The 72,089-nt window shown below is 34.9% G+C and overlaps 2 protein-coding genes across 3 annotated transcripts; both read left to right on the top strand.

Moving 5' to 3' along the window:
* Positions 1–14,224: 14,224 nt before the first annotated feature.
* Positions 14,225–16,256, top strand: LOC115714223 (uncharacterized). 2 transcript variants are annotated; one of them, XM_030642821.2, is made up of 2 exons: positions 14,225–15,503; positions 15,801–16,256. In XM_030642821.2, exon 1 carries the CDS (start codon positions 14,347–14,349, stop codon positions 15,499–15,501), a length of 1,155 nt encoding a protein of 384 aa, XP_030498681.1. In that variant the 5' UTR covers positions 14,225–14,346; the 3' UTR covers positions 15,502–15,503; positions 15,801–16,256. The 2 variants fall into 2 exon arrangements, with proteins under 2 accessions (XP_030498681.1, XP_030498680.1); XM_030642820.2 differs by having other exon boundaries at positions 15,766–16,256.
* Positions 16,257–29,202: 12,946 nt separating this feature from the next.
* LOC115712504 (bifunctional aspartate aminotransferase and glutamate/aspartate-prephenate aminotransferase) lies at positions 29,203–39,043 on the top strand. Its single transcript, XM_030640791.2, has 9 exons — positions 29,203–29,436; positions 36,126–36,366; positions 36,460–36,553; positions 36,631–36,734; positions 37,296–37,544; positions 37,638–37,751; positions 37,926–38,009; positions 38,239–38,523; positions 38,767–39,043. The coding sequence occupies exons 1-9, from the start codon at positions 29,303–29,305 to the stop codon at positions 38,911–38,913; spliced, it is 1,452 nt and encodes a 483-aa protein (XP_030496651.2). The 5' UTR covers positions 29,203–29,302; the 3' UTR covers positions 38,914–39,043.
* The last annotated feature ends 33,046 nt before the right edge of the window (positions 39,044–72,089 follow it).

Below are 72,089 nucleotides of genomic sequence, written 5' to 3'. Positions count from 1 at the left end.
TACATAGTCGCCACCATTAGGGTGGTCATGAACCATATAAATAAACCTATAAGAATACTTATCTTTCGAGATTAAACGGCGCTAACTTGCTAATGAACATTCCTCCATTAGGGAGGATTACTCACTAAAACAATAGCTATGTAAAACCAACAATGGAGATCGAATTTCTCTTGATTAAAGCTCATTATTTAAACATGTATTTTGTTTAATCATTTATATTCTATATCTCAATAATGAAATATTACAAATTAAAGTAAAAAACTTTAATTAAATTTCAAAAAAAATGGAATAATTTTGAAAAATATCTTATTTAAGTTGTTTAGAAAAATCTAAATACCCAACTTAAAAATATTCTTCAACCAATGACTTAATTAAATATTACCAATTAAGTAGTAACCACTTAATTTAGAAGATATTCCATTTTAAGTTCCCATATTTAGAAAATATCAACTTAAAAAATATCTAAAGAATCTTAATAACTAATTCCCAAAATTCCTCAACTTAATTTATAATAGGAAATTCAAAAATATTCAAATCTAAGTTGATTTGATAGATTTAACTAAATCTCAACTTAAATAGGAATATTTAATGAAATTATAAAATTAAGATTCAGAAAGAATTTATATGGTTATAATTCCATATTTAATTAAAAACAAGAAAAATACATATAGCTTTCCAGAATATAACTATTCAAACTATGTTTTTCTTAAATTAATTTCAAGGAAGAATGAAATTAATTATGTTGCTAATCAATCTTTTATTAGGTCAAACTAATATAATTAACCTAGCACAGTTATCCAAATCAGGCAAATGGGCCTTCACAATTGGGGTTGTTCATGTGAGGGGGGGCTGGGTCCAGTATGTCGTACCCACTTCTAAGGCTCCCAACTCTCACACAAGGCCCAAAAGAGAGGAATTTAACCTTAAAATGAATAACTGTTATTAATTGAATAGGCTCACTACTAAATGAGCCTAAATAAAATCTATCAGTTATGATATTTTATTTAGCAACAACCACCTATATGTATCTATAATAGAAATTAAACATATAGGCTCATACAGGCATACACATTTGGATGGATCCTATCATGTTGCTAGGTCATACACAAATGAAAGAAGTTTGTAAAAATTACCTGTTACAAATTATTTACTTGATCTATCATCAATTGAACCTTTGGTTAAAATTAGATCAAGGGATCTATCATCAAGTTAACCAAGGCAATTTAGATCAAGCAATAATAGGTTTTAGAAAACTTACAAACAATCTAAAACACATACTCCTGCAACAAGGTTAGATTTGGATAGTTGGATGTAGGATTTATTTAATTTTAAACATTTATTTCGAAAATAAAATTAAAATTAAACCTACCATTTTGAAAAATTAGGTTTTGGGTAACCTAAATGTCATTTCAAAATAAACTGCTAACTTTCCTTTTAAATTTCATGTTATTTAATAAATTAAATAATAAAATAGAAAATGGTAAATACATACCCTTTTCTTGTTTTACAACTTAATTTAATTAAAAAAATAACAAAATTTAAAAGTTAACAAAAATACCTTATTTCCTCTTTTAAAATTATCATGATTATTATGATCTTATTTTAATTAAGGTCAAGTTACCAAAAAAACATTAATATCTGACCTTAAAAAAAATAAAATAATCAAAACTTGATTTTTCCTATTTTCAAAATCAAATTACACTAATATCTAAAATTAATTTTAAAAATTAAAATTAATTTATTTCTGATAATTAGATTTGAAATTTGAAAAACAAAAATCAATATACAAAACTACACAAAAAATCGGAATTTAATTCCATGAAATAGCATGAAAAATCGAAAAAATTGGAAAATTGGATGAACTGTACGGATGGCATGCAGTGCATGGCCATCCGCGCGCGTATCCTGGGTGCTTGACCGAGAAATCACGGCGCAGGAAGGCTGCAAGCAGCCATTCCGCACGCGTGATGATGTTGCTCGTCACCCCGATTTTTCCAATTTTCAAAAATTCATAACTAATTCAAATTAAATCGAAATCGAGTTCTGTAAAAAAGTAAATTGCTTAGAATTTTCCAAACTATCCAACAAAAATAATTACAGAATAAGAACAGTAACCATTTTTCCCAGAATTCACAAACAACAATCAAACATCAATATGACACTCAAAGCAACATGATACCATCCAAAAAAACAAGCAAATCGTTTTAAGTCCAAATTTCTTGCAAGCAAATCAATTACCATGGCTCTGGTGCCAGTTGTTGGAAGTTATTTTACCAGGATCTTAGATCTACTCACAAGTATGTTGATTTAACAACCTAAATATGAACTTCTAAAACGATAGGAAATTAAACACATAAGAGTATCAGAAATCTTACAGTGATTGCAGCGGAATATATGTCTCCTCCCACTCAGATCTCTAACCCTTGATTCCTTTCTGTAGCAGAGTATAATCAAGATCTGAGCCCGATAGTCCTTCTTTGTTGTTTCTGAATTCTACACAGCCTTCCTCACTATGATTGAGGTATTACTTGATGTGTGTGGGCACTACTCTAGCACTTATACATTTCGAAACAGTGAAGGAAGAGAGAGAGAGAGGGTGGCGGCTCAGAGAGAGAATTTTCTGAGAGAAAATTCTTTCAGAATAATACTGTGAAAAGGTTGTACAGTTGTGTATAATTCTGAAGCCTTTGCCTTCTATTTATAGAAGACCACCAAGGGCTATGATTGACATTTGGAATTGAAAAAAAATCAAAGAGAAAAGGAAGCTAAGTGGCCGGCCTAGGTATTGTGGAAACAAGGCTTGCCACTTTTCCAACTTTCCTTTTCCTACACTGATAGTTTCCTGTTTTGTGAAAAACTGCCAATTCCATTGTTCAACCATATTAATGACAAATCTAATTATTTAATAATTAAAATTAATTATCAAATAATATATTATCATTTATTTTATTAATAATGAAACTAATTAAAGTTTCCTATTTAATAAATATGCCCTTCAAAATCTCTATTTACTGTTTTGCCCTTAATAAGTGATAAATTCTCAAATAGACAAGTCTATCTTGAGAATTTTTAATTGATTAATTAAAATCAATTAAATGAGTCTTACAAGTAATATCATCTCAACTAGTGAGGGGACCATGGGTCTATATATCCGAGCTTCCAATAAGCAGATCTAGAATTTACCACTTAAATTCACTGACTTATTAATTCTTCGTTGAATCCACACATAGAACTCAGAATTGCACTCTCAGTATATAGAATGCTCTATATGTTCCACCATATAGACACATTATTAGTTATCCATTGTTATAATCCTAATGTGATCAATGATCCTCTATATGGATGATTTACACTGTAAAGGGACTAAATTACCGTAACACCCTACAATGTATTTTATCCTTAAAACACTTGACCCCGTATAAATGATATTTCAACTAAGTGAAATGAGTACTCAATCATTTATCTCGTTTGGTTAAGCTCGAAGGAAATCACCCTTTGCTTACTATTCGCCGTATAGAAGCTATAGATTCCATATTTATGTTAGCGCTCCCACTCAATCGCACTACCGTGTTCCCAAAATGTATGTATTGCCCAGACTAAAGATTAGGCTTAACTAACAAATCAAAGAACACGAATAATACTCTTGAAATTAAGCCTAACCATATCAGGATTTCGATCATGTGATCTAGGATCAACTTATGATATTGAATTGAATAGATGTTTACGGTAAGTTTCAAAATCTAATTCAAAGTTCAATATCGGTCCATTCCAATGCATACTCCATGCATCCAACCTGAGCTTTACTTTAACCTATGTTCTGGAAAGAACATAACATTTCTCCAAATGTAAGTAAACTCTGTTGTAGATTGTCATATCAGTGAAACCCAGTGTTCTGATAAATCTAGGAATACTTTATTCACATAGTCATGTTTATTTTCCACTGTGTTGACAACACAATAAACATGATCAAGTATGTGAAAAGGGGTTTGGATGAATTTATAAATCAAACAGACAAGCAATTGATTAAGTGAACCAAAACATACACAAGTGAATGAAAAATTACTTCTGTTACTTTATTGATATTGAATAATCTGGATTACATTGAAACAGTAGTTTTATTTAGTGGCATAAAACCCAACAAACTCCCACTTGCACTAATATAAAACAAATCAAGTACATTTCAATTAATCCTAAATTCGACGGTGCTTTTCGAATGAAGTTACTACCAAGACTTTGGTGAATGGATCTCGCCAAGTTATCCCGCGTATCCACTTTCTCCACCAAGACATCCCCTCTTGCCACATATTCTCCGATAATATGATACTTTCTTTCTATATGCTTACTTCTCTTGTGGCTCCGATGTTCCTTACCGTTGGCTATAGCTCCAAAGTTGTTATCACAAAGCAGGACTAGAGGCCTTTCCATTCCAGGAACTACACCAAGACTGGTGAAGAACTTCCTAAGCCAAACAACCTCTCTAGCTGCTTCAGCCGCAGCTATGTATTCTGCCTCCATGGTAGAATCCGAAATCGCAGTTTGTTTAGCACTTCTCCAAACCACTGCTCCACCCCGAAGAGTAAACACCATTCCAGATGTAGATTTCCTGTCTTCAAGACATCCCTGGAAATCTGAGTCTGTATAGCCTAAGGGATTTAAAGCACCACCCTTGTAGACTAATACATAATCTCTTGTACTCTTTAAGTATTTCAAAATATACTTAACAGCATTCCAATGTACCCTTCCTGGATTTGATCGATACCGCTCACGATTCCAACTGCATAGCAGATGTCAGGTCTAGTGCATAGCATAGCATACATTAGACTTCCAACTGCAGAAGCATAAGGAATTTTTGCCATGTCTTCTATCTCTTGTGGATCAGTAGGACACTGTTCCTTAGATAGACGGATACCATGTCTAGAGGGCATGTTTGCCCCTTTGGTATTGGTCATGGAAAATCTCTCTAGAACTTTGTCAATGTAAGCTGTTTGAGAGAGAGCAAGGGATCTGTTCTTCCGGTTTCTGACAATCTGAATACCAAGAACATAGGCTGCCTCACCCAAGTCTTTCATGTCGAATTGAGTGTCAAGCCATTCCTTGATGTGAGTCATTTTCTTGACATTGTTTCCAATGATCAAAATGTCATCAACATAAAGGACCAGGAATACTACTACTTGGTTTTTCTTGAGTTGGTAAACACAAGGTTCATCTTCATTCTGATGAAAGCCGTAGGTCTTGATGATCTCATCAAACCTTTTGTTCCATGAGCGAGAAGCTTGCTTAAGTCCATATATGGACCTATTTAATTTGCAAACTTTATTCTCCTGCCCAGGAAGAACATAACCTTCTAGTTGCTCCATATAGATGGTTTCTTCAAGAAGCCCATTGAGAAAGGCTGTCTTGACATCCATTTGCCAAATTTCATAATCTAAAGCGGCAGCTATGGAGAGAAGAATTCGGATGGATTTGAGCATGGCAACAGGACTAAAAGTTTCCTCATAGTCCACACCTTCTCTTTGGGTATAACCCTTGGCGACCGCCTAGCTTTGAAAGTTTCGACTTCGCCTCCAAAGACTCTTTTCTTCTTGTAGACCCATTTACATCCAATTGGACGAAAATCTTCAGGTGGTTCTACATATTCCCAGACTTTGTTCTTTTTCATGGAATCCATTTCTGAATCCATACCGGCTGACCATCGCTTCCGTTGCGGACTTGCCATTGCCTGTTTATAGGTCAATGGGTCGTCATCAATACCGTCACCAACGACCATATTGATTTCACCATCCAAGCCATAACGAGATGGTTTTGTAGAAACCCTCCCACTACGACGAGGAGCGGTGACCTTCTGAACAGAGCTTTAGTAGTAGTTTTCTCGCCTGCTACAACCGAGGGAGTGGGATGTTCCTCTTCTTGAGTAGAAGAAGATGGTACATTTGAAGGAACGATTCGTGAGCATTTCCTCTAATACAATTTCACTTTTCGGTTTGTTGTCTTTCATATAGTTATCTTCAAGGAAAGTAGCATTTGTAGAAATAAACACTTTGTTATCCTTGTGACTATAGAATAGTCCACCCCTAGTCTCTTTAGAATTTCCGACAAACATGCAAACTTCAGTTCGCAATTCCAGTTTGCCTTCTTTCTTTCTTAAGACGTGAGCAGGGCACCCCCAAATCCTATAATGGCGCAAACTAGGTGTGCGACCATTCCATAGTTCAATGGGTGTCTTAGGGACTGCTTTAGATGGAACAACATTTAAAATGTCGTTTGCCATTTGAATAGCATATCCCCAGAAGGACGTAGACAGAGTTGAATAACTCAGTATAGACCTAACCATTTCTAAGAGAGTGCGATTTCTTCTTTCTGCAACTCCATTCTGCTGTGGAGTGCTTAGGGCAGTATATTGGGATTCAATTCCAAGTTCAATTAAATGATCTTTGAACTGCATATCCATATATTCTCCACCCCTATCAGTTCGCAAGATCTTTAATGTTTTACCTAATTAGTTTTGAGCCAAAGCATGAAATTCCTGAAACTTTTCAAACGTTTCAGATTTCTTTTGCATTAGCTAAAGAAAACTATATCTAGAGAAATCGTCAATGAAAGTGACGAAATACTCATAACCTCCTCTGGCTTTTACATTCAGCGGTCCGCAAACATCTGAATGTACTAACCCTAGGGGTTCTTTGGCACGCTCTCCCTTTGCAGAGAAAGAACGTTTGGTCATTTTTCCTTCTAGGCAAGACTCGCAAACTGGCAGTTCTCCTAAGACGACATTTTTCAATGGACCGTCTTTGGTTAGCCTATTGAGTCTATCAAAACCTATATGACCTAAACGTAAATGCCATAGATAAGTTTGATCATCATTATCAATCTCTTTTCTCTTAAGGCTTCTAGGTTTAGCTACATTGAAAAGTTCAGTATTTAGTGAGATTTGAGTATCAGGTCTTAAAACATAAAGCCCTCGTTCCATGTTTGCAACACATATATGAAATCCATTACGAGAAATTGAACAATTTGAACTCGAAAAATTCAATATATAAAATTGTGTCTGTAAACATGAAACACTAATCAAGTTTCTACTAAAATTAGGAATATATAAAACATTCTCTAAAAGTAAAAACTTCTTAGAATTAAACTTGATTCGGGCTGTTCCTCTTGCTTTAACTGATACCAACTCGCCATTTCCAACTTTAAGCTTTAACTCATCTGGGTGAAGATTCTCCCAAGTTTCAAGCAGCTGCAATGAAGAACATACATGGTTAGTAGATCCAGAATCAACAATCCAAGAGGATTTGTCGTTCTCTAAAACACATGATTCAAATACAAAAGCATCACCTTCGTTTGAATTGTCTAGAAGCCTGGGACATTGTTCTTCTTTATGTTCCTTTCCATTACAATTCGCACATAGAACATGATGTTTAATAATTGTACTTGAAGAAGCAGCTTTGTTAGAGCCCTCATGCTTAATCTTCTTCCTCTGATTAAAGCTTGCAATGCTAGGAGGTCTCATTGCAATCAGATCCCGCTCATGGGCCCTCAACTCAGACTCGAGTTTGTCCATGTTGGAGGAGTTAGGATTGTTCAATAAATAATATAGAACAAAACTGTTATACTCCTGAGGAAGACTATAAAGTATGAGTTTTACCCATTGTTCTTTTGATAAATCAATTCCTACTAGATTTGCCTTTTGGAATTTCAGATTCATCAACAATAGGTGCGAGTTAATGCAACTACCAGGATGCATTTTCACACTATTGAGTTCTTTTGCAAAGATACTAATTAGGAGTGGATCGGGATGAGGGTTATTCATATTGGCACTACAACATATCAATAAACAGAAGTAAGGTTTTGGTTCTATAAATTCATACACAGGTTCAGAAAACAAATAATCACTTATGTTATAAAAATACTAAATCTAACATAGTTTATTTTCCAAGGTTTCCAACGAACTGATACAGAGATAGTAGAGAGGCGCAATAGAATGTTTGAAACTCATTGACATAATACAAGGTTGATTGGATAGTCCATACTGCATGCTTGGTACACTAGGCCAAGTTTGCCTGAGTGACATCGTAAGCCGCAAGAGGTTCTTTTGTTGAAAAGGAAGCTTGTTGACAGGGGTGTGGAAGCATTGTAGGGGCCGTGAGATTCTTGTTAGTCATGACAGTGGTCTAGAGTTGATGACCGAGATGGTTCAAATTGGGATAGACATGGAATGCTTAAGTTGCTACGTGTGTGTGTCAAGAAGGACACACATGGAGACCAAGGGGGGCAGATGCCACAATCATCAACGAATGATTGTCCTTGGAGGTGTTCGCATGTGACTTTTATTTGATCCATATGGAAGCGCCTAGGTAGTTGAGTGAGATGTGTTGGCTTGTTAAAGCGCCAGTGGGCGTAAGTCACACAAAGACATCGTTAGAGATGGAAAGTTGTGGAATGAAGGCATCGAAGAAGCCAGCAGGGCTAAGAAGACCGAGCGCAAGTATAAGATGGCACTAGAGTTTGAGTGGAGGCTAGAGGGCTATGCCAGCGAGACTTATTAGTCATGTTTTCTTATGAAGGTCAAGTAGGGTGCTAGAGTTTGCATGATGGCCAGAGGGTTGAATCATTGGAACTTAGTACATCGTAGGAGTCGGAAAGGCATGATGCCAGTGTGAATCAGTTGGAAGGTTGAATGGATAATGCACGCATATGGAAATCGACAGAGGTGCTATATGAGATAGTTGACTTGAGAGTCACATCCTGCGGGATGAACTTTAGATGGCATGATGTGTATGAAGAGTTGGGTGATTAGGCATTCGCGTGTGAGCATGTTGTCGAGGACGAGAACAGATGAAATGGGGGAGATACCTTCACGGTTCACTCATTAGACTAGGGATTTATTACAAGCATCGAGATGAGTACTGTGGAGATTGATTGTCGTTCAGGATGTAAAGTCAAGAAGACTCGGGACACAGGCAGTGCCAGTTATCTAGGGTGAAAGTTTGCAGGACTCAGGTACTAAGATAACACCATGGCAATGTTGGCCTCAGGTGAAAGTCAGCAGGACTAAGGTACTAAGGCAACATTGAAATGTCGAGGGGCGAAGAGTCAGAATGACCGAGGCATTAGTTCAACATCTTCATCAAAGTGATATTTGGAATGGAGGGACTGTATGTGAGTATGCGATTAGCTTGCAAGCTATACCTTGAGGGGTATTCCTCTAAGAGAGAAGTCCTTCCCAAGTTGAAGTGGGGGAGCCCAATAATTCATATGTTTGAAGAATTAGGGTACTTGTTCACTTTTGATGTGTGAATCCAGAGGGAAACACTACAACAGATGGGTTGTTCAGTGCGAAGACTTGCATGATTGCTGCAAGTTACAGATAGACAATATGTAGGGGCATAGGCTAAGATCAAGACTAAGCTAGTTTGCAGCATGTTATGGGCATGCTTTGTGTTTATGGGGACACTCGTGTTGTATGGGATAATGTAAGCTGAATGGTTCAGAGAGCATATGCCGATGGGAGATAGTTGATTAAGATGAATTCAAGTCTTAAGAGTAAGACTTTGTGTTATCAAGTTTATCAAAAGTTAGCGAGTCATCAGAAGATGAAGGGTTGATTTTGGGAGATGGACTTGTAACACAGTGTTAGTGAGCCGACATAAGCAGGAGCCATAGGAAAAATTCGTAGTTTTGGGTGATTGTTAGATCATTGACAACGTGAAAGAAGCTTAGAGGAGCACGTATGCAGTGGGTCAGAGGGGCCTTTTGCATGAAGTCGCGGGTGTGTGGTAGGACCAGATGGCCAATGTTGAGAACTTTGCGAAGAGATTTTGTGCAGGAGTGCACTTGGTGCTGCATTGGGTGTAGTTGGCTTGCGAGCCTCGTCCAGGTGGGACACACCAAATTTTATCCTGCGATGAGAGTGTCTTTCTCGATTGCCATCAGGAGGATGGAACGCCATGGAGTTGGCGTGTGAAGTTTTTGGAGGGACTTTTCTAGAAGGACTTGGCTTCAGTGGAAGCGTGTTTTGTAGGTGCCATTAGGTACAGTTGGTTTGCGAACCTCACCCCGAGGGGTGCACCATACTTAGTCCTTGTCGAAAGGAGTATGCATTGAACATTGGCGAGTGAACTACTATCAGAGGATGTGTGAGCTTCAGGGTTAGTGTTGTAAGGGCTACTTGGTTGACTTGAGGGACATGGTCATGGACTTAGAGGAGTTCATGTTGGGGGAAGCATTCTAGTGCGGAGGCACTATTTCATGGGTGGTTCTGAATAGTAACAGTGGCACAGTTTCTTTGATCAGGTCCAAGAATGGGCAAGGGAGATCGTCACCAAGAGGGTCGTTTGACGGAGGTAGAGGGACAAGTGCAGGCTTAGGATTCAGGAGAAGCTTGGAGTAAGCTTAGGAGTCGAGATCAGGAAGATTTGCCTGCGGTCCGTCAATGAGGGCATCGACATGTTGAAGTGGGGGAGAATGTAACGTGCGTGCAAAGATGGCACGTTACAAGCTAGGTGATGCCCACAAGTTGGCCAAGTGGTGGTCAAGTGGTGGCACATGTTGAGGTGCATGCTGGTGGCATGCTTATGCTTAGTTTGTATGGCAGTAGCATTTTTGTAAATATCTTCAATATTGTCCGGATTGGGACGAGACTTGGTATTTGCCATTTATTTGGGTCTACGAATACAATGGTTCAATCAGATTGGAGAAACTCTGTGATTCGGTATATGGTTTGGCCATATGTCTACAGAGCCAAAATCATGTATGTTCCTGGTAGAAGGCTAAAAGCTTAGAATGCTCTTTAAGGGGGACCCTGGTGTCAGCTCTCCACCACTCCTGGCACCTTGGTGTTAAGTGAGCTACTACTAGTCAATGTGACTAGTAGGGTGGGCATATGAGGACCACGAGGGGACTCATATGTCTCCATGAGTTGGAGTACTCATGGACATTATTGGGCGACCTGATAGTGCTTCTAAGAAGCTGCTAGAGGTTAACGGGTACGTTTCCAATGGTTTGCTGGTATGCTACTTGCACGTGACATGGCCTAAACCTCCAAGAGACGTTGTGGTGCGCCTTCGCCACGAGTCTCAACACGAGATGACACGAGTAGTCATTCGTGGGCTAGTTTGCATACATGCATGGGACGAATGCACCATGTTGGAAAGGGACAGAGGTCTAATGTATGCAACTCGTTTAGAAGCTTGTTTCGAGGGCCTGCCAACATGCGTGGAGGCATGGTGCCTTGAGGATTAGTCCATGGACGTATGGGAGCCCTTGGGCGACAAGGGAGACTGTTCGGATAGTATCGAATGGGGCATGATAGGAGCGTCGACACGTCAGCTTAGTGTTGGCATCTTGCCACACATGCTACCTTTGTCACAAGTGATGAGGTGAGCGTCGGTGTTGGGATTTGTCTTATCATAGTGGGAACTTATGGACAATGTGAGTATCTTGGCTAGAGAGCCTCGATGCATGGATGCACTCATGGATGCTTGCGAGCATGATTAAACAAGAGTTGTTCGAGAGACGGAAAAGTGCACGAGGCACACGGTCGCACGAAAAATAAGCCCATTGTTACTCGGATTGTTGGAAGGCTGACCTTGACTTAAAGAAGTCAAGGTGGTGCACGGGTGTTCCGCTGCCAGAAAAGGTGAGTCCGTGACACGTATCCTAGCATTTAATGCACTCCAGAACCAAGGTGCGAAGTAATAATGAAAATGCCCCTTTTTTGGTTTTCACACCAATAATTGAATAACCATCAAAATATAGTTGTTTTTAGAAGACGACTCCTCGATGGTTGCACCTTGTCATACACGCTCGACTTACACATGGACACATCATCATCACAGACGGAAGCTAGCTTCCGCAGTCAAGTGACATTTTAAATATCACTATTTCATTCTTCAATTTTCACATGTCCAAATGAAGAAAGTGATACAAGCTTCCACCACACACACCATTCTGGAAGCTTGGGAGGTAAATATTATCCACGTTTCCGACATTGAACACGTGGATTCTAAATCAAAATTTAAGACCCATCAGTGGGACTCTCATTAAAGACAAAATGGGCCAAGCCCATTTGGGTGTTACCTTCCAGAAACACGTCATGGTTCCGCACTTGCAAAGTCTTCCGCCTTCAACAATCTGAGCCCAGTAGAATGGCCTCACGAAATCAGAGAGACAAGACACCATGTTCCTGAAAGACCCTTCCAATTTCCCTTTATATTCCTGCACATAAATAAGAAAACTTGGCAGATCACAACAGTGCATCGAATCAAGGTTAAAGGGAAAACTTCGTACACCAAATTATGTAATTAATTCAAATTAATTACCGACAATTAGTGTACGCGGTGTTGACCAAATCAATCCCAATTTGATCTGCCTAGTCAGTAGATCGTCTTATCCATTCATGAGAAAGCCACGAATATTCTTTATTGTAAACTCCCCAGTAGAGTAAAATGAGAAACCTAATGTAATTATCAAACTACTATAAATACTCTATTAATCTCATGGATTAAGGGTTAACTCTCTTGTATTCTTTGCTCATGCAAACTTAAGAACACATATTTTGTGTATTTCCTAAGGCATTTACCAGCAAAAACTTATTGAATAATACTGATTCGTAAACTAAGGTTAATTAACGCTCCAACCACGTTAAAAATTATTTGTCTCTTACTTTATACTTTCTCTATTAATTATTTATTATTTCATTTTTGTTATTTTTGTTCTATTTTTAAAAATCTCAATTAATAAAAAAGTTAGGAGCGCAAATTACACAACCTTTACTAGTAAAGTTATAAATAATCTAAGAACAAAATATAATTAAAAAGCGAAACAATCATTTTATTTCTTTAAATTATGAACCAAGATTAATGAAATACTTTATGTTTTAATAAATTAATCTCTAAATATGTCTATAATTATCAAAATTCCAATCTAATATATATAGGAATGTCAATCTGGGCTATTTTCGCGGGCCGGGCCGGGCCCCCGGCCCGACGGGCCGACCGTGGCCCGAATTATTCGGGCTCTTATCGGGCTTCTGGCCCGGCCCGGCCCGGCCCGGTATATATTATTTCGGGTCGGGCCCGGTCCGGCCCGGTTTTAAATATTAAAAAAAACCTAAATCCCTAAAAAAAATCCCAAATTCTAAACCTAAATCTCAGCTCTCAGACTCTTCGACTTCTCTCTCTCCGACGACAGAGCCCAAGCTGCCCAACCCAACCCAGCCTAAGCTGCCAGCCGCGGCAACTCCGGAGTTCCAAGGGTCTCCGATCGCGATTTCGAACTCATACCTCTGTAGAACAATATCCGTGAGTTCTAATTTTTTCCAACCATTACTTGTTTTAAATATATATATGATCATTGAATTTTTCTCAAGTGGAGAATACTTTTGTTCCACGTTAAGCAATTGAATATAATTACGTTTAATAATGTCGAGTCAAAAGGGAAAGAAAGCTACGAAAATAATGTCATGATGATATATATAAGTACTGGTACACAGATATTTATATGTATATAGCTTAATTTTAAACTTCAAGGTCTTATGGTCATGGAATTATTAAGAAGAAATGTTTTATTTCTCTTTGATCTGTATGTTTGAGTATATAAATATTTATATATATACAAAATGTCCATCAGTTTAGTAAATTGATTCATGTCCATATTTCTCTTTCTTTATTTTGTTGTTTTTAGGTTAATTAATTTGTACTATATATGCTTCTATACTGAGTTTTTTTTTTTTTTTGAATGATTATAATCTTGGATCTCACTTTATATGATACCATGAATTTCATGCTAATCTATATATGTAATGGTAAATTATGGTCAAGGAAGCCCACAAACCAAATTATTGGTGTTGGCAGAAGCATTGACAAAAACCAAGTCATTCCTACCAATGACCAACATGCACAAACCGAAGCCCACAAACAAAATTGCCCCTATTATGAACAAAGGAGCAGCACTGAACCCAACTGACTTTATCTCAAAAAAAAAAAAAAAAAAAAAAACCGGGTCGGGCCTAACCCGGCCCAATTATCTCGGGCCGGGCTTGACCCGCTAAGCCAAAAGAAGGAGTCGGGCCGGGCCGGACCGGGCCAAAGTGATGTCGGGCTGGGCCGAGTTTGTGGCGGGCCGGGCCGGGCCCGGCCCGACTGACATTCCTAAATATATACAGTAGTAACCAATAGATTAAAAAAGTATAATTATTTAATAGATTTAAAATCTCAAACTGTGAAATTAAAAATGTGCAATTTCTTTAAAAAAAAAAAATAAGAAAAAGAAAAAAAATGGAATTTTCACACATACATTTTCCCTTAACCATTCCCGATCAAGAATTTTAGAAGCCCCGGCGATTCAGAGATGGAGTACGACTCACCCGACCCCCCAACTCAGGCCGTCGATGCCCAAATTCTGACTACCGATCTCGAAACCCTTACTCTCTCTACTGATCCACTAACTGACCAGTTCGGATCGCTCAACGATCTCAGCCACGAGCTCGCTTCTCTCCAAGACCTCGCTCTCCGCGGCTCATGGCGGTCTGTACTAGACAAGGTCGGTCGTGCCCGAACCCTCTCCCTCCTACAGAAGCCCCATGATCACCTCACCTATCTCTCCTTCAACGTACTCGCCCTTATGAAACTACGTCGTTTCTCTGAAGCCTCTACCGAGCTTGATACCGTCGAAGATCTCGATGGATCCCATAACCGCTACGAATCTTACCCGAATGTTTACCCAAACCGGTCTGGATCCATGGTCCCATTCTCCCTCCGTTGGCTCCACGCCATTGTTCCCGCCAAATTGGGCCGCCGTCAAGATGGGTTGGACCGCCTCTACGTTCTACTCGACTTTGTACGGACGAAGGTAAGCGAGAAGGAGAATGCGGAGGGTTTGAGTGTCTCTGCGACTGTGTGGAAGAAGAGGGAGTTTTTTGTGACGAACTCCATCGTGGGGCTCCATCTTAGCAACAAAGAATTCTCCGTGTGTTTGAGATTGATCAAAGATTTGCTTAAACGAGATGGTTCGGACCCAATTTTGTTTTCGAAGCTAGGTTACATTCAGATGCAAATTGGGGATTTGGAGGGTGCTAAGAATTCGTTTAATCAGGTGGAGGGTTTGATGAAGGAAATCGAGAAAAGTAATGGGTCGTTGAGCGAAATCCAGTTTAAGAACCTTGTGAATAGGAACAAAGCATTGGTTTATTTGGTTGGGAAAGATTATGTCTCAGCTGTAAGAGAGTACGATGAGTGCATTGAGAGGGATCATACCGACGTAGTGGCTGTCAATAACAAAGCTCTTTGCTTAATGTACTTAAGGGATTTGTCTGACTCCATTAAAGTTTTGGAGAATGCGCTTGAAAGGGTACCTACGGTGGCTTTGAATGAGACTCTTGTTGTGAATTTGTGTAGTATGTATGAGTTGGCTTATGTTAATCACTCCGATATTAAGAGGACGCTTAGTAACTGGATTGCCAGAGTTGCACCTGATGATTTTGATTCCTCATGTACTCGTATTTAAAGGTAGTTTTAGTTCAAGTTTCTCAGTTTGATCTAATTTATACAATTTTTTGAGTCTATACAATGCATTGACACTACTAGATGAACTGATTTGTTTTCCATTCTCTGCATTTGAGATAATAAATGATTTAACTGTTTGGTCTATGGTTGCCTGCTTCTTCGTGGTTTTTGAACTGTGAAATTTGTATTTCTTCTGGTCTATGCTGTTTACCTCATTCTCTATTCCGATTTTGTGTTTCAATTCATTGTTATATCTTTTAACAAGAAATGGATTTCCTGTGATGAATAATGCTTGGGAAGCTCACGAGGGAGGTTGTTCATAGTTGCTCTGTGAAGATGCTGTGGATGGATCTCTGTTCCAATACCAGGGGATTTAAATATTTCATATATCATTGTAACAATTAATCTACATGATGAGATTGATATGATTCGGGTTGTTGAGTAATCTTGTTGGGATTGGCTTCGATCAAGTTCATGTATTTTGATGAACTAGTCTTGGTATCCAACATGGTTCATTCATCATATTCTTTAACGTGTTGCTACAGTCATTTCAACTCATAGAATAGTTTATTGTCTTCTCTGTGTTGTTTCCTAGTGAACTTTGTTTAGATTTTATGAAAGAATTCCTCCTTGTCATCATTGTTTACCTTAGTCAGGTGACTGTTTACCATGGGTTAATTCATTTCAATACTTGATTTATGTAATCTGCTAACTATAATGCTGACATTTGATTAGCTTTCATATTTTTCACCAAAATTGACTTACTTTTGCTACATGATTTAAGATGATATAACGGGTGTAAATGCCAAGGGAGGACTAGTGTATGTCTTTTTTGTGTCCTGAAATATCTATGGATTTGGAAACCTTTTAATCCTTCCCTATTTAGTAAAGTGAGATTTTTGAAGAAGCCTTTAGACTTGTATGTCATTTTTGGTTGTTTTGGATAAACCATGACATTTAATGTGCTGGTGGTAGCATTGATGAACAAGTACCAACTAGAAACTGAAATGAAATATTGATATTATGATGTGATTGTGAAAATAGAGTACACACTCAGTACACAAAATACACAATCAGGTATTACTATTGATCTCGGAAGAATGGGTGATACATCAAGTATTAGAAAGATATCTGCATGTCTAATAAGGCCATAAAGATAAGTGATAAGCAGCGATTTGGACGTGAATTCTGCCATCAGCCGGTGATTATGACTGCCCATAATTCGTACAACCTCATCATCAGAAGCAATGAGCTCTGTAATAGAAGTAGGTGAAACGGTGGTTGCCGATGGGTGAAGGCAACGTACGATAATTTTGGAAAAGAAGTAGAAAAACCAAATTGAGTTCTTACTAATTGCAATCAATTACTTGGTCAAACTAGTGTTGCTCTTCCCACTTTGCTGATTCGATTGGATTAGTGACGAAACAATCACTTGTTGGAAAAGAAGTAGAACAACCAAATTGAGTTACTTCTTACTTAGTGCAATCCATTATAACTATACTAATATTTATTAATTAAAAAAAGAATAATTAATATTTTTGCCTTGAACTTTCAACACTATTTAATTTTACCTCTTAAAATATACTTGTTAAAAATTTCTCATAAAATATAATAGTTACATAATTATATTTTTTTGGGAAATTAACATGGTAAACTAACTCTTGCTATTTTTTTACAAAAATACTGTCAAGTGGTATTTTTTATTTTTTATTGTATTTTTTTATAAGTTTCATACTCCAGTACTGTGTTAAGTTTTCACTGTTGTTCTACTAGTGTTTTTTTAGTTATTCTACCGTTGTTTTGAGTTGTTTTGTTTTGTGTTTATTGGTGTTTTATAAAAATATAGTATTTTTGAAACCAATTTTCAATATTTTTTTGTAAGTTTCCTTATTTATTTTTTTTTTTTTGTTTCCTTTACCGTTAAAAATTAATAGTTTTATCTTTGAACTTTGACTAATATAAAACATTATTTCCTTTTATTAAAAAAAATAATTTTAAAAATTATTATGTTCTATTAATTCTAAAAAAAAATTTAAAAAAAATACTTAGAAAAACTTAATAAAAGTATTAAATTATTAAGAAAAATATTAAGTTTACTTAAAAAAAATTTAATATTTTTCTTGTAATGAAAAAAAATATATACATATTTTTAAATTTCATTTTATTTATGAACACATTTTAAAAAATTAAACTAAAATTATTGAAAAACTAATAAATAATTGTGAAAAATCAAACATATTTATATTTATAAACTGATAATTTAAAAAATAAAAAAAATAATTACAAATTCAATAAAAGTATAAAATTATTTTTTAAAAAAAGTTAGAAGTCAAACAAAAAAAAAATGGTTACATTTACTTAAACAAATCTAATTTTTTTATGAAAAAATTAGGGGTGTTCTAAAACTGACTGTACCACACCACATCACATAAAAAATACAGTTTGAAATACTTCGAGGTGTGGTTATGGTTTGTATTTTGCCAAACAGTGTAGTTTGGTTTTGTTGGAATTTATTTTACCAAGATCTTAGATCTACTCACAAGTATGTTGTTTAACACCCTAAATATGAACATTCTAAAACGATAAATAAACACATATAAAGTTAAGAAAAACCTTACATTGATGGCAGCGGAATAATGTCTCCTTCCACTCAGATCTCTAACCTTTGCATCCTTTCTGTCGTAGAGTATTATCAAGATCTGAGCCCGAATGTCCTTCTCTTTGTGTGTGATCCTTCACAGTCTTCCAATCTATGATTGAGGTACCACTTGCTGTGTGTGGGCACTACTCTATCACTGAGGGTTTCGAAATTTAGAAGAGGAAAAGAGAGAGGGTTGGTTCGGCTATAGAGAGAGAGAGGGAAGGCTCAGTTTTCTGAAAGAAAAAAAAAATCTGATTTTCTGACAAAAAGTATTAATTTGACTGAGCCATCACTTTCTATTTATAGGCAACTACTAGGTTTACGTTAGTAATTATTTGGCATTAAAATAATGAAAATATTAATTGGAAAAAGCTATCCAAGTGGCCGGCCATAGGTGTTAATGGGCCTTACTTGAATTTTGCAGTTTTCACAATTTTTATTTCTATTTTCTCAAAAACGCCAATTTTCCAATTCTAACCATTTAAATGCCAAAACTAATTATTTAATAACTAAAATAGATTATTAAATAATATTGTCATTTAATTTAATTATTAATTAGACATATAAAGTCTATTAATAAGTAAATAAACCTAGAATCTTTTTTCTTTACAATTTCGCCCCTGCTTAGTGAAAATTCACAAATTAGACATAGTCTAACTTTAGAATTATAATTGATTAATCACAAATCAATTATTGAGTCTTACAAGCAGTATAGTCTCAACTAGAATGGGGACCATGGATCTATATGCTGAGCTTCCAATAAGTGAACCGAATTTACTAAGTAAATTCCTACTTATTAATTCTTCGTTGAATCCACTCTTAGAACTTAGAATTGCACTCTTTGACTTATATAGAGCATATTATATGTTCCACGATATAGATATGCTATCTCATTTAACCATTGTTATAATCTTATTGTGATCAAAGATCCTCTATATAGATGATTTACATCGAGATGGGATAATTTTACCGTTCTCACTCCTCAACGTATTTTGCCTCTTAAAACACTTAGCTACCTGTAAATGATGTTTAGTGATCTAAGAATTAGTCACTTAAACAAGAGCTCATCCATTTACTTCTATTTAGCTAAGCTCGAAGGGAATCATCACTTGACTTCTATACACCAGTAGAAGCTATAGATTCGATATCTATGTTCAGCACTCCCACTCAATCATACTATCATGTTCCCAAAATATACGTATCACCCTGACCCAAAAGTAGGCTTAACTAATAAATCAAAGAACATGAATAGCACTCCTGAGTTGAGCCTAAGCATATTAGGATTTAGATTCTTTTAATCTTAAGATCAACTGCTGATATTGACTTGGAAAGATATGACGGTAAGTTTATAATATCTTAACTAAGTTGCAATATCGGTCCAGTCCAATGTATACTCCATACATTCGAAACTAGTATACTTTACCAATGTCCTGGAAAGAACATAACACTTACTCCATGTGTAAGTACACATCATCGCTGATTATCACATCAGTGTAAATCCAAAACACTGATGAAACAAGGACTTAGTCTTTTGATTCATATAATCACAATCACATTCCACTTTGTTGACGATACTGTAATTGTGAATAAACATATGATTTGGACTTAACAGATTTTGTGTGTAAATGTAATAAACATATTAGACCATTAGCATGTAAAATTCATGCAAACATAAATCACTTCGAATTTCTTATATTGATAACCAATCAGATTGTAAAGGATTTTATTTAGGGCACAAAACCAAACAAACTCCCACTTGCACTAACATAAAACAAACTGTGCAAATAAATCAATCTGATGTCTTGATCTTCAGATCAAGTGTAGTATATTTGAATCCACCCAAACATCTGGAAACTAGTTCATAAAATATATTTATGAAACATCCTTTACTATATGCTTTACTCATCAAGGGATACTGAAATCCTTACTGTTTTAAAGTACATCTGTATAAACAGAAGACATATCTCTCATATTTTAAAATATGGAATTGAGATAATACAGTGTAGACTTTTCTTCAGTAATATAACTTTATGGTAATTTCGAATTCACAAAGTTATAAATCTTCTCTGGTAGAGCTTGAATTATCATAGAATAACTCCTCCACCCCCAGAGTAACCACCATCTTATAATTCGAATGAGTTGGGGTAGATACAAGGATAACTGATATACAGTTCCTTAATATCTAACATATAGATCACTTTCATAAATCTTTCTTGAATATCTTCTAATGTTCCTTATTTGATTACATCTCAGATAGCTCCCACTCAATAGCAGATGTCTGGTTAAATAATACTTTTAACCTCTTATTGTTTGGAGAGTTATCTAGTTGTGACTTATTGTATTAGTCTGAAACTTTAAGTTTCTTTTAAGACTAAATCATCAACATAGCAGACTAGTATTTGAAGTGAAAAATACTTGCTAGAGATTAAGTAATCAAAATTAAGATACCATAAAATGTTATGAGGATTAAGAAATCTTGGTTCATGTCATTCGAATAGACTGAACTAGAATTCTTTTATCTTATTCTCATAATCCTGATAAGTTATATCTATCCACATGAATGGTTAGATTTGCTTTTCAGTAGTGTTCTTAAGTTCCTATCACAAGTGTCAACCTAATGAAGATGGGTAAAGAATTTTAAAATTCTCCCACTCAATTAAGGTAGTGTGATACATTATCAAAGAACTTTTATAGGTATCAATTTTTTTACTACAACAGTAAAACTAGATTGGAACATACAATCAAGATCAAGAATTTATACTGATAATAGCTAATTCATTATATTACTTCCATGTTTAAAGAAAATATGTGTTACATAGAGTATTGTGGATAAACTCCAGCCCTAAGTATATAGAGATTATGATCCACCCCTAAAGGTTATAAAGATCATGACTCTAAGTGTTATAGAGATTATGTGGAGTTGAATACAATCCAGTGTTCATTAGATATAAAAGATCGTTGAACTGCATAGTTTTCTTAACTTTTCTCCACCCCTATCAGATCAAAAGATATTTTTATCAAACAAATTCTCAATAATTGTATTAGAATTAACAATTATTAATAAACATAGAAATATTTTCTAGTGTTTATTCAATATAACTCTATGAAGAGTTGTAAATATTATAGAATTTGTATCAATAATAAAAACACTTACACATACAAACATATAAATATAATGTGGTAATTGTGGTTTAAGATAAAGTAAATGAAGCTCAATCTCATAAATTGCAATTTATTGAAATAGAAAATAAAATATTATTAATAATAAAAAAAATGTATTGCAACATTATGAGAAAAATAGGGATAAAAATCCCAAACTAAAAATTCAAAATCCAAATTGTTTTTAAAATAAAACAATTAATTCGAAATTAGATGAGCTTCATCTTCATCTTGGACGACCTTCACCCATTTGTCAAGCTTTCCGATCCAACTCACTAAGATAGTATTGAGTTCAAGTAGCTTGGCCAATAATAAGAAGAATCAAATAAACAAAGTTAGTCCATAATCAAAAATCCAATTGGATATTAATTCACTAAAACTTTTAAAGTTTATAGAAGGAAATACCTTGTTTCTTTGCAAGAAGTTTAGGACATTGGGGTTTCCAATGACCTTTCTCATTGCAGTAGAAACACTTTCCTTTGAGTGCATCACCAGAAGCTGCAGCCTTTTTGTTTTTCATGGCTTTGGCACACTTCTTGGTGTTTCTCCACTTCTTCTTTGATTTGGGTTTAGAAGTAGAGGCAACATTTGTCTCAGGTTTGACTGTCCCATTACCATTGCCAGAATTTTGAGGCTTACTCCCTTTCTTCTTGGGGCCTCCAATCAAATTTTCATATGTCTGAAGGTCATTGACTAACTCATGAAAGTCTATGTCCTTTTTATTCATGACATAATTTGATGTATAGGGCAGAAATGATGGAGTCAGACTATTCAAGATAAGGCTTACTTGAGTAGTGTGGTCCATTTCAGCACCATGATCCTGGGCTTCTTGGAAATAGCTTGCCATGAGGAGAACATGATCACGCACGTTATGGTGGGGTTCCATCCGTGCATTGATGTATTTCTTAGTCGCGTCAAAGCGAGACTGAAGAGATGCCCTACCGAATAGCTCAGTTAACTTCGTCATAACTTCAACAGCCTTTTCGGTTTTAGAAAACCGAGTTTTAAGGGTGTCAACCATGCTGGAAAGCATGAAGTATAGAGCTTTGTCGTTAGCTTTCTGCCAACGCTCATACTTTTCTTTCACAGCTTTGGTTGCATTGTCCCCCGGCACTTCTGGAGACGGCTCAGTTAACACAAACAAGGCACTTTCTCCTATGAGAGCAATATTAATGTTCTCATTCTATTTTGGAAAGTTAGATCCATTCAGCTTATTATTGGTCAAGAGTGATAACTTGGAATTCATCATGGTTATACAGGATACTACAAAATAATAAATAGAAATCAACAATGGTTTAACACAAAATCCAATTCAGAAATTATAAGCACATAACATGTAGGAATGATAAGAGAAAATACTAAAAAATACAATCCTAAATAATTTCTAAGGTTTTCAACAAACTGATATCAGTATCCCGTTTAGGCGAGAGTCAAAGCTACCATCTATTGAATAGAGTTGTCAGCTCATCTAAAATGTTAAACATTCTAGCAACCTTTTATTCGATCAAGATTGGAATCCAGCGTTGTCCCGTTTAGGCGAGAGTCAAGACTATTCTATCTTATGAGCTTCTACCATTGTCTCATATTTTGCAAGTCAAATACAGTCGCCACCATTAGGGTGATCCATACCATATAAAACACTTACAAAGCTACTTATCTTTCGAGATTAAACGGTGCGAACTTGCTAATGAACGTTCCTCCATTAGGGAGGATTACTCACTAAAACAAACGCTATGTAAAACCAACAATGGAGATCGAATATCTTAATAATAATAAAGCTCATTCTTTAAAATGTATTTTCTTTATTATTTATAATAAAATATATTCATTAAATATCGAATTTAGAATTAAAATTCTAAATTAGAATTTAATTTAATTTTTATAAAATTATACTTAGATGGTGATTGAAATAAATTGAATTATTTCCATCTTAGTAGTAATTTTGATATATAAATATTAAGAAAATTAATTTAAGTTGTATTAATTTAAATTAATTTGCAACTTAAAATAAATTTTCATGAGAATATATTTATTGTATTTTGAAAAAGAAAGTATAAAAACTTATTTTCGAAATACTCAAATAATAAATACTTAGAAAAAATACTTCAAGCAAAAATATCACCTATCTAGATTTTCTTTTGACTAATTAATTCAATTTCTAATAATATATATTAATTAATTTTAAATTAATCAATAAATAAAAAAAATCATTGATTTAAGTTGGTCCAAGAATTAATTAAAATAAATAATTAATTTACAACTTAATCTATTTTTCAAGATAAATTCAAAAACATCTAGCATTATGAAATGCAATTTCGAAATTGATTAAAAATAAACAAAAAAAAAAATATATTTTGAAAATTATTTAAATTTAAGTTGAAAAAATTAAATTTCAACTAAAAATAATTTTTTATTTAATTAAGTGTCATGATAAAGAAATATTTAAGTATCATGATGAAAATCAACTTAGATATTTAATTTTTCAATTTAATTAAATGTATTAAATTCAAGAAATAAATAATTAAGTGTAGAGAAGGCTTAATTATTAATCTCTAGTTTAATACTAGGAAAAAATATACTTAAAATTAAATTCAACCAAAATTAATTATTTAAATAATTAATTTCACAATGTATAATATTTTCCTATTTAATATTAGAAATAATAAGTAGTCTAGAAATAACTATCCAGAAGATATCTTTTTTTTTTTACTAAGTATCTTTTCCACAAAATTTGAAAAAAATATCTAATTTAAGTTGTATTAGAAAAAATCTAGAACTTAAATATTTTCAAATTTAAATTTAACTAAATATCAAAAATTAAGTTGTAACCACTTAATTTGAAAAATATTCCATTTTAAGTTTAAAACTAACTTAAAAAATATCTTAAGAATCTTTAATAACTAATGCCTAGAATTCCTCAACTTAATTTTAAATTTAAATAAAATATTCAAATTTAAGTTAGATAAGAAAAACCAGTTGATATAACTATTTTATAACTTAAATAGGAATATTTAATTAAATAAGCTCCAGAAAGAATCTAGTTAGTTAAAATTCTTTATTTAATTAAATACAAGAAAAATACAAATAGTTTGTCTAGAAATAATATCTAAAACTAAAAGTGTTTTTCTTAAAATTAACTTTAAAATATGAAATTAAATTTCATATATTTTAAAAGTTAATTATGTTGCTAATCAATTTTATTAGATTAAACTAATTTAATTAACCTAGCACAGTTATTCAAATCAGGCAAATGGGCCTTCACAATTGGGGTAGTTCATGTGAGGGGGAGCTGGGCTCAGTATGTCGTACCCACTTCTATTGGCCCCCAACTCTCACACAAGGCCCAAAAGAGAGGAATTTAACCTTAAAATAAATAACTGTAATTAATTGAATAGGTCCAAAAACTAAATGGACCTAAATAAAATCTATCATGGTGTGACATTTTATTTAGCAACAACCTATATGCATCTATATAATAAAATAAACATATAGGCTCACACAGGCACACATTTGGATGGATCCTATCATGTTGCTAGGTCATACACAGATGAAAGAAGATTGTAAAATTTACCTGTTACAAATTATTTACTTGACCAATTGAACCATAGGTTAAAATCAGATCATTGGATCTGTCAACAAGTTAACCATGACTATTTGCAATCAAACAATAATAGGTTTTATAAAACTTACAAACAAGCTAAAACACATACTCCTGGGACAAGGTTAGCTGGATAGTTGGATGTAGGATTTATTTAATTTTAAATAATTAAATTTCGAAAAATTAAATAAATAAAAAAAATATTTATTTTCAAATTAAAAAAAATAATAAAAAATATATATAAATTAATAAAATAATATTTAAAATTAAACCTACAATTTTGAAAAATTAGGTTTCAACTAACCTAAATATCATTTCAAAATTTGCTAACTACCTTTTAAAATTAATGTTATTTTATAAATAAATATTCAATAAAAATTAAAAAAGATAAATAAATATCTTTTTCAGATTTTATGATTTAATTTAAATAAATAAAATAACAAAATTTAAAAGTTAGCAAAATATCTTACTTCTATTTAAAATATCATGATTATAGTTATCTTATTTTAAATTTAAATAAGGTCAAATTATTTAAAAAACAATATTTAATTTAAAAATTTAATATCTGACCTTAAATTTAAAAATAAGATAAGATATAATCAAATTTAAAAATAAGTTAGATAATTAAGCAAAAAAAAAAAAATAGATATTTACTATTTTCAAATTCAAATTACATTAATATCATGAATTAATTTAAAAAAAATAATTAATTTAATTATGATAATTAGAATTGAAATAGGAATAGTAAATGTCTAAATACAAAACTACACAAAAAATCGGAAGTTAAATCCATGAAATAGCATGAAAAATCGAAGAAAAACGAAAAAAATGCGAGCTGTACGGACAGTATGCTGAGCATACTGCCCGCGCGCGCGTATGGGAGTGCATGGCCGAGAAAACTCGGCGCAGGAGGAGTGCTGCATGATTTCCGCGCGCGTAGAAGGGGTTTCAGACACCCTTGCGCGTGTTGCTCGGACAAAACCTTGTCCGAACACGAATGATTTCCGCGCGCGTGGGTGAGTGCATCATCCGTGATATTTTTTGAAACTTAAAAAAATCATAACTAATTCAAATTAAATCGAAATTGAGTTCTGTAAAAAAAGTAAATTGCTTAATTTTTTCCATACTACCCAATAAAAATAATTCCAGAAACAAAATTTCAACTATTTTTCACGAAAATTCACAAACATCAATCAATCATCATATAACACACAACACAACATGAAACCATCCAAAACATAAACAAATCATTTTAAAGTCCAAATTTCTTGCAAGCAAATCAATTACCATGGCTCTGAGGCCAGTTGTTGGAATTTATTTTACCAGGATCTTAGATCTACTCACAAGTATGTTGTTTAACACTCTAAATATGAACTTTCTAAAACGATAAATAAACACATATAAAGTTAAGAAAAACCTTACATTGATGGCAGCGGAATAATGTGTCATTCCACTCAGATCTCTAACCCTTGTATCCTTTCTGTCGCAGAGTATTATCAAGATCTGAGCTCGAATGTCCTTCTCTTTGTGTGTGATCCTTCACAGTCTTCCAATCTATGATTGGGGTACCACTTGTTGTGTGTGGGCACTACTCTATCACTGAGGGTTTCGAAATTTAGAAGAGGAAAAGAGAGAGGGTTGGTTCGGCTATAGAGAGAGAGGGAAGGCTCAGTTTTCTGAAAAAAAAATTTCTAATTTTCTGACAAAAAGCATTAATTTGACTGAGCCATCACTTTCTATTTATAGGCAACTACTAGGTTTAGGTTAGTAATTATTTGGCATTAAAATAATGAAAATATTAATTGGAAAAAGCTATCCAAGTGGGCGGCCATAGGTGTTAACGGGCCTTACTTGGATTTTGCAGTTTTCATAATTTTTATTTCTATTTTCTCAAAAACGCCAATTTTCAAATTCTAACCATTTAAATGCCAAAACTAATTATTTAATATCTTAAATAGATTATTAAATAATATTGTCACTTAATTTAATTACTAATTAGACATATAAAGTCTATTAATAAATAAATAAACCTAGAATCTCTTTTCTTTACAATTTTGCCCCTGCTTAGTGAAAATTTACAAATTAGACATAGTCTAACTTTAGAATTATAATTGATTAATCACAAATCAATTATTGAGTCTTACAAGCATTATAGTCTCAACTAGAATGGGGACCATGGATCTATATGCTGAGCTTCCAATAAGTGAACCGAATTTACTGAGTAAATTCCTACGTATTAATTCTTCGTTGAATCCACTCTTAGAACTTAAAATTGCACTCTCAGACTTATATAGAGCATATTATATGTTCCACGATATAGATATGCTATCTCATTTAACCATTGTTATAATCTTATTGTGATCAAAGATCCTCTATATAGATGATTTACACCGAGATGAGATAATTTTACCGTTCTCACCCCTCAACGTATTTTGCCCCTTAAAACACTTAGCTACCTGTAAATGATGTTTAGTGATCTAAGAATTAGTCACTTAAACAAGAGCTCATCCATTTACTTCTATTTAGCTAAGCTCGAAGGGAATCATCACTTGACTTCTATACACCAGTAGAAGCTATAGATTCGAGATCTATGTTCAGCACTCCCACTCAATCATACTATCATGTTCCCAAAATATACGTATCACCCTGACCCAAAAGTAGGCTTAACTAATAAATCAAAGAACATGAATAACACTCCTGAGTTGAGCCTAAGCATATCAGGATTTAGATTCTTTTAATCTTAAGATCGACTACTGATATTGACTTGGAAAGATATGACGGTAAGTTTATAATATCTTAACTAAGTTGCAATATCAGTCCAGTCCAATGTATACTCCATACATTCGAAACTAGTATACTTTACCGATGTCCTGGAAAGAACATAACACTTACTCCAAGTGTAAGTACACATCATCGCTGATTATCACATTAGTGTAAATCCAAAACACTGATGAAACAGGGACTTAGTCTTTTGATTCATATAATCACAATCACATTCCACTGTGTTGACGATACTGTAATTGTGAATAAACATATGATCTGGACTTAACAGATTTTGTGTGTAAATGTAATAAACATATTAGACCATTAGCATGTAAAATTCATGCAAACATAAATCACTTCAAATTTCTGATATTGATAACCAATCAGATTGTAAAGGGTTTTATTTAGGGCACGAAACCCAACAGGTTTGGTTTACGATTTTGGATTTTATTATGTTACATGAAAGGGTATAGAGACTAATTAGTATTTGTTAGTATTGCCTAGTTAATATAAATATGTAATACTATTACACAAATAGATAATCAATGAATGAAAATTAGGATTATTTCTATTAGAGTTTGACACTGATTCGAAGAGTGCGTCCCGATACAATTGATATTGTATCATTGGTGCTTTCCTTTTTTTTTTTTTTTTTTTATTGTTACCACTTTGAGGAGAAGACGATTTTGAAGGGTTGGAGAGTGTTACATGAAATAATATATAAACTAATTAATAATTAGCAGTATTGCCTAGTTAGTATAAATATTTAATACTATTACACAAATACAAAATCAATAATGAATGAAAATTAGGATTATTCTTATTAGAGTTTGACACTAACTCGAATAATGTGTTCTAATACAATTAATATTGTATTTGCAGTTCAAATCACAATGTACCAATTTTCGTAAATTTATACAATAACTCATATATTTATGAAGTAAATTTTGATTTAAGTTTTAACACATATTGATTTAAATTTTGTATAAATAATTATTAAGTTTATGTATAAAATTATTTTTAATTTTACCAATATTAATATAACATGACAAATATGTTTTTTTTTTTTTTAAAGGAAAATAATAAACTTTATTAGAATAACTTTATTAGAATGACAAAGATGTTAAACACTACTAAAACTAAAACCTTTTAACATGTCTAATTAAATATCATATAAGACACGTGCACATTTATTAAAAATAATAAATGGTCTAAATATTGCAAATTTTCAATATATACAAGTCAGAGAAGAAGTCTAATGATAATAGTGGATTGAATATATTCCGAGCATTGTCCAATGTAGTCAACATCATCTCATTACCAAAAACGGTGAATTCAGCTACTCTCATCGTTGATTTTTCTTTCAAAAAGAGAAATCTACTCTCATCATAATTTGCTTCCTCTAATCTGGACCGTTGATCAAGACCAAATGCCTAACAATCAATAGAGTTATACAAGCTCTTTTTTATTTCTCCTTCCTAGTTCCTACCCACCAACCCACCTAACTTCTCCCTTCTCTTCCTTTTTGCTCTTTATAAAATGTTTGTACCTTTAGCCTAGTTTTTATATTTTAAAGTCACACAACCTAACCAAATTGAATTGGCCAAAACTTCAAGGCTGCCACTGGCATTGTCATCTCGAATGGCTAATTCAGTTCAGAGTTGCTCTTCAGTCGTGGCTCGTTCTGATTTTCTCCTGGCCGATTTGGTATTTGATCAGACTCACTGCTTCAGATCTTTATCTTTCCCTTTTCAGCTCTCTGGTCTTCATCTCAAGTAACTTTCTTGTCTTCCTCCACTTTCTACATTCATTCTTTCCTCTTGGCTATTCCTCAATTTGAACAAAAATAAAAAAAATAAATAAAAAATATGCTTTCATTTTTTCGTATGAGAAACTATTACTATCAATCCAAAAGTTTTGATTTTGATTTATTTTAAGGCCATTTAGGATTTGTGGTCAATGAATTGTCACCTATATATTATATTGTGTCTTAATTTAAAATTAGTCCATAAGTTTTGTCACACCTGGATAATGGTTATAGACATTATGTTAGTGCCAACATGTATAATTTAGAATTCAAAAAAATGAAAAACATATATTTTTAAAATATCATTAAATTAAAAATCAATTAATAATAAAAAATTATGTAAAATTAAATTAAAATATTTTAAATTATTTTTTTCATATTAATTAATTATGTAAGTAAATATGTTCTCTAAGCATGAAAAAATATGATAAAATAACTAATTTATAACAAAATAAATAGTTTGGAAATTCTACTTTTATGAAAAGTTCATCAACACAATAATACATACATTATAATTCGAGTACAAAAATCTTAAATAACAACTTTTTTTTATTATTTCATATTGTTAACAAAACCTTTTGATTCTCAGATTATATCTTGAATTTGAATTCAGTTTGTCTAGGTTTGAAGTTAAAATTAAATACATATCAACGTTTATATATGTATGTTTTCCTAAGTTTGTTAATAATGTAAGTTTATTGACAAAAACACGTTTGAACACCTCAGCAAAATAACTTCCACAATTCTCCTTATCATAGACAAGACTAGAATAAGCACACACATATATATATATATATATATATATATATATATATATATATATTTGAAAGAATATAAGCACATATTTTAACAATCATGCTTTAATCAAATAAATTATGTAATTATGAGTTGTGATTAATTCAGAAATCAATTAATAAATTATGATAGTGTTTCGTAATATTTTTTTAATTAATTTTTTGTTTTTAAAATTGAAAAAGTAAAAATATTTTTCAAAACATGTTCTATAAAACTGTTTTCACTTTTTCAATAATTGAGAATCAATATTTTTTTTTAAAAAAAAAATTACTTTTAATATTTTTTTAAATAGATTTTTTTTTCTTAATCAATATTTTGGACTCCGATCAGACTCGGACCTAAATCTCCCCATGGCCCTGGTGCTGAACCCGACCTCTGACTCGAACCCGAATCCGATCTTGGACCTATACTCGACTTAAATAAAATCAAAAAATAAAAATAAAAATAAATTTTACAGAATACACTTTTATTTAATAGTTCTTAAAATTAAAAAACAAAAATGGTTACAGAACACATTTTTATTTTTTAAAATCAAAATTTTTAAAAATAAAAATTTTACTTTCATTTTATGATTAAAAAATTAAAAAAACAAAAGTGTCACTAAATGACACCTATATGTAACTTGGTTGGTCTTATTTGGTTATTAATATATTTTGTTTCTTTGTAAAATAAAAGTTAACTCATTTTATTTAAAATTTAATTTAGTTATAATTACTAATAAGAATTTCTCATCACACTTACAATATAGAGGTTACAATCATGTAGACGACATTTAATGAATGCATCTCCAAGTAAAATATAATATTAAAATAATATTTACACTTATATTATGTAGACAACATTTAATGAAAATTATAAAATTAACTATAATAAAATATGAAATAATACACAATTATGTTAAAATAAATTGTGGTTTAATTACATTTTACATTAATTATTGGGTTCAAATTCCAACAATCATATAAAAAACAAAGTGAATGTATGAAGATTTGAACTTACCTTTCTAAACTATAAATATATATATTTACCACTACCCCAAATAATAAAACTTAATAATTTTTAACCAAATTAGTATTTGTATGAAGGCTCGAAAAAGTTTATTTAGGTATAAGCCCCAAATAATTTAGTACTAAGTCAAATAAATAAGAGAAATAAAAGAATAACATCATATGCTTAAACAAGGTCTAAAACTTTTGTCCTAACAATTATTTTATCTCTCACATGGACACTTAAAAAAACTCTAATATTGCTTATAAAGATTTTTGAAGGCTACGCAGTCTAGTGTATAAGAATGAGAATATCCTCACAAAATCCTAACCACACAATTAGTGGTTTCAATAAATGTCTCATCACAAATGAACAAATGGTAACTATTTATAGAGTTTTCACTCTCATTTGAACATAAATGGCTACTATAAAGTTCTTAACTGTTACCAATCATAAATTAGATGTTCATGAACCTTAACGAGTGATTTGTATGTTATTTGACCAATTACAAATGTTTCTCATGTCCTAAAAATGCACATATATTGATATGCTAAAAAAATTAATTGGTTACTCGTTACAATTTTTTTTTTTTTTTTCAGTTTTGTTATTAATTCTTCTCCAAAATATTCAAAACTACTCTCATTTGATTTTGAATCATTTATACTCCTTATAATTAATGATGAAATTAAGTTTTTAACAACTATATTTTCAATAGCTATAACTTATTCACATTAAAACACAATTAGTAACATCTTTTACTAATTAAGAGTGATAAAGGAGATGAGAGTTAAAATGTTCACGTGATCATCAAATTAAAAGATTTGTAACTTCTATTTTGTGATCATTATCTAAATATTTTGTAACTCCATAATATATGTTACAATTTGACAAAATTAATAATTTATTACACTAAATTATATGTCACACATTTATTTAATCTAACCTTATATTATAAAAAATATAGATTAGTTAAAAAAAATTGAGTTTTTTTTCTTCTCTTAAAACACTAAAATAGTTAATTGTAATTAATCAAATTTTAAAAAATATATTATTTTTTAAATAATAATAATTTATTATAGCACATACATGTAACTATAAATTAACTATCAATCAAATAGTAAAAAAATGACATTTAGCTTGAGGTAATAAAATTGCATGAAATAGAAATAAAATATATAAATTTTATTCCATTCTTTTGTTTAGTTGCATTTTAAAATCGAATTGACTTTTTCACTATTTTTGTGGAATGTGTATTTCATTTTGATATGATTTTAATACAAAATGAGAAAAAATTAAATAAATCTATTTATACATTTTAAATTTAATTCCATTCTATATATATTCCTATTCTCTTGCTTATTTTTATTCTTTCAAATCAAACAACATCTTATAGTAATCATACATATATCTATTTGTGTTTCTAGAAAAGGTTGAGCTTGAGATAGTGAGTAGTATTCTTAATAAATATATATACAAAAATATCAATGACTATCTAAGCAGGAATTTATTTTGAGGCTTTTCACTTGTTTAATTTTTTCTTGAGAAAAAGAAAAAGAAAAAGAATTAATTTCAAAAATGCACAAAAACAATAAAAAAATAATAAAAATACGGTTTTACGGAATTTTAAATATTTTTACAATTTTTTTAATTTTATCTACATAAAATACGGTCTTTTTATGTTGAAATTTTGTTCATTTGTTGTTAATTTTTTGTTATATGTATGTTATTTTTTGTTGTTTTTTTGTTGTTATTTTGATGTTACTTTTATGTTGTTTTCTTGTTGATTTTATGTTGTTTTCGTGTTATTTTTTGAAAAACCGTAAAAATGTAAAAAAAAACATTCTTTAAACGTAAAAATGTAAATATTTTACAAAAAATAGTACCTTATGTAATTATTTTAAGAAAAAAACATTGTCACATTAATTTTTTGTAGCAGCAAAAGGGCCAAGATGTATGCAACTACCAACCAAGCCCATAAAAGATAGTTCATTTACACATTACAACAAATATTGTAACCTGATCATCTGTTCAGACACAATTAAGCTCCATATAATACCCCATAACAAGGGCTTCAGTATCCGGCCACAACTCAAAATATAACCATCCATTATTGAAATATTTAAGGTACCTCTAAAAAGATTAATAGGTTATTAAAAACCAAAAAATAACTAATAAATCCCCACATGACCGTTTAGTTGACTTAATAACATTGACCAGTCTCTATAACTAAGCATACAGCCACTCTCCCAGAAGTGGCGATACACCAAAATTGCTTACTTCATTATCCAAAATTCTAAGTGGCAATACCCTGTAAACGCTCATCTGAATTATTTAGTCTAATAGTATCCCGTAACTACTTAGATTTATATACAGAAGTATCCCGTAATTACTTAAACAATAACTACTTAAATATTAAAAAATGTAGTAGCATCTTGTAACTACTATAAACATTTATATACCGCGGGCCAAAGAGGTACCCCATAACCACTAAAGTAACATTACAGTCCCAACCAGACTCGTAACCAAATTATTTTGGGTACTGAGAACTTACTAGACATAACATTAATATAAACTTATAATATTCTACTGCAACCAAATCGATTATGCAACACAGTAGTTATTTAAGACAATAATTTACTTGTGCTCCTTAGTTTTGTTGCTAAAATCACTGATAACTATATCCTTCCTTGCTAGCATTCCCCCTAAGGGCATGTTTACTTAAAACAGAATGAGAATCAATGGTATGGTATTGATTCTCATACAATTGTTTACTATATTTTGAAAAGAAAAAAAATAGGGGGCCCACACAAATTATGAAGAAAATAAAGAGAAAAGTTATCCCCCATTTTTTTGGGAATACTTTTCTCTTTTCTAATTTATTTTATTTTGATTTTAATTTTATTAATTAAAAATAAAAAAAGACAATATGCCTTTTTAAAATCTATAAACAAAAAATAATTACATATTCTAACAATGATAATTTTTTTTAAATTGAAACATTCTGATTATCTTTTCTAGTTATGTAAAAAAATAATATTTTTCTTTCCGAACAATTTAGTAAATAACATAATAAAATATTATCTCCGATTATTTTTTGGATAAGATTTCTATAAATACTCCCAAGTCATTTATTCCGAAGATAACGTTTCAATAAAAATAAAAATAAAAACTTAAGTACATCTAGTAAAATTCGAGTGTGAAGTTTTGTGTTGATTTAAAATAAAAATAAAGTGCTACTATTCCTAGCCTTTTATATAAAAAGCTGAAAACATGACATTGAAGTTTTTTATTCTGTTAGAAAATATTGTAAGAGATGTATTATTGTCAATCTCATATTAAAATCTCTTAGTCAACTCTTATATATGCCTGAAAATACATGTCAAAATATATTTTTTTTCAACTTATTTTTCATGACGGTATTTATTATAATTACAACATCATCTTTGTGAAAATTTAAAATTTTTTTGAATAGTTTACAATGTCCAAAATAAGTTTAAAGTTTTTTTAACACGCGTGCTAATTAAAATTTGATATAAAGTAGCACTCCTCAATATGAGATTGCCAGTAGCACACCTCAATATGATATTATAATTATAACGAATACCGTCATGAAAAAAAAAATATTTCATCACGCGATTTCAAATATAAAAGATAACTAGATGTTATAATAGAAGGTTGTAATTAACACGTCGCATATTTTAAATCAGTCTTGAATCAATTTTTGAAAATGAACAACCAATTAAGAATCCATGTGGACCCCACAATTTCCAAGTTTTAGTGCAACTCCAATGCTGTTGCTATTGAGAAGTAGCTGTCAGAAAATGAGATTAAATGTCAAAAAAATATTAACTTTTCAACTTTAAATATAAGGTGGGTTGCTCCTGCTGATCACCGCTGCCCACTTTTTTTTTTCTTCAATTGATTAGTTTATTAATATTCTAATTAAAAAATAATAAAATACAGCCATTAAGGTAGTTAGCATTGGAGTTGGCATTAGAAAAGTACAACTTTAAATGTATATATGATATAAATAGTATAATTTTTTTTACATATTGTTAATTGTGGACTTTCAGTTAGCACCCTAAAGATAGTGAGTATTTTTGCTCATTAATTTTGGACGACTTGATCATAAGTAGCTCTTTGGAATCTACTTTTGAGATTGGTTTTTAGATTTGAAGCATATTATGAAAATTAGTTACTTTTCATGACAAATTTTTAGTCACAACTTAATTTTTTTTTTTTACTAAATGTGACTTTTAGTCACAATAAAAGATTACTTGTGACTAAAATATATTATTTGGTTATAAGTTTTTACTAATTTAGTTTTAGTCACAATAAGTATTGTGACTAAAAATATATTTAGTCACAACAAATTGTGATTTTTGTGGTGAATACCTTTAGCCACGAATCTTTCAGTCACAACAAAGGAATAATAATTTATATTTAGTCACAATTTTTTACTTTTAGTCACAATTTTTTACTTTTAGTCACAAATTTTGTTGTGACTAAAAGTAAGATTTTTTGTAGTGTAAAAATAATAGTTAAGAAAGTATAATATACTTTTAATTTATACACTCGTTAGAGAATGTAAAAGTAATGGTTAAGAAAGTATAATAAGGTGATGTATATTGTAAGAAGTATAGAGTTTCATATATAAAAATAATTAACAATAAATGGAATAACCCATGATCCTATAAATGATATTGAATTATATTCATTACGAATGTAAGACTTTCTAACATAAAATGATTACGTTTAATCACTATTTAACATTTTTTTTCATATTTATTTATATTTATATGTATTTGTATGTGATGTTCATTATTGAGTGATGTTGGTACATTTACTACCTGCTTCTGATTGTTTGTTGTATAGATGTGTAAAGTCTTCAAGACAAGTCGAGTCACATAGATTCATCAGTACAGTTGTGAAAGCGATGAATAATCTTGATCAACAGGAAGTTGATATCTCCTTAAGCCCTCGAGTAAATTCTTTAAAACCTTCAAAGACTGTTGCTATATCAGACTTGGCTACAAGTCTTGCTCAAGCTGGTGTTCCTGTTATCAAATTAGCAGTTGGAGAACCCGACTTTGATACTCCAACTGTAATAGTAGAGGTACCTCATCCATCCCATGCCTACAATTATTTTAGCGGTTTTGTTTTTCAAAATTTTATGATTTTTTTTCAATGCTTGAAACTGTAAAATTAGGCTGGGATAAATGCAATTCGTGAAGGGCACACAAGGTATACCTCGAATGCTGGAACTTTAGAAGTTCGAGAAGCAATATGCCATAAGCTTAAAGGTTAGCAATTGCAATTGTGATGAAACAAATATTCAGTATTTTCACCAAAGGTTTAATATAGTTGATCAACTTTGCAGAGGAAAATGAAATTTCTTACAGTCCTGATCAGATTCTAGTTAGCAATGGAGCCAAGCAAAGTACTATACAAGTTGTGCTTGCAGTTTGTGCCCCGGGAGACGAGGTGAAGTACTTTACTATATCTAATATTCATTACTAACGTTGTTCTATTGTGATTAATGTGAAGAGCTTCTTCTGTTTTGTTTATGTAAGGAGGAGAATATTGTGTTTTGTTGTGATTGTGAAATTCATTTCCTATTTTAGTTTGTGTGATGTAGAACTAATAAGATAGAAAGAAAAAGGAGGAATTTGGATAGAGACATAGAGTAATAGACAAAAAAAGTTGAATTTAAGAAAGAGAGGGAGATAATAAAAAGAGAAAATAGCTAGGTCTATTTAAATTATTTGTTGATAGACAGTTAAGCATAAATAAGTAACACGAAGTTTGAAAGTGGGTGCTTGGTTATGTTCTTTTTAACCATTATAAGAATGAGAAAAGTAAATTATTTTGATGGAGCCCCTTATAACATTATGCCTATCTTTCGTTTGCTGCTTACGAAATTTGAAACCATCACCAGGCAATTACTGAAACATCAAGTCTTAGCATCATTTCCATGTATGTTTTGTTTATATGATGAATAAAAAGATTGTTATTTGCATTTAAGTGGTAAAATCTATGTTTCAGGTTATAATTCCAGCTCCATATTATGTGAGCTATCCAGAGATGGCAAGGCTGGCTGACGCAACACCTGTGATTCTGCCAACAAAGATTGAGGACAATTTTCTGCTGGACCCAAAGGTTCTTGAATCCCAAATCACTGAGAAGTCAAGACTACTGATTCTTTGCTCTCCATCCAACCCAACAGGATCTGTTTACCCGAAGAAATTGCTTGAAGAGATTGCTGAAATTGTTGCAAAGCATCCTAGGCTTTTGGTACATCACAATAGACCTTGAATGATTGTAATGAATGTCCACACATCACCTTTCCTTGTATAAATTCTGAAACATATTTGGCTTTCTTCTCAGGTTGTTTCAGATGAAATATATGAACACATAATTTATAGGCCGGCAACTCATACAAGCTTTGCATCTCTACCAGGCATGTGGGAGAGGACACTTACTGTCAATGGCTTTTCTAAGGTAACATATTATTTCATTTTCGTATTGGCCTTGTCTTTCATAAATTCATTCATGAAATGAATGCACTTAGTATAATTGGCCAAGATAGAAAACAATGGTCTTGGTCATTGTAAAAAAACAACACACTCTTATTGTTGTTATGAAGTTTGATTTGTAGAAAATGATAATATGCAGGCTTTTGCTATGACTGGTTGGCGACTTGGATATGTTGCTGGTCCTAAACATTTTATTACAGAATGTGAAAAGCTACAGAGTCAGGTATATATTTTGCATGTATTGGAGTCTCATTACCTTTATGTAAAAAATGAAAAGAGGCAAAGGTGAGTTTTGTGTGATATGAGAAAAATCACAAATAATTAATGTTTTGTGTTTACAAGCTTGCAGACTTTCTCCTATGAGAAGTTAAGGTGTTGCTTACTTTTTCTTCTTCTACATTATAATTAAGTATAGGTAAATAAGTGGACTAATTTCATATTTATTATTGTAGTTCACATCAGGTGCCTGTAGTATATCACAGAAAGCGGCTGTTGCTGCCTTAGGATTGGGTTATGCTGGTGGGGAGGAGTGTGCTATTATGGTGAAAGCATTCAGAGAAAGGCGGGATTTCTTAGTCGAAAGCTTTAGTAAAATGGAGGGTGTTAAAATCTCAGAGCCCCAGGGAGCTTTCTATCTCTTCATTGATTTAAGCTATTACTATGGAACAATGGTTGAAGGATTTGGAAGAATAGATGATTCAGAGTCTCTTTGTCGTTACCTTCTAGAAAAGGGTCAGGTAAGCCAATAATCAAAATTCAAAACACTTATAATTATTATGCATGTTATTGCAAAAAGAAAAATACTAAAGGCACTATTGGTTCAAAACACCTATGTTCCATTTGATTATCCTCAACTAAACATACTTTTAAGGTATAAATAATGTGATAGTTTCAGATTAGGCTGGTGAAGCTTTAAAAACTATCAAGTAGAATAACTACTTCTCAAGTTTCTTTATAATAGGTCTCCCTTTTCTTTACAGGTTGCAGTAGTCCCAGGGGGTGCGTTTGGAGACGATAGTTGCATACGAATCTCTTATGCTACATCCCTCGCAGACCTCCAAGAAGCTTTCAAAAGAATTAAGAAGGCAATTATTATTCTTAGGCCTCCTATGCTTAACTCAACATAGAAACTGATCTTTTGTAATTTATCTAAGTTCGAAAGTTTGTGCTTTGTAATAGTTATTTATATATGGTTGTAAAATGACAACTTAGGAGGTATATATATAAAAGAAAATTTAATTATGTTATTGATTGACTATACATGAACCTCAGATGTGTTTGGATGTGTTTTTAATTCTATTGTTCCAATAATATTGTTGCTTTCTAGTCTTTTTGACTGCATATTAAAAAGGGATAATTTAAAAAAAAAAAAAAATTACAAAAATAAGTACCGAATTTTTTAATAGTTTTATGATTTTTTAGATTTTATTACATAAAATACGATGTTTTTATATATTTTTATGTTGTACTCTTGTTATTTCGTTGATTTTTATTATTTGTATATTATTTTTTTTATGTTATTTTCTTGTTACTTTCATGTGATTTTCTTATTGTTTTCTTGTATTTTTATAAAATATCGTAAGAATGTAAAAAATTAACTTTGAACGTAAAATATAAAAAAAAATTCAAAAATTAGTATTTTATGTAATTATCCATATTAAAAATGTTTAATCAAGGAGACCTCATTAAAGAATTTATAGAAAATTTATTATTAAATCACAAAATTAATTATAATTATTATTTTTTAGAAAAATTTATTATTAATTGATTGAAATGATTATGATTAACTTGATGATAGATCTAATATATCAAAATTAACCATAATTAATTGATGATAAATCAATTAAATAATTTATAATAAATGTATATTTTTTTCTATTTTTTTTCATCTTTGATATAGACTTAGTAATTTGATAGGTTCATCCAAACCATGTTATGTGAGATTATATATTTACTTATGGGCTTAAATGCATATAGTAACTCATTTATTTTTTTACTACTACAATATGGGTCTTTAGAGGCTTTTTTTGCAACTCAATTTATAAGAAGGGAAGCTAAAGGGTGTGAAAATACCCACCTAGTTCGAAATTGACATTTAAATAGTGGTTTTTTTGATAAAAACCATAGGTATAGAAGGTAATAAAGCCAATGCCGTCAGTTGGGGGTTGAAAATCACCCTGTTGTACATATAATACATATGACGTCAATTATTATGGAAATAACCGATGCCATAGGAGGGCACATGTCAATATAAATCATGCACCTATGGCGTCAATTATTTCCTAATAACTGACGTCGTATGTATTATATATACAAGCAGGGTCTTTGTCTTACCCACTTCACCACCTTCTTCAGCAAGAACAGCCCAAAAAACCCACACGAAACTAGGGGTGGCAAAATGGGTTTCGACACAGCACACGAACACGACACAAATTTTACGGGTTAGGATCGGGAAAATTAGACGCGGCTTGAAAATAGGTTGACACGACTTGACACGAAATAAAAATGGGTCGAACACGATACGACCCGCTTAACACGAATGTGACACGTTTGACGCGATTTTTTAAATATAATAAAATAAAAAAATTAATAATATAATTATATAAAAATATATATTTAGTGATTCAATGTTAAGTTAAAAAATTTTAAATTTAATTTTCTTTAACATGAAATAAAAATATTTTAATATTTTAATTTTTATTATATATATATAACAAACTATATATACATAAATGTATATAAGTTTTCTAATGGAGCTTAAATCTATTATTTTTCTCTACAATTCCAGCTTCAATCATAGCAAAACGGGTCACAGTGAGTCGAACATCAAATAACAGTATGTAACATCTTTGAAGCAATTATTAATAAAAATTTGAAGTATTCAGTTGAGGCCATTCCAGGCTGGGATAACCACTGATTTGTCCACTGCTGGAGGCAAGTTATGAGATGATTTGCAAGGACACCCTGTCAAGTCAATAAATGAATTTAATGAATGGGCTCTTGTCTATGTTAGAAAGGAGGAAGCTCGATCTATATTAAAAGTATTAAAAGATGGCTCGGGAAATAAACCCAGCTCAAGTAATGCAAGAACAAACATTACAAACATGAGCAAAAGCCACGAACCACATGGAAAAAGGAAAGATGAGTCCAAGGACTCATCCAAAGATAAAAAGAAACAAAAAAAGTATGAAAAGTATGTCTCGATTTATACCATGTACGCTAAGCTGAACAAAATACGGAAAAATTGAACTTGATTTTCCGTTAGAAAGTATATTAGTTGCTACTTCAACTCTTCCCCTAACCCTTTACCAATTTTGATAACTTTGGTAGGGTCATTTGGGTTGAGTAATACCTCTTACAACTCCTCAATCAGTTCGAACTGAGATTGCTCTTCACCCATTCTTGGGTCTAAATCCTCCTCTTCTTTTTCAATTTCCTCAGTTACCACAACCATCATTTGATGAGACTTAGTTCTTTCCCTTAACTCAATATTATAACATTCTCGTGCTAATAATTGGTCGTCTTTTACAGTTCCTACTCCATTATGAGTTGGGAATTTTAATGATATATGTTTTTTTTAGACTAATTGCCCCCAGTCCTGTCAGTGTTGGGCAACCCATAATTAAGTTATAGATCGAGGGAAGGTCAACCACCAAAAACTCTTGTATTAGAGTCATTGACAAAGGCGGGGTCCCATTGTTATGGGAAGCTCTACTGTTTCCAAACTTGCGACGCTATCCCCTATGAATCTGCATAAATTAACCATGCATGGTTTTAGAATTATTCCTTCTAATCTTATTTTCTTTAAAGTTTCTTTATACTGAATGTTGACTAAGCTCCCATTATCCACTAAAACTTGATTCACCCTTTTATTCGCGAGCTAAATAGTTATCACTAGTGGATTCTCATGGGGAAATCTCACGTGCATCACATCGTCGTTAGTGAAAGTTATTAGAGGCTCCTTAGTCTTAGCTCGTTTTGTCAATTCTAGTGCAAAAGCTAAAGATTGGTTCTTTACTTGGTTTGTGTACCTCTTTTGTGCAGTGTTACTCGTTCCTACAAAATGGGGCTCTCAAAAATCACAAAGATGTCCTCACCTTCTATAGGTGGTTACTGGACGTTCTAGTTTTCATTCTAGTTATGGGGTTGAGTTTGCTCATTCCCCTATTCTTCAGATACTATCAAAAATAACCTCTGGAAATTAAACATTCAATCTCATCTTTTAGTTGTCGACACTCCTCAGTGGTGTGACCAATGTCCTTTTGAAAGCAACAATATTTATTCTGATCTCACTTATTCCTTGCATTCCTCATAGGTTTAGGTTTGCGAAACACGATCTTACTCTCATTTGCAAGCAATGTATTCTCCCGTGTTTCTTTCAGTTTGGTGTACACAGTATATATCGAGACATACTTTTCATACTTTTTTTTTGTTTATTTTTGTCTTTGGACGAGTCCTTGGACTCATCTTTCCTTTTTCCATGTGGTTCGTGGCTTTTTCTCATGTTTACAATGTTTGTTTCTACATTTCTTGAGTTGGGTTTGTTTCTCGAGCTATCTTTTAATACTTTAAATATAGATTGAGCTTCCTCCTTTCTGACATAGACAAGAGACCTTTCATTAAATTCATTTTTTGACTTGACTGGGCGTCCTTGCAAATCATCCCATAGTTTGCCTCTAGTAGTGGTTACAAATTAGTGATTATCCCAGCCTGGAGTGCCATCAACTAAATTTTATCATTCAAATTGTTAACCTTCGTTGCTATCATGCTAAAGCGACTTAGAAAGGCCTTCAAAGATTCTTCAGGCTGTTGCTTGATTTTTGTCAAGGATAAAGCTTTTGGCCTTCAAAGAATCCTTCAAAGATTTATGAGTTCAGAATATCAGGGTGAAAAGGTTGTCAGTCTTCATCTGACTCGTAACCTAAAAGCTTTCCATACTCTCCATCCTAATACTTCGTAAATTGATCCTCCAATTGAATTATCCTTTGTTGGATGGATTTATCAATGGGTTGATTAGTTTGTTCATTCGCTCACTGAGCATTTCTATTCAATCTTTCCCTAAGATCAGTGCATTTCTATTTATCTGCTCGCGCAGATCAGGGCGTCTTTGATTTATATGATCTTGCAATTCGGGTTGATCCCGCACGTTCCGGTGTCGAACTTATAAGTTATCTTAATTTCTCATAGATCGACTTGGGGAGATACTTTTTGATTGGTAACTTTGAAAGTTACTTATACTTTCTTGTTCGCCTTGATATTCATATTGAGGTGTTCTCTCCCCATGCAGTGGATTTTCCCATGTACATGACCTTAAAGATTGAGTCTATCTTTAACTCACCGATCTGCTTTGGGTTGTACTAGTCTTGGATTCTTGTGGTGATTCTTGAACATGTTTTCGCTTTTCAAATAAATTGGAGAATCTATCTCTATTCAAGTATGTATACATATTTTCTCTTTCTCCTCTCTTACGTCCTTGTGGTGGACGTGGAGCGCAACCAAGCCAGTTAGGTGCTTGTTCATTTGTATTTTAAACATTTCTTTGAGACATTTGTTGTCCCCTCATTCGCATTTGTCGCGAGGTCGTGGCACCCTAATTCTGGATGCCTCGCTCATTAATAGGAATGTCTCTTGTTTTTCCTAGTTGTTGTTCCTGGGGGTGAGTGGGATTGTTTGGTTCCTATTCTCCAGTGTTAGGTCCTTGTGCCCTTCTGGTTCTCGAACCACGGGGCCTCCCTAACGATCGTTGCCCAGGCTGTTCCTCTTGTACATGTGGTGTATCGTTCTAGGTCGCTCTGGTCGCAGCCATAGCCTGTTGTTGGAATTTATTTTACCAGGATCTTAGATCTACTCACAAGTATGTTTATTAACATCCTAAATATGAACTTTCTAAAACGATAAATTAAACACATATAAAGTTTAAGAAACCTTACATTGGGTGCAGCGGAATAATATGACTCCTTCCGTTCAGATATCTAGCCCTTGATTCCTTTCTGTAGCAGAGCATTATCAATATCTGAACCTGGATCTCTTTCTCTGAATCTTTGATTCTGAAACTCCTTTGCTGATGATCTTTCTTCACGATCTTCCTCACTATGATTGAGGTATCACTTGATGTGTGTGGGCACTACTCAAATCACTAAGGATTTCGAAATATTGAAGAAGAAGAGAGAGAGTGGTCAGCTAAAGATAGGGAGAGAGAAGGCTCAGTTTTTCTGAATCAGAAGAAGTGTAGAAATTTAAGTGTAAATTTCCTGAAGCCTTCACTATCTATTTATAGCATTCCACTAGGGTTAGGTTTGAATTATTTGGCATTAAAATAATGAAAAAATCAGTTTAAATTTCCTACAAAAGTGGCTGGCCCTACACTTAGTGGATTGGGCCTTGCTTTTTGCAATTTTGCAATTTTAACACCTTTTGTATCTGATTTTCTCAAAAATACCAATTTCCTAATTCAACCATTTAAATGCCAATTCTAACTATTTAATAACTATAAATAATTATTAAATAATATTGTCATTTATCATATTTATTAATTGAACCATACAAAGTATCATAATTAACAAATATGCCCCTATAAACTCTTTCTTTACAATTTCGCCCTTACTTAGTGAAAAATTCACAAATAGACATAGTCTAATTTGAGAATTATAATTGATTAATCAAAACCAATTACATGAGTCTTACAAGCAATATTATCTCAACTAGTGGGGGGACCATGGGTCTATATAACCGAGCTTCCAATAAGTAGATCAAGAATTTAGCACTAAAATTCACTAACTTATTAATTCTTCGTTGAATCCACGCATAGAACTTAGAATTGCACTCTCAGTATATAGAATGCTCTATATGTTCCACCATATAGGCACATCATTAGTTATCCATTGTTATAATCCTAATGTGATCAATGATCCTCTATATGAATGATCTACACTGTAAAGGGATTAAATTACCGTTACACCCTACAATGTATTTATTCCTTAAAACACTTGACCCCGTATAAATGATATTTCAGCTTATGTGAAATGAGTACTCCACCATTTATGTTCGTTTGGTCAAGCTCGAAGGAGATCATCCTTTGCTTACTATTCGCCAGATAGAAGCTATAGATTCCATGTTTATGATAGCGCTCCCACTCAATTGCACTACCGTGTTCCCAAAAAGTACGTATCACCCTGACCAAAAGGTAGGCTTAACTAACAATTCAAGGAATACGAATAGCCTTTCAAGATTGAGCCTAAACATAACAGGATTAAGATCATTTGATCTAGGATCAACTAGGCGATATTGACTTGAATAGATTTTACGGTAAGTTTAATTAAATCTAAGTCAAAGTTCAATATCGGTCCCTTCCGATGCATACTCCATGCATCCAACCTGAGCTTTACTTTAACCAATGTTCTGGAAAGAACATAGCACTTCTCCAAATGCAAGTAAACTTTGTTGTAGATTATCATATCAGTAAAACCCTATGTCTGATAAATCTAGGAAACTTTATTCACATAGTCATGTTTACTTTCCAATGTGTTGACGGCACAATAAACAGGATCAAGTATGTGAAAAGGGTTTCAGATGAATCTATACATTATGTACATATAATCATGAAATAAATCATGTGAACCATGCAACATTAAATGTTATTTCTGATCTATATTAATAAGTAAATCTGATTATATTGAAATGAGTTTTATTTAGGGCATAAAACCCAACAAACTCCCACTTGCACTAATATAAAACAAAAGTGCGTTTCAAATAATCTCAACACCTTGATATACAAATCAAGTGTAGTAGTAGTAAACTCCTCGTAATAGGATCTGAAAGGTTGAATTAAACACAACCTTTTCTCCACCATTACTCTTCCTTTAATCACAAAATCATTGATAATGTGAAATTCCTCTCTATATGTGTACTCTCTTGGGATACTGGATTCTATACCTTTGGCAACTACTTTTGGTTAATCAGGAAATTAACACTAGTAGTTTAAGGCAATTTGGAATGGTGCCAAAGATGTATAGAACTTTCCTTAGACTGAATAAGTACCTTTCCTGTAGCTTTAACATTCAGTCCCTATCTGGTAGACCTAGAGAATTCAGATAGGTTTTTACACTTCTCCAAAATCACTATTCCACCCCTAGAGTAACCACCATCTTATCAGAAAGATTTACTAGCACAAAGGCAAATTTCGAAATCTGATATGGTGTAGTCTAAGAGTTTTAAACACACTCTTATAGACTAACATATAGTTCCTCTTCTTGATCTTAGGATTTACTTGATTGTCTTCCAATGTTCTTCTCCTGGATTAATCTGATACCTACTCATTACTCCCACTCAACAGCAGGTGTCTGGTCTAAGGCATACAAAAGCATATCTAAGACCTCTCACTGTTGATATGAGAAATTCTTTCATGGCTTTATCTTTTCTGGAATAGTTGAGACTTTTCCTTAGATAAAATCTATGCCTAAGAAGTTGTGAAGCTTCTATAGATTGCCATTAGAAAGAAAATGCTTCAGCATCTTACTAAAGTAAGTTGCTTGCATTAGAGTAAGTAATTACCAGGTATACCACAAGCCATAGGTTTAGATAAACTCAAACCTATAATACTAGGAATAGGAAGTTTTGTTAAGTCCATTGAATGGACTTATAAACGAAAATTTCCTTTTATGTCCTTGTAATAGAAAACTTTAGGTTACTCCATGTGAATGGATTAAACCATAGTTCTATTGGCTTTCTTCTTAGTTTGTTATCTTGACAATCCATTACTTGTTTAAACTCACAATGGATTTTAATCACTAGTGTCTCCCAAGTCATAAGAAGGTGAGTTCCTAGAAACTCTCCCACTACGACAAGGTACCGTGAATTATGTCGAAGAAAAACTAAATGGTATTAACCTCTTTGGTTGTGACAAGACAACAGAGGCAGTGGGATCATCATATATTATATAAGATGATAGAACACTTTTGGAATCAAGAATTAAATATCTCCTTTATTTGCTACTTGTTTTTCAGACTTAGTCATTTTCTTAGAAAAGTAGTATTTGTTTGAACAAACACTTTCTTATCTATTGACAATGGGATGGTCCACCCCTAATCACTTAGAATAGCTAAGAAACCATGGTTAACAGTTCTAGCTTTTCTTAAGATTTTGATTAGGTCATCCATGAATCTAGTAATGATTTACATTAAGTATACAACCATTACATCATTCTGAAATTGTATTACCATAGAAGGATTTAGGCAACGACTAGTAACTAATCATCAACATGCAACTCGAAATTCCTGGGGAGGTAAGTTTGGATATAATTCAAAAATCAAATAAATGATCTTTGAACTGCATATCAACTAACTATTTCTCCACCCCTATCAGTTCGCAAGATCTTTAACCACTTACCTTAATGGTTATAACCATTGCTAGAAATTTAAGAAATTTTTCAAACATTTCAAATTTCTTTGCTAAAAGGTATAATCTAGAGTGATCGTTTTAAGAATACAACGAAAAACTCATATCCACCCCTGAATGTACATCCATCTGCGAATGAGATGAACTACTTTTAGTGGATATAGGCATATTAACTCTTTGCAGAGATTGATCTTGTCAAATCCACTATGAACAAGATACAAATGCCATAGATTAAGAAAAATGTGGTTGTGTCGTTTTGATGACTTAGGTATAGTTACATCAAAGAGTTCTTAGAATACTGCAAGTGGATCCTGGTCACAGAATACCTAACTCATATTCCATACAGTTTTAATCCATTGATAGAAGATGGATATTTAAACGCTTGAGAAAGTGTAACTGTATTGTATTCTGGAATTAGAAATATAAGAAAATTTCTATTTGGATTCTAAAATTAAAGTCAAAGACTTGAATTCAACCAAATATAATGAGTAATTCTTTCTTGGACCACCACTACTAATACAAACTCTAAGTCAGATTTGCCCATACAAGTAGGAGATTTCTAAGATTGAGGATTTATATCAATTGGGAATAGAATTTCGGGATTATAATCATAAGCGTCATTTAATTTCTTAAGAGAAAATATAATGACATGAAATGATTTATAGACCATTCATCCAATGATATATTATTAAGCTAATTCGAAATGAATAAGCTAAGAGGAATTAGGATAATTTCGTTTATAAATAAGAATCCAACGATGCTTCGATTAGCGAAAGACAAAGTAATCTTATTTATGTAATCTTCTTATTTCATATTGTAAAAATACTAGTCTAAGGTGTCATCAATTGATGAACAGCTAGATGTCGCATATACAATACTTATCTTTCGAGATCTTACACTATTATGTATGTCTAATGGTGAAAATCCATTAGGGATTTATCTCATTAGAAAAACAAACATGTTAGACCAACAATGAAGATTCGAAATTAAACTACAACTTAATAACAGAAAATAACATGGTTCAATATAAATTCATACACAATTCAGAAATTATAAGCATATAGCAAGTAGGAATGACAAGTGAAAATACTAAAACATACAATCCTAAATAATTTCCAAGGTTTTTCAACAAACTGATACAAAGGTCCCGTTTAGGCGAGAGTCAAAGCATCATCCATTGAATAGAGTTGTCAGCTCATCTAAAATGATAACCATTCTAGCAACCTTTTATTCGATCAAGATTGGAATTCAGCGTTATCCCGTTTAGGCGAGAGTCAAGGCAATTCTATCTTATGAGCTTCCACCATTGTTTCATAATTTGCAAATCAAGTATGGTCGCCACCATTAGGGTGATCCATACCATACAAAACACTTACAAACTACTTATCATGCGAGGTTAAACGGTGCGAAATTGCTAATGAACGTTCCTCCATTAGGGAGGATTACTCACTAAAACAAACGCGGTGTAAAACCCACAATGGAGATCGAATGTCTCTTGATAATAAAGCTCATTATTTAAAAAGAGTTGTATTTTCTTTTATTCTCTTTATTTATTCTATTTATTTTAAATATATATATTTATTTAATTAAAATTTCCAATTTAGAATGAAAAATTCTAAATATAAATTTTAATTTAATATTTATAAATTTTACTTAGATGGATATGAAAATAACATGAATTATTTCCATCTTAGTAATAATTTCCAATAAATATTTAAAAAAAAATATTTAAGTTGTTACAAAATTAATTTAAATTAATTTACAACTCAAATTTAATTTTCTATAAATATATATTGCATTTCGAAAAATTAAAGTATATAAGAATACAATTTTCGAAAAATGCATATTAAAATAAAAAATAAATCCTCGAAAAATTATTCTAATTTAATGTTGGCCCAAAATTAATTAATAAAATTAATTTACAACAAAAAATATAATTTTCCTATTTAATTAAATATATAAGAAAAATTTCAAATATTTAAGTATGATGATGAAAATCAACTTAAATATTAATTTTCTATTTAATTAAATACACTAGAAAAATACTTCAAGCAAAAATATCATCTATCTAGATTTTCCTTTGACTAATTAATTCAATTTCTAATAATATACTTTAATTCAATTTATTTTAAATTAATCAATAAATGAAAAAAATCATTGATTTAAGTTGATCCAAGAATTAATTAAAATAAATAATTAATTTACAGCTTAATCTATTTTTCAAGATAAAATTCGAAATTCTAGCATTTAAGAAATGCAATTTCGAAAATTGATTAATAAAATAAAAAAAATATATTTTGAAAATTATTTAAATTTAGTTGAAAAAATAAATTTCAACTAAAAATAATTTTCTATTTAATTAAATGTCATGAAAAAGAAATATTTAAGTATGATGATAAAAATCAACTTAGATATTTAATTTTCAAATTAATTAAATGTATTAAATTCAAGAAATAAATAATTAAGTGTAGAGAAGGCTTAATTATTAATCTCTAGTTTAATACTAGGAAAAATATACTTAAAATAAATTGTACCAAAATTAATTAATAAATAATTAATTTCACAATGTATAATATTTCCTATTTAATATTAGAAATAATAAGTAGTCTAGAAATAACTATCTAGAAAATATCTTATTTGACTAAGTATCTTTTCCACAAAATTTGAAAAAATATCTAATTTAAGTAGTATTAGAAAAAATCTAGAACTTAAATATTTTTCAAATTTAAATTTAATTAAATATCAAAAATTAAGTTGTAACCACTTAATTTGAAAATATTCCATTTTAAGTTAATATTCGAAAAGATATTAACTTAAAAAATATCTAAAGAATCTTAATAACCAATGCCTAAAATTCCTCAACTTAATTTTGAAATTTTGAATTCAAAAGATATTCAGATTTAAGTTGGTTAGTTGAAGATAACTAAATATCAACTTAAATAGGAATATTTAATGAAAAATTTAAATTAAGTTCCAGAAAGAATCTAGATGGTTATAATTCTATATTTAATTAAATACAAGAAAATACATATAGTTTAGCTTAGAATAAAAAATATTTCTTTAAACTATATATTTTTTTTTTAAATTAATTTCAAAATAAATGAAATTAATTATGTTGCTAATCAATTTTAATTAGGTTAAACTAGTGTAATTAACCTAGTACAGTCATTCAAATCAGGCAAATGGGCCTTCACAATTGGGGTGGTTTGTGTGAGGGGGTGCTAGGTTCAGTATGTCGTACCCACTTCTATGGCTCCCAACTCTCACACAAGGCCCAAAAGAGAGGAATTTAACCTTAATAAGAACAACTGTTATTAATTGAATAGGCCCAAAAACTAAATGGGCCTAAATAAATTCTATCAAAAACTATGATAATTTATTTTAGCAACATTAACCTATATGCATCTATAATTAAATTAAACACATAGGCTCACACATGCACACTTTGGATGGGTCCTATCATGTTGCTAGGTCATACACAGATGAAAGAAGATTGTAAATATACCTGTTACAAATTATTATCTTGACCAAGGGAGCCATCAGATCATTAGATCTGGCAAAAGGTAACCATGGCTATTTGCAATCAAGTAATAATGGGTTTTGAAAACTTACAAACAAGCTAAAACCACATACTCCTGCAACAAGGTTAGCTGGATAGTTGGATGTAGGATTTATTTAATTTTAAATTAAATAATTAATTTCGAAATATTATTAAAATGGATTTTCGAAAAAAAATTTAACAAAATTTCGAAAATTAATTAAATATTTAAATTTAAAATTAAACCTACAATTTTGAAAAATTAGGTTTGAACCAACCTAAATATCATTTCAAAAATTTGCTAATTACTTTTAAATTTTAAATATTATTTTATAAATAAAAATTAAATAAAAAATTAGAAAAGATAAATAAATATTTTTTTCAAATTTTAAATGTAATTTAAATAAATAAAATAACAAAATTTAAAAATTAGCAAAATATCTTATATTTATTTAAAATTACATGATTATAAATATCTTATTTTAAATTTAAATATGGTCAAAATATCTAAAAAGATTTAATTAAAAAATCTTAAAAGATAAGATATTTTTAAAATATCTTAAAAGATATTATAAATATCTTTAAAAGATATTATAAATATCTTAAAAGATAAGATATTTTTAAATATCTTAAATATCTTAAAAGATATTATAAATATCTTAAAAAAATCTGACCTTAAATTTAAAAAAATATAATCAAATTTAAAAATAAGATATATTTTTAAGCAAAAAGATAAATACTAATTCTATTCAAATTCAAATTACACTAATATCTTGAATTAAATTAAAAAAAATTTAAATTAATTCAAAATGATAATTAGAATTGAATTAGGAATAGTAATAGTATATATACAAAACCATACAAAAAATTGGAAGATAATTCCATGAAAAAGTATGAAAAATTGAAGAAAAAAGGAAAAATTCGAAACTGTACGGACAGTTCTGCGATCGCAGGAAACTATCAAGACAAATTACCGATTTTGTCAAATCTTCAAAAAATCATAACTAATTCAAATAAAATCCAAATTGAGTTCTGTAAAAGGCTAACTTGCTTAATTTTTTCCATACTATCCAATACAAATAATTCCAGAAACGAAATCACAATTATTTTTCACGAAAATTTCACAAACATCAATCAATCATTAAATAACACTCAATACAACATGATACCATCCAAAGAACATACAAACAATCGTTTTAAAGTCCAAATTTCTTGCAAGTAAATCAATTACCATGGCTCTGAGGCCAGTTGTTGGAATTTATTTTACCAGGATCTTAGATCTACTCACAAGTATGTTTATTAACATCCTAAATATGAACTTTCTAAAACGATAAATTAAACACATATAAAGTTTAAGAAACCTTACATTGGGTGCAGCGGAATAATATGACTCCTTCCGTTCAGATATCTAGCCCTTGATTCCTTTCTGTAGCAGAGCATTATCAATATCTGAACCTGGATCTCTTTCTCTGAATCTTTGATGTTGAAACTCCTTTGCTGATGATCTTTCTTCACGATCTTCCTCACTATGATTGAGGTATCACTTGATGTGTGTGGGCACTACTCATACACTAAGGATTTCGAAATTGTCAAGGAAGAAGAGAGAGAGTGGTCAGCTAAAGATAGGGAGAGAGAAGGCTCAGTTTTTCTGAATCAGAAGAAGTGTAGAAATTTAAGTGTAAATTTCCTGAAGCCTTCACTATCTATTTATAGCATTCCACTAGGGTTAGGTTTGAATTATTTGGCATTAAAATAATGAAAAAATCAGTTTAAATTTCCTACAAAAGTGGCTGGCCCTACACTTAGTGGATTGGGCCTTGCTTTTTGCAATTTTGCAATTTTAACACCTTTTGTATCTGATTTTCTCAAAAATACCAATTTCCTAATTCAACCATTTAAATGCCAATTCTAACTATTTAATAACTATAAATAATTATTAAATAATATTGTCATTTATCATATTTATTAATTGAACCATACAAAGTATCATAATTAACAAATATGCCCCTATAAACTCTTTCTTTACAATTTCGCCCTTACTTAGTGAAAAATTCACAAATAGACATAGTCTAATTTGAGAATTATAATTGATTAATCAAAACCAATTACATGAGTCTTACAAGCAATATTATCTCAACTAGTGGGGGGACCATGGGTCTATATAACCGAGCTTCCAATAAGTAGATCAAGAATTTAGCACTAAAATTCACTAACTTATTAATTCTTCGTTGAATCCACGCATAGAACTTAGAATTGCACTCTCAGTATATAGAATGCTCTATATGTTCCACCATATAGGCACATCATTAGTTATCCATTGTTATAATCCTAATGTGATCAATGATCCTCTATATGAATGATCTACACTGTAAAGGGATTAAATTACCGTTACACCCTACAATGTATTTATTCCTTAAAACACTTGACCCCGTATAAATGATATTTCAGCTTATGTGAAATGAGTACTCCACCATTTATGTTCGTTTGGTCAAGCTCGAAGGAGATCATCCTTTGCTTACTATTCGCCAGATAGAAGCTATAGATTCCATGTTTATGATAGCGCTCCCACTCAATTGCACTACCGTGTTCCCAAAAAGTACGTATCACCCTGACCAAAAGGTAGGCTTAACTAACAATTCAAGGAATACGAATAGCCTTTCAAGATTGAGCCTAAACATAACAGGATTAAGATCATTTGATCTAGGATCAACTAGGCGATATTGACTTGAATAGATTTTACGGTAAGTTTAATTAAATCTAAGTCAAAGTTCAATATCGGTCCCTTCCGATGCATACTCCATGCATCCAACCTGAGCTTTACTTTAACCAATATTCTGGAAAGAACATAGCACTTCTCCAAATGCAAGTAAACTCTGTTGTAGATTATCATATCAGTAAAACCCTATGTCTGATAAATCTAGGAAACTTTATTCACATAGTCATGTTTACTTTCCAATGTGTTGACGGCACAATAAACAGGATCAAGTATGTGAAAAGGGTTTCAGATGAATCTATACATTATGTACATATAATCATGAAATAAATCATGTGAACCATGCAACATTAAATGTTATTTCTGATCTATATTAATAAGTAAATCTGATTATATTGAAATGAGTTTTATTTAGGGCATAAAACCCAACACCTGTTCCAACTCTTCATTCCTCTATGGACTCTGCGAACCTTCGATGCAGTTGTCTATTTTTTAACTCGACAATGGGGACATATCTTGTGGGGTCATATTCATCTGACCTCCCTTCTCTTGGGAATTTCTTCCTCAGGGTCACTTCTCTCAGAGTTCCTTTCAGTGGGACCCCTTCCTTGGTTGGTTTGAGTCTGTGCCCCCTGAGGCTCTTTTTCTGGTCATCGTGTTGTTTCTTTTTCCACAACAGGCCCATCACACTGAGTATTTTCCATAATGTAACGAAATAAAGGGGAGATATGTTTCGAGTTTTATTTTTGCTAAGGCTCTCAGTGAAAGCAACAAACTGTTAACTCAGATTTTTATTAACAATAAATGAAGCCTTGTAAAAATAAAAAAACAAATAAATAATCGTACTTAATTAATATATATAGAACAAAGACCCTTTACGTAGTTTTATAGTTAAATCTACATACTCCATGAGTCATTCTTATTTTTGAATATTTCTAGAAAAGTACTTTCCTTATAGAGGAATAAATACAAATATTCACTCAATCTCACAAGTTCTCTCTTTCCAGAAACTGTTCGATCTATTTCTCCCTAAGTTTTGTGTCTATTTATAGGAGTTCTAGAAATAACAGTTATTTCTTTTTGATCTTATTTAAGTAACCGCTCATGAAACGTGGATAATCCTCACGTTTCATATTTACAACACGTTGATAAAATCAAATAACTACTACCGAGATGATATATTCTAACCGTGGCTCGCGTCTTCCAATGGTGTTCAGAGATTACTAGTCCCATTATTCAATATGCTAGTTAAGATGCTTGTCGTCGTTTTCATGGCAACTTTCAGACTTAGTTTTTCAACATACTCACGAGTATGTAGGCATTTAACATACTCACGCATATGTGGGTTGATAACCTGCAAGCTCTTAAAGAACTTATTATCTACCATTTCCAGTGATACAACTTTGAGCTGTTACATCTGAGAAGACTCATATCTTTTATGTTCTCGTCATATGTTGCTTATCTCGTGGTTCTACGACTAATGTATAATGCGAGATAGATATGGCTCGTTATTTACTATCTCCTCGAGGTAATTCATTCATTAATGATTTTTTTATGATGTCTATTACATTGATATAACACGTGTTATGTTTATATATAGTGCTCGAAATATGGGTATATACAGTTGCTAACTATATATTAGAGTACTTTTAGAAGTAATGTTAAAAATAATGTGAAAGAGAAATAAAATAAAATATTTTAATTTTTTAAATGATGTAAAATTTGTTAGGACCTTTATTATTGGAAAATGCTTTCTAGAACTAGTACAAGTGACTCCGAAGAAAGTGCTTGTGCTGCCCCCTAAATGTTTTCTAAGCAAAATAAATATCATAAGAGACCAAATAGAAGATTAAACATGAAAATTTGTGGTAGGTGAACTGGCGATTGCCGAATGGTGAAGGCAAGGTACGTGAGTATGGAATAGGAAGTAGAACTACCAAATTAAGTGACTTCTTACTAGTTCCAATCAATTAATTTGTCAAACATATGAGTAATGGGTCAATTGACTCAATCATGCCAATTAATAGGATACAAAAATAAATATAATTCTTTTCTATTTATATTGTTTAAGGGGTTATGGTAAACCGTTTGTTTTGCTATCTAAAAAAATTTTTAATTGATTTTTTTTCATAATCTATAAATATTTAGGATCACTAATAATCTTTTTTTTATAAAATTTTAAATAATTTTTAGTGTCAAAATAAAATTTAAACAATGACTAACTACAAATATAAGAAAAAATATTTATACTTGCAATAAAATATTTAAATTTTATTTTAGACATTGTAAATTATTTAAGATTTTTGAAAAGTTCACTTTTGATCCTAAATAACTATATAAAGTACATGATCATAAAAAAAAAATTGGACTAAAAAATATTCTTAGATATCAAAACAACTATTTAGAGTGGAGTAGACATACCCTATACTATTATAGGAGAGTTTTATAATTTGTGAGTTTTATTTTCACTCCATAAATTTTTCAATACATCTTATTTTAATAATTTTTATTTTATATAAAATATTTATTTTTAATTCTTAATAGTTTTTTTTTTAAATTTTTTTCTTCCTTTCATATTCTTAAAAAATATACATATAAAAGAAAATAAAATATATTATAAATATTAAAAAAAATTATATGAAAATTTATTAAAATGATAAAAATTTTATATAATTTAAAAAATATATGAAAATAAAATTAAAATAAAATTATTGAAACTAACACAAAATAATATAAAAAAGAAAATTTTAAGAATATTAAGAATAATTTCTTAAAATTAATTTGAATTTATTTTTTCATGTACTTATTTATAAGTATTCATGTGTTTAATAAACATCTTATATATATTGTTGACCGAGGTTTTCGGCAACTAGTAAAGTAGGATTATAATAATGAGCTGTAAGAAAGCGAGATGAAGACTTTTTACGTGGTTGGGGCGTTAAAGAGCCTTAGTCCACGAGCCACTGCTATTAATGGATATCTTTAATACAGATTCTACACTTGGGAGAATGTTTCTCTCTTTAATACAAGGAATGTTCTTGGTGAGTTTTTTCTCTTCTTGCTCTTTAGCAACCAAGATTATCCGACCCCATTAAATGAGCTTTGAGGGGGTATTTATAGTGTTTTGGTGGGGCAATCCCTAGAATTATCCTTACACATGTGTCTGTAAGTATCCATAAAGTTGGGCATTTTCGATGAATATACCATGGGTGATGCATGGTCAAATCCCTAGGTGCTGTAGGTTTTTTATGGAGAATGTCCTTTTTGTCTTATGATTGACGTGACTCTTCGCAGAGTAGCCGTCGCTAGACTTAAATGATCATTACTGTAGCGCTGCTGTTTGGGGGTTGTGCTGTCAGACTTTATTGCGTGTTACAGTCCCAACACGCTTCCTCCCATGCAGCATTAAATGCGACTTGATTTCTCGGGAGAGACCTGACACATCCCGGAGTGCCTTCAAGCTATGCTCACTTCCGGGAGTACCTTGTACTCCGGGTCTATCCTCCGGGATCCATGCGAATAACGCTTCCTGGTGTCATAAAAAGACTTAGCAGTTTTTCCCAAATAATTTGATCCACGTGTCCCCTCTTGACTGGTCCACGTATATTGGGCGAATTTAGGAGCAACATTTACCCCCCAAGCCTTGTTTACTTAGTAAAAATAAACCAAGGCTTGCTCAAGCGTCTCCAGTTGGCCCCTCGTTTCCCTAGCTCGAGCCTCGAGCGCGTGGGGGCACATTAAATGATGTTATTTAATGCGACAATACGTTTGTTCGCAGGAATGTTTCCAGCCGCCTCCTCGGTCTTATGATACGACTTGGGGGCGCGTGAAGGTGTGTCTAATAATGGCATTAAATGCAGTGATTCACTTTTGCAGAGGTCGATTCGTTTCACGCCCCATGATTGATGCGGCGCATTGATGGTGTCAGGCGGATACTCAAACGTTTGCACCGCCTTAATGGTAGATTGATCTAGCCCGTTGATCTTTTGGGAATTCGAATCGTGCGTTTCCCCTGCCGTACGATTGGTAGGTGAAGACGCCTGTTCCTCATGCACTTTTGCCTATAAAAGCCACCACCTTTCCTACACTTCGGTTACTTTCCATTCCTTACCATTTTTGCTCGAATTTCTCAGAGAGAAAATTCCTCGAAGTAGCACAAATCGCCTTACCATTTAAACACTTCTTTTAATTTTCCAGTGTTCGGTTTTGCCAGTGCTTCTCAACTCCCGCTCAACCATACCCAGTACCCCCAGTTCAACAATCAACTGTAAGTCTTTTGCATCTTTAGGAACATGCTTACATTTATTTTGTTTGCTTTCTGGGTTCGCACTTAGAAATTTCTGGAGTGTGGGTGTTTGAGTTCTTCGAGTTCTGCTTTACGTTTTACTGTATTAGTTGTAGAGTCGCCACTGTCATGCCTCTGTTGTAGGCGTACAGTTTTGTTTGAAGAAGGCCGTGTATCCTTCGTTTAGCAATTGCTTAGGGCATAGGAAGACTTTTCTCTTTTCTTTTCCTTTTTGCAAAACCACTTTTACTGCGATTTTACTGCACCCGACACTTGTTCAGGGATCCTCTTTTGAGTTTCCCAGGTGACACGTGTCCGGAGGGGGCCTCTTTCCAGCGGTTAGGGGACCCCCACTCCCTTTTTTTTTCTGATTTAGGGTTTGGTATGGAGCCTAACTGCTGGGTTTTTTTTTTCTATTTCTTTTGTTTTTCTCAGAGCACAACATGTCTGCTTCTGGCTCGAAGTCTTCGAAGAAGAAAGGGAAAAACATCGCCACCCTGGAGGAGGTTTCTCTGGGACCTGTTGCCCAGGAAGGGTACAAGTCCCGCGCCACCGGTTGGGAGGCGGCCGAGCTTCGATCGACCCTGACCTGCCCTCACCAGCTGGAGAACATCATTAATGTGGCTGGAATCAAACCCTCTACCTCAGGGACCTTCCACCGGCCTCCTCGTGACTCGGAAACGCCCAACCTCAACTATGATGGCTTTGGGGCTTGGAGTCAGACCCATCTGATGGCCGGTGCAATGCTCCCGCTCCAGGAATATTTTGTTAATTTTCTTGTATTTGTCGGCCTTGCGCCATACCAACTCATTCCTCAAGCTTACCGCCTGCTTTCAGGCTTATTTATTTTTTACTCCGCGCGCGGCTGGGGGTCTCCCAGCCCGGCGGAGATTTTATATTTTTATGAACTTGTATCCGTCCCCAAGAAAGGGGACAAACTTAAGGATGGTTTTTATGGGTTCCGGATCCACCCTGCTAACGAAGGGGTGGTTCCGTATAATAGGCAGACTCATGTTAAGGAGTACCGCCACCGATTTTTCTTCTCCTCCGGGTTTAGGGCCGTGGACCATCCGGAGCTTCTCACGGAGTGGGTGCGGATCCCACCCTACCAGCGGACGCTCACCACTCAGGCTTTCCTTCGAAGGGCCCAAGCCTTCGCCTCCTATGACCATGCCGATCTGGATGTCGGGGGCCTGGTCACCACGGAGAATTGCAGAAAGGCCAAACTTATCCTTTCTCACCAATCCGTGGATGACTCCAACCTCTCCAAGGTCATCTGCCCTAACGTGAGGGCGCCGGTTGCGGAGAAGGCCTTCCGGGATGAGCTCATTGCTACGGCAGAGAAGAAGTACCAAGATTATCTCTACCGGAAGGCCCAGGAGAAGGCGTATTCTAGTGCCCAGGCTGCCTCTGGGAGAGGGCTTCGCGTGGGGAGCCCGGTGGTGCGAAGGAGCCAAGCCATTGGCGGGAAGTCCGAGGCAAAATTTTTTGACAAGATTCTTCAAGAAGAGATTGGAGGTCCTTCCGCCGGGGGGCCCCTTCGTCTTGAAGGTTCTTCTGAGAACCAGACTTCCCGGCCTCAGCCTTCAGTCCCCGAACCAAACTCGGGTGCTCCCGGTGCTAGCACTTCTGGTGCTGGTGGTAAGTCTCCTTTGATAATTCAGTATGTCCCTTCCGTTGATGAATATACCAGTCGTAGGCCCATAGGGTTCGACGAGCGTCTCCGTAGGTTTAAGATGCCGTCGACCCGGTGGGGGGATCATTTGAAGGAATTTTATTTTACAAACTTAGGAGATTACCTAGGTCGGTCCCGGATGGGCCCCGGCCCTCCGGAACCTATTCCCTTAGGTCCGTCGGCTTACATAGCGTCCAGCTGGTTTCGGCCCTCGGACAGTTATCTTGGAGATGATGCTGCCAGCATTAAAGTTCAGGACTTTGCTAGGGCCGAATTAGGGAGTCCGGGTAGGAGTAGTTTATTTGCTGCACCTTTTTGTAAGTAGTTTCTCACGGACTTCTAACACTTGCTTATTTTATTGGAACAGGTGCCTCCATGGACGCCATCTTGGAACGGCTTGCCGGGGTCCATACTCCGGTGGCTCCTCCGGCTTTCACCCCCTCTCCCCCGGCTCCTTCCTTGAAGGTTTCTTCCGGCGCTCCTCCCGAAACCATCGACTTAGTGGATGACGAGGAGGTGCTTCCGGGAGAAGGCCAGGGGAAAGGGTGGGACTTCTCGGAGGAAGCCGCCGAGGGTACTGGAGAACCTCAAGCCCCTCCAGTGGTAGCAGAGGAGGACGAGGAGGAGCCTGAAGTGGCTCTGATTCGCAAGCGTAAGGGCAAGATGATTGCCCAGGACGAGCCGAAGAGGCCTCGGAGGGCCGACACTCCCGCTCATGGCCTAGACGGCGGGGTTTCTCCGATGGAGGAAAATCCTGCTCCTCCTCACATTGATCTTACCCCGGTCCCGGGGGATGAGGTGAGGCAAGAGCTTCGCATAGCTAAACACAACTATGCTATGGATGAGTACTCCCGGGGGTATGCTGAGGTGGAGGCCCTTAGGAGGATTCTGCGAGCCGAGGTTGAGGCGAGTATCAATCATCCGGACTATCATGATCCGTGGAACCTCAACCTGGACCCTCTAACGGACTGGTTCCGTCCCCTCCTAGGGCCCACTTTGGCTCCCTTTGCCGCGGAAATGACCGGTGAGTTCGCTTCTCAGCTTACACGCTGTGCGCCCAAACGGTTCGCCACCTGCGCTTCTCTAAACTCCATCTTCCAGGTCCAGGACCTCAGCCATTCCCTCACAGTGGTAAGTACTTCGCAATTTCTTGCATTTCCTTTTTTGTTGTTTGCCTTTTGTTTTCTTCCTTTGAGAAATTTTTTCTTATACCCCGTTATGGTTCAGCTTGCTGCTGAGGCTGGTCGCCTCTCCAGGAATATCATAAACCACGGCTTCGCTCTGTCCGACTTTGGGGACATGAACGACGTCCGGAAGGTCCTCCAGGATCTCACGGCGGAGAGGCAGATCTATCAAGAGGCTGCCGAGGGCCAGGAAGCAGCGGCCAAGGCCAAGGAAGAGAAAGCCAAGGCCAGGGAGGAGGAGGCCATCCGGAGGGAGGCTCAGGCGGAGGACATGATCCAGGCCGAGGCCCAGCGGAGAGGCAGGATGGAGGCCCATCATCAGGAGGAACTAAGGGCTCAATCCGAGGCTGCCGAGAAGGCCAGGCGGGATCTTCGGGAGGCTAGGGAGGCTTTGGATGAAATGGCCGCCAAGGTGAAGTCTCTAGAGGAGACCCACCAGTCGGATATCGAATCCAAGGCTGCTCTGGCTGCGGAGTTGAAGGAGCTTCGGGACTACAAAGATCAGTCTATCAGGAAGGCCAAGAGGGCCGAGCTCCTTTCTCCCGTCTCCTGTGCCCGGTGCCCGAAGCGCTTTGATGATGGTGTCTACATGGCTTGGGCCACCAATGATCAGAGTATCAAGCTTTCCTTTTATCCCAAACCCGAGGACATGATTGCCAAATTTCGGGAAAAGAAGAAGAGGCTTGATGCTGAGCTTGAGGCACGGATCGGACCTCGTCTTCCGCCGCGGGCTGACTGAGCTGCCATATTATTGACCCAGATTGTACCCGTTCTCTTTATAACTCTTTTTTTTTTTCTTTGTCTATACTTGCTGCTGCCTTAGAACAATTTACATACAGGCGGCAGCTTTTATTTGAAGGGGAGACAATTTAAGGCCTGTCCCCGGGCCATTTATATGTGTATGACCTACCCTTCGGGCTAGGATATATTTTTTTTTTTATTTATATATATGTGCGATCTTTTTTCACATTTTATATATTTCAACCTGTCCTTTGGCTCAGGGTTTCATACTTACGCTCTTTATTTTTGCGCATGTTTTTTGACCTGCCCTTTGGGTCAGGATATTTTACTTAGCTTGTTTTTGTTTGTCCGTGCGGTATACCCTAGTACCCCCCTGAGTGGCATAGAAACTTTGTTTTTAAGGCACTCAGTTTTATTTAATATAGAGGAGGCATACATTTGGACGGTACAAACCCTTTGAACAAAAGCTAAGTCCAATTCGCTACTGGTAGTATTTTCTGAGGTGATCGGCATTCCAGGCTCTTGGGACAGTAGTTCCGTCCATTCTTTTCAGTTTGTAAGTGCCAGAACCGATTTCGTCCTCGATTTCATATGGTCCTTCCCAATTTGGTCCAAGTACCCCCACTCCGGGTTCTTGGGTGGCTGGGAAGACCCTTCTTAGGACCATGTCACCAATAGCGAATTTTCTGTTTTTAACCTTGGAGTTAAAATACTTGGTCACCTTCTTTTGATAAGCGGCCATCCGTATTTGGGACTCATCCCGGAGTTCTTCGACTTGATCCAGAGCTTCTTGGAGCAGGGCCTGATTAGTGGCCGGATCGTAGGTCATTCTCCTGTGGGATGGGAATAATGTTTCCACCGGGACCATTGCTTCACAACCGTATGCCATTGAGAACGGCGAGTGACCGGTTGTGGTTCTGGGGGTCGTCCGGTAGGCCCACAATACCCTTGGCAATTCTTCAAAGCCGGTTATTTTTACAAGCCAAGCCTTCTTTTTCAAGGTGACCTTTAGGATTTTATTGACTGCCTCCGCCTGGCCGTTTGTTTGAGGCCGGGCTACCGCGGAGAAGCTTTTCACTACTCCGTGTTGGCTGCAGAAGTCAGTAAATTCCTCGCAATCAAATTGCTTTCCATTGTCCGAGACTATTTTGTGAGGCAAGCCGTATCGACACACTATGTTTTTGATAACAAAGTCCAACGCCTTCTTAGCGGTTATTGTCTTCATAGGCTCAGCCTCTGTCCACTTGGTGAAGTAGTCCACTGCTACTATTGCATACTTTACTCCTCCTTTTCCCGTAGGTAGAGACCCGATGAGATCTATGCCCCAGACCGCGAAGGGCCAGGGGCTTGTCATCAGCGTGATCTCATTTGGAGGAGTTCTCGGTATGTTCGCGTACCTTTGGCACGAGTCACACTTTTGGACATAGTCTATACAATCTTTTTTCATTGTTGGCCAGAAGTATCCCTGCCTCAATATTTTCTTTGAGAGGCTGGGTCCTCCCGTATGATCTCCACAGAACCCTTCGTGGACCTCCAGCATGATTTGTCTAGCTTCAGGGTCCGATACACACCTTAAATAAGGCATGCTGAGTCCTCTTCGGTAGAGAATTTGATCCATCATTACATAACGATGAGCCTGATACTGAATCTTTCGAGACAGTGCCCTCTCTTGGGGCAACTCACCTGTGGTTATGTATTTTATGATGGGGACCATCCAGCTGGGTTCTTGCCCAACCGTTTGTGTGGTCTCTCTTATTTTGATGCTTGGCTCTGCCAAGCGTTCCACTGGTACTACCCCCAGCTCTTCGATCTCACTGTCCGAGGCTAACTTAGCCAGACAGTCCGCGTGAGCGTTCTTTTCCCGGGGGATTCTTTCTATTTTGTAGTCGGTGAACTCGTGGAGCAGTTCTCGGACTATTGTTACGTATGCGGCCATCCTTTCGCCGCGGGTTTGGTATTCTCCGGATACTTGGTTTACGACCAGCTGGGAATCGCTGTAGACTTCCACTCTCTTGGCTCCTACAGCTTTAGCCAATTTTAGCCCTGCTATTAGGGCCTCATATTCGGCTTCATTGTTCGAAGCTGTGAAGTTGAATCGGAGTGCTGCCTGGAGCCGCAACCCGGTAGGCGATATCATAGCCACTCCGGCTCCTGAACCGTTTTCATTTGAAGCTCCATCCACAAATACTCTCCAAGTGGGGATGGGTGGCTCCGGAGTATTGGCTGTTGCCTCGGCTTCATTACATTCGGTGATGAAGTCCGCCAAGGCTTGGCCTTTTATGGAAATCCGGGGCACGTAATGCAAGTCAAACTGACTTAGTTCCATTGCCCATTTGAGGAGTCTTCCGGAGGCTTCAGGTTTCTGGAGAACTTGCCGGAGTGGATGATTGGTCAAAATTCTGATCGGATGGGCTTGGAAGTATGGTCTCAACTTCCGTGATGCCATCAGGAGGCAGAATACTAGCTTTTCAATGATCGGGTACCTTGTCTCGGCCCCTATCATGCGTTTACTAACATAGTACACGGGGTGCTGGATCTTGTCTTCCTCCCGGACCAATGCAGCACTGACCGCATGTTCGGAGACGGCCAAGTAAAGGAACAAGTCTTCTCCAAGGACGGGCTTTGATAGGATAGGAGGTTTGGCCATATGGTCTTTTAACCTTTTGAATGCCCCCTCGCATTCATCCGTCCATTCGAACTTTTGGCATTTCTTCAGTATGTTGAAGAAGGGTATGCACTTGTCCGTGGATCGCGAGATAAAACGGCTCAGTGCGGCTACCTTTCCAGTCAAACTTTGCACGTCCTTATGTTTTTTGGGGGATGGCATGTCCAGGAGAGCTTGGATTTTCTCCGGGTTTGCCTCAATCCCCCTCTGGCTGAGTATGAAGCCCAGGAATTTTCCCGATTTGACCCCGAAGGTACACTTTTTCGGGTTGAGCTTCATGCCGTATCTCCGGACGACTTCGAAACATTCTTCCAAGTCGTTTGCATGGCTATTGCATGCTTTGGATTTGACGAGCATGTCGTCTACATATACTTCCATGTTTCGTCCCAGGAGGCTTTTAAACATCCGGTTAACCATTCTTTGATAGGTTGCTCCGGCGTTTTTCAGTCCGAAAGGCATGACTAGGTAACAGTATACCCCCTTATCGGTCCTGAAGCTAGTGCACTCTGGTCCGCCGTATGCATCTTTATTTGATTGTACCCGGCATAGGCATCCATGAAAGATAGCAGTTTAAATCACGGAGGTGGCGTCCACCATCCGGTCAATCCTGGCGGCGGAAAGCAGTCCTTTGGGCAGGCTTTGTTTAGATCTGTGAAATCTATGCAAACCCGCCAAGTCCCGTTTGGCTTGGGCACCAGGACCGGATTGGCTAGCCATTCCGGATAGTATACGTCGCGGATCATGCTATTGGACAAAAGTTTATCCACCTCTTTCTCTAAGGCCTCGGCTTTCGCCGAGTCGAGCGGGCGTCTCTTTTGCTGTACAGGAGGCATGTCCGGGTTGACGTTGAGGACATGGGTGATGACATGAGGGCTGATGCCGGTCATGTCCTCTTGGCGCCATGCAAAAATGTCAATGGCGCCCTTCAGTGTTTTTATTATTTTATCCTTTTCCTCCGGATCTAGGTCTCTCCCTATCCGGAGTACTTTGGTGGAGTCGTCGTCGTACACTGGTATCTCTTCGACGTCCTCCATTGGTTCTACGACCCTTTCGGATCCTATACGAGGATCCAACTCGTCTTCTTCGGCCTTCTCTACTTCAGGGGGCCCCCGGACCATGAGCACTGGCAAGTGGGTGGCAACGTTGTAACATTGCCTGGCTTCCCTTTGATTTCCCCTCACCGTTCCGACTCCGGTTTCCTGGGTAGGAAATTTTAGGCATAGGTGTCGGATAGAAGTTATTGCACCAAAGTCGACGAGGGCCGGTCGGCCTAAGATTGCGTTGTAGGCTGTTGGACAGTCTACTACCACGAAAGTGCAATACTTAAACGTGCTCTGGGGAGTGTCCGGGCACGGGGGTAGCTGGAGCAACGACTTTTCCCATCGGGATTAGAGTTGTCCCGTTAAACCCTGTGAGCTGCGATCCGCTAGGAGAGAGGTCCCGGTCGGTCAACCCTATCGCAGTGAAGGCCTCTTTGAAGAGCAAGTTCACGGAACTTCCATTATCAATCAGGACCCTAGCCACTACTTTATTTGCAATGGGGGTCTCTATGACCAGCGGGTCGTGATGAGGAAAACGCACTGTCTTGGCGTCTTCTTCCGTGAACGTTATGGGCTGGTCCATTAGCCGAGGCCTTTGAGCTGGGAGTTGAGTGACCTCCCACACATCACTGTGCCTTGCGGCCTCGGCATATCTCTTTCGCTCCTTTCGAGTGTTTCCTCCGATATGGGGACCTCCGGAGATCATAGCTACCCGTCCATTAGGCCGGGGCGGTAGTCCGGGTATATGCTGGGTGTCACTCGCGGAGCACCGGAGGCAATGCTCCCCGCCGTACCCCCTGGTGTTCCCGAAGGCATGCCCCCTGCCACCTGCCCCGGGTTAAGGTGGGGTAACCTATTCTTGATCCACTCATAGAGGTGGCCCAACCGGATCAGATTCTCAATCTCATCTTTGAGATTTTTACACTCGTTGGTGCTGTGGCCAATGTCGTTGTGATATTCGCACCTTTTACTCGGATCTCTCCGGAGCCGTCCCCGTACGCTGGCCGGGGTCTCCGTAATGCGTGTTCTCGCCTTGTGGCAAAATAGACACGTTCCCGAGAGTCCGTGAGCTCGTGTATCGGTGTATTGGGGTGTGTACCCCTTCTTTTGGCGCTTCTCTCCCGTTCGGGTGCTGCCCTTGGAAGACCTCTTGCTTCTAGACCCCTGGGTAGGGCCTGTTAAGCTAGCGGTTGGGGCAGCCTGTGAAGGAGCCCGTCCATTCACCCCGGACGGATTGCCGTAATGGGAAGATGCCGGGGGCAGAGCTTGGTTGTATCCGGGAGTAGCAGAAAACTGTATGCCACTAACCGGAGGGGTCGCGGTCGGGACAGTACCCGAGGGCGATACTCCTGGCATGTATCCTGCTATCCCGGTGGGATAATAGCCTCCGTAAGCCACGATCTGGGCTTCTTCGAGGTTAATATATTTTTGGACTCGCTTCTGGAAGTCCTGAAGGCTAGCAGCGCCTTCTTGCTGTAGTTCGTTCCAGAAGGGAGTCCCAGTGCGGATTCCTGCTTGGAGAAGCGCAAGCTGTTGTCCGTCGTCGACCTTCTTGGTCTTCGAGGCTTCCTCTCGGAACCTCTTGATGTAATTCTTCAAGGTCTCGGTGGGTAGTTGCTTGATGTTGGTCAAGGCACTAACCTCCAAATTGACCTTCCTGGCGGCGACAAATTGTCTCCGAAAGTTGGTTTGGAGTTTGTTCCAACATCCCACCGATCCTGGTTCTAGTTTCTTGAACCATTCCTCTGCCGAACCGCTCAGAGTGAGGGGGAAGCATAGGCATTTGGCGTCATTGCTGACCCGCATGACTGTCATGACTCGGTTGAATCGTGACAAGTGGTCGCTGGGGTCGGAGTTCCCGGTATATGCCGCCATTTCGGGCATCTTGAAGTTTTTAGGGAGCTCCGCCTCCAGGATATGCTTGGCACAAGGCTCCCGGTCCTCACTGTCCGAGTCGGAGTCATCTCCCTTCTGCCTCCGGGAGACTCGGGCAATATCTTTTCGAAGGATGGCAAGCTCTGCCATAATCCCTTCGTTTACAGTACCCGAGGAGACTCCGGGTCTGTATCTTTTTTGATCAAGGTGATCCCGGAGGTCACCTTGATTCCCATTAATTTGATTTCTCAGATCAATGGGTGGACATCTCTGTCCTCCTCTTCCTCTACCCCCTGGTTCCTGGTGCACGGAAACGCTTTTCCGGTCCCCTCGATCCTGAGGGCCAAGACTCCCTCTTTGGGGCTTGCCCCTCTGCGGACCTTTCCCTTTAGGGAAATCTGAGCGGACCTTACGCGGATCCTGCGCCTTTTTCTTCCGACCAGGGGCAGAAGTAGGGTTTTTTGTTTGGTTTTCCTCAGCAGGGTGCCTTATAGGGCTAGGTTCCCTAGGCCTTTGCTGCTGGGAATTAGGCGAAGACGTAGCTGGGTCCCTGTCGAGTCCAGCGGCCATCGCCTTGGGATGCACGTGAATGCCAGCCGCCTCCATGGCTTTCTGCATGGCTAGCATCACCTCATGCATCTTTTGATTTTGCACTTTCTGAGCTTCGATCTCAGCTTCGTGATCGATAGCTTTTTGTCTGAGGAGCACCAGCTCTTGGTAGCTACCATCATCGTAAGCGTACTCGTCGAGGTGTTCCTCGTGGTTTTCATCTGGAACTTCTTCCTCGGACTCCTCTGCTGCCCTTGAGGCTACATCCTCTTCATTAGGATCTTGAGCGTCTTCTAGAGGGCGAGGGTGACGTGTAGCTCTTGTCTCCACCATTTTTGTGAAGTTAAATGCTTGTCGTGAAGCAGCTTTCCTCAGCTCTCAATGAAAGCACCAAAATGTTGACCGAGGTTTTCGGCAACTAGTAAAGTAGGATTATAATAATGAGCTGTAAGAAAGCGAGATGAAGACTTTTTACGTGGTTGGGGCGTTAAAGAGCCTTAGTCCACGAGCCACTGCTATTAATGGATATCTTTAATACAGATTCTACACTTGGGAGAATGTTTCTCTCTTTAATACAAGGAATGTTCTTGGTGAGTTTTTTCTCTTCTTGCTCTTTAGCAACCAAGATTATCCGACCCCATTAAATGAGCTTTGAGGGGGTATTTATAGTGTTTTGGTGGGGCAATCCCTAGAATTATCCTTACACATGTGTCTGTAAGTATCCATAAAGTTGGGCATTTTCGATGAATATACCATGGGTGATGCATGGTCAAATCCCTAGGTGCTGTAGGTTTTTTATGGAGAATGTCCTTTTTGTCTTATGATTGACGTGACTCTTCGCAGAGTAGCCGTCGCTAGACTTAAATGATCATTACTGTAGCGCTGCTGTTTGGGGGTTGTGCTGTCAGACTTTATTGCGTGTTACAGTCCCAACACGCTTCCTCCCATGCAGCATTAAATGCGACTTGATTTCTCGGGAGAGACCTGACACATCCCGGAGTGCCTTCAAGCTATGCTCACTTCCGGGAGTACCTTGTACTCCGGGTCTATCCTCCGGGATCCATGCGAATAACGCTTCCTGGTGTCATAAAAAGACTTAGCAGTTTTTCCCAAATAATTTGATCCACGTGTCCCCTCTTGACTGGTCCACGTATATTGGGCGAATTTAGGAGCAACATATATAACATAGTTTCTCTAAATATTTTATATTGTATGTTAAGGTTTTTCTTATTAAATTCATAGACACTTGAGGTTGTTCTAAATATTTTATATTGTCTGTGATTTTGCTATTGTGATTACTCTTGTTTTTGTGATATGGATTTGAGTGTCTTTTATTTAGGTTATTACAATCAGCCATATCTATGTGACTTGGTTTTATTTTGTTTTAACTCTGTAACAAGTAATCTGTGGGTGGGCTTGCTAGTAGTGTAATTACGCACCTTGCACAATAGTTGAATGCTCAAGCTAATGGGTTGAATGAACCTGCTACAACAAATCTATTGTTGTATCTTCTGAGCGGTAGAGTAAACAGAATATATGTGTTCTTAAGGTTAATTGTGATGCTGCAATCTTTTTTCTTGTAATTTTATTTTAGTTTCTTTGTAAAATAATCTGAGAATCAGACAGCTAATTAGTTGACTCATTTTTTTTATTATAATAATCCTAGTTATGTTTCCAACAAGGAGATGTCGTGATTGGTTGAGAATTGTTATTGATAAAATTGTATAAGTTCTTAACAATTAATAAATAAACATCCTATGTATATATATATCTTTATATATTAAAAGTGCTAATAAAAATTCTTCGTTTGACATATTTTTTTTCTATTATTTTAATCATTCACGTTAAGTTGGACGTGTTGGAGAAGATTAATAAAATTATATATCAAAATATATTAATAAAAAACACAAAAAAAAAAAACTTATAAAGTGGTAAACTTTAATTAATAAAAAGTTAATAACAAAATATAATTTGTCACTAAAATAAATAATTCTAATTGCTAACCGGATCCTCAAATTCAATCGTAAGCAAAAAGTAATAAAATGCAAAAGAAAGGTAACAGTAGATATTTATTATTTTAACAATAAAATCTCTAGAAGTCGACAATCACATCTGCGATCCCGTGGAACCATTGAGAGTCGCCAATCAATTGGAGATTACTCCTATAGCCACACACATCGTCAGCGACTCCCAAAGCATCAATATCGTCGATGATATTCAGCAGCTGAGAGCAGTGGAGTTTCAAAATAATTCAACCTGCACGGAGATTAATTACCAGCACAAGTGAATGTGCAAGTTTCACCTCTACATGAGAAATGACATCAATGGAAAATCCATATTGGCCTTGTTCATCGAGTTGAGACGATCAACAATGTTGAAGGCACTTTGCTTTCGAGAACATTTCGATAACTGCTTTTGTTTGGTCAATCATCCTCCAACCACGAGCATGTGATTGACCTTTCCTCTGGCAAGATTGCAATCGGGAATGGCTCTCTACTAGTGTTAGAATTTGGGAATAAGATGAATGAGGTTCCATCTCAAAACCAATTGGCCATGGGAGGAGTAGCCCATTCATCTTATATATTTACAATTTATTTCCACACATTAGTAATGTGGGACTAACTCTTAATACACACTCCTCACGTTTGGGCCTGGAAAGTGTGGGTATAACGAACGACCTATAAGAGACCACAGGACCGAACATGACATTTGAAAGAATCCCACAAAGCCAAATATCGAGAAATTTGTAGGTGTACACGTCGAGAAATTTGTGGATTTTGAAAAAGGTCAAAGACCCCAACCCTGAAATTGGCACACATTGGCCGAAAGGTCCCAAATGGAGGTTAAAGGGGAGACAGCGGAAGTATCTGTTTGGATCGGCAGCACTTTGGCTCACAATAGATCACAAACGGTTTTTTGGACCGGTGGCAATTTGGGCTCACAACGGATCACAAGTGGGTCTGAGTGGAGCTGAAATTTGATTATTTTGCTTGTGCTTTATTTTTTTACCTTTTAGTTTTTTTTTTTACCACCTTGAGGACAAGGTGATTTTGAAAAGGTAGGGAGTGTTACATAAGAAGATATAAGGGGTTAATAGTAAATTGTATAGTTAGTATTCTTATTTAGAGTTTGGCAATTCACCTGATACTTTTGTATTAGATTTGATCTAAGCTAGAGAAAATTTGTTGTGAAAGCTTGTTTTTGATCTTCTGGTCAGATGGCTTATGGTCGGAACATATTGCTTTAGTTATTTATTGGAGCTTGATTGTACAAAGATTGAGCTTGATCAAATAGTAAAATAATTTGGTCATATCAACAATTCCCTTTAATTAGTGTTATGAATTTTCCTTTTAATTGGATGGGAAGGTATTTTTGTTATTACTTTGGTGCATTAAATTAAATGTGTATCGAAGTACTAATATTTGGGTTGCATGATGAACTCTTTTTCATTGTAAAGCAATTAATGGATTTTAAAAGTGGTCATTTCTTTGCAGGCTAGAAATTAAGCATGTTTGGCAAACTTATAATGAAGTTCAAGATTGTGTGATAAAATTTAAAAATGTTTTTCGGAGTTGCCGTTTCAGAGAAATAAGTCTTTATGTAAACTTGTTTGATTTTTAACCACTTGAGGCTAACTCAAGTAGCCATAGGAGGGTGTGTTGGAGGTCCTGGGTTCGAGTTCCAGATTATGCATGGTCGTAATATATAAACGCTTAAATAATAATAAAAAAAAACTTGTTTGATTTTTAATTTATATATATGAAAAGAAAAATTTGTTGTTCCAACTCGTTCAACACAATAAAAATGTGTTCTTTCTTGATTACAGGGATTGCAAGGAGAAGACAAATGTAGTTTATGGTGCCAATTGCTATGAATGGATTAATATTATTTAACAAGCAATAAAAATCAGAAGTAAGCTCTTGTGACGAGAGTAATCCTTTAACTACTAGGAGTGAGTCTGTCTCAATGAAATGCACAGGTAGTTGAAGTTCTCTTAGTCATTGGAGACTATGCATAAGAGCCAACGCTTCCATCGCTTGAGGAGAGAAACAACCACAGTAAGGAGCAGCCATAGTAGCCACAACATCACCATAACTATTCCGAAGAACAACTCCAAACCCAGAGGTTTTCAAAATAGCATCAACGGCTGCATCAGTATTCAATTTCAGTCGGCTTGAAGGAGGATTTGGCCAAGGGGCATCGTTAGTAGCAACAGAAGAGCAGATGGTTTCAACAGCAGGATTAACTGCAGGAGCTTTTGATCGAGCAGCTCTGAATTCTTCCAAGTACGAAAGTGTTGGGTTTTATGCCCTAAATAAAACTCATTTTAATATAATCAGATTTACTTATTAATAAAGATCAGAAATAACATTTAATGTTGCATGGTTCACATATTTTATTTCATGATTATTTACATAATGTATGAATTCTATTTAAGTCCAGAACATATCAATTTGTTAATGATTATAGTGTTGTCAGCACAGTGGAATATAATCTTGATTATATGTTCGAAAGTTTATTCCCTGATTTGTCAGTTCACTAGATTTAGACTGACATGATAATCAGCGATAGGTATTCTTACACCTTGGATAAGTGTTATGTCCTTTCCAGGACATTGGCAAAGTTTACCAGTATCGGATGTATG

This window comes from Cannabis sativa, chromosome 4 (genome assembly GCF_029168945.1).
Source record: "Cannabis sativa cultivar Pink pepper isolate KNU-18-1 chromosome 4, ASM2916894v1, whole genome shotgun sequence".
In the NCBI taxonomy this organism is placed as follows: domain Eukaryota; kingdom Viridiplantae; phylum Streptophyta; class Magnoliopsida; order Rosales; family Cannabaceae; genus Cannabis; species Cannabis sativa.
The sequence above is the reverse complement of the archived record's forward strand: the minus strand, read 5'-3'. Positions and strand labels throughout refer to the sequence as shown.

Bases quoted from the DNA above. Each gene is read 5' to 3' on its own strand.
- LOC115714223 (XM_030642821.2), top strand. From the start codon at position 14,347: ATGGAGTACGACTCACCCGACCCCCCAACTCAGGCCGTCGATGCCCAA.
- LOC115712504 (XM_030640791.2), top strand. From the start codon at position 29,303: ATGGCTAATTCAGTTCAGAGTTGCTCTTCAGTCGTGGCTCGTTCTGAT. The intron at 36,554-36,630 runs GTTAGCAATTGC...TCAACTTTGCAG, and splicing joins AATATGCCATAAGCTTAAAG to AGGAAAATGAAATTTCTTAC. The intron at 38,010-38,238 runs GTATATATTTTG...TTATTATTGTAG, and splicing joins GTGAAAAGCTACAGAGTCAG to TTCACATCAGGTGCCTGTAG.